Source organism: Paroedura picta, chromosome 5, assembly GCF_049243985.1.
Source record: "Paroedura picta isolate Pp20150507F chromosome 5, Ppicta_v3.0, whole genome shotgun sequence".
NCBI classification, from domain to species: Eukaryota; Metazoa; Chordata; class Lepidosauria; order Squamata; family Gekkonidae; genus Paroedura; species Paroedura picta.
The window spans coordinates 89,315,068-89,387,156 of NC_135373.1; the positions used below are offsets into that span (position 1 = coordinate 89,315,068).

General features: G+C 41.6%; 1 protein-coding gene across 2 annotated transcripts; it reads right to left on the minus strand.

The window, feature by feature from the left end:
* Positions 1 to 2,715: 2,715 nt before the first annotated feature.
* On the minus strand, positions 2,716 to 39,808 carry SLC6A15 (solute carrier family 6 member 15). 2 transcript variants are annotated; one of them, XM_077338951.1, is made up of 12 exons: positions 39,415 to 39,808; positions 26,723 to 27,200; positions 24,667 to 24,824; positions 23,087 to 23,213; positions 18,422 to 18,603; positions 14,709 to 14,819; positions 10,372 to 10,613; positions 10,062 to 10,254; positions 7,497 to 7,689; positions 5,488 to 5,647; positions 5,060 to 5,222; positions 2,716 to 4,124 (listed from the first exon to the last, which is right to left on the minus strand). In XM_077338951.1, exons 2-12 carry the CDS (start codon positions 27,009 to 27,011, stop codon positions 3,753 to 3,755), a joined length of 2,190 nt encoding a protein of 729 aa, XP_077195066.1. In that variant the 5' UTR covers positions 27,012 to 27,200; positions 39,415 to 39,808; the 3' UTR covers positions 2,716 to 3,752. The 2 variants fall into 2 exon arrangements, with proteins under 2 accessions (XP_077195066.1, XP_077195068.1); XM_077338953.1 differs by lacking the exon at positions 39,415 to 39,808 and adding an exon at positions 31,406 to 32,553.
* Positions 39,809 to 72,089: the final 32,281 nt, after the last annotated feature.

The window sequence follows — 72,089 nt, forward strand, 5'->3', positions numbered from 1 at the left end:
AAGTAGAGGTATTAAAAAAAAGTTTTGTCATACTGATCACTTGTTTGACTTAGTTGGAAAATATGTCCTGTTTTTTGTTTTTCAAAATATGGGTGATCCTATTGGAGCTCTTCCTCTCCCACACCCCTGATATTGTTACCACATATACTGTACAATGGTGATAGCTATTCTCCATAGTTTGTTCCCTGCATCTGATACTAAGAACCAGATGTTCTAGCTGGGGTCTATGTATAATTGTGGGATATAAAAGGTTGAGGAATGACATGTAGTTGAATGTGGATCTTGATTTACTGAGACATCATATTTGTATTTTAATACCCCCTGCTGCTTTTGTAACCCTTGATGCTTTAGGATTTATAATTTGGACGAGGTGAGTAGGAATCAGCCATGTTCTAGGTTTTATTTTTGTTTAATAAAATTTGTTGCCAAACAGAACTTCTTTAGAGTTGATTTATCCATCATGTTTTAAAGACATCATTCTCTTAGAAGATTCATCTGCTATCATAATTGTTGATTCCTACATAAATTCCACATTTAGCAGTCCTTGCAAGTGGTCCACTCCTAACCTCATAGAGGCCACTTTCATGAACAGATTTACTTTCAAATACAGCTAGATTAAGGAAGAAGCCACAGCCCACTTGTGAAGGACTGGCTAACAGTGCCATCTTTAGACATGTATCTAAATCCATTGATATAGTATGCTGTAACTCTGTACTATAAATGTTCAAGTTAAGGGAGGATTCAAAATGTATGGGGGTTCCAATAAATCTTAAATGAGTAACACACATGTATGTTTTGATGTGACTCACAAGCCTTGTTTACCAGTGTTGAAACATTTGTAATATACTTCTTAAAGTTGTATCCTAAGCATTTTTTGAAAATTTTAGTTTTTTTCTTCCCCTAAATACGTTTAAGGTTGAGCATTTCTTCATTAGACAGATCATACCAATTCCAAAAGGGCAGAAAGAATGCAAGGTTTCCTGTTCCTCTGTATTCATAAAGCACCATTTAAAATATTTTATTGAAATGATTTTTCTTTGAAAAAATGCTTCCCAACTAACCTGTGTGTGAACATGTTTTTTCTTTCTTTTTACTTTTCTTCCCCTTCAAATTACTTAAATAAGGTCAGAACTTCTTTTACCTAAAGGTATTACCTGGCGCAGAGTGGTAAGGCAGCCGCCTGAAAGCTTTGCCCATGAGGTTGGGAGTTCGATCCCAGCAGCCGGCTCAAGGTTGACTCAGCCTTCCATCCTTCCGAGGTCGGTAAAATGAGTACCCAGCTTGCTGGGGGGTAAATGGTCATGACTGGGGAAGGCACTGGCAAACCACCCTATATTGAGTCTGCCATGAAAACGCTGGAGGGCGTCACCCCAAGGGTCAGAAATGACTCGGTGCTTGCACAGGGGATACCTTTACCTTTTATTACCTAATAAATAATAATAATAATAAATGTATTACCTAAAAGTAAGGGTGGCTGTGTTTGGATGCTGTGACAGTTTACTAATGCAACAGGATTAACTTTTACTTAGGGCCTTTTCGCACGGAGATCTTTGTTGCAAATCGTTTGCGGAATGAAAAATCGCCATTTAAAATAGTGGAATTCGTCGTTATGTATACCTGCCTTTGTAGTGGAATCAGTTGCGTTTTTTAGCGTTTCCCACAGGCTTCCGGTCTCGGCAGAAATCGCTAGAAAGGAAGCGCTATTGCCAAGCTCGTCCCGCCCCTGGCCGTCAAGCAGCCAATGGGCAGCCGTTAGCATGCTCCCAAACAGCCCCTTTCCCTTTAAGAAAGGTTTAAAAAAAAAAAAACCGACCCATAGCAACGAATCTAGGTAGATTCGTTGCTACGGAGAGACCCATCCAGCTGCCTAATGTGAGCTGTCGTTTGATTGTATGATCGTTTGCACGCGGCCTCGAGTGATAAAAAAAAATTCCCCCCCCCCTCTCACGGGCCCGATTTTCGGCTGAATTTATGTGTAAAAAATAAAGGGACTTTATTTCAGCAAACGGGCTTTTATGTGGTTTGTGCTTAGTGACTAAAGGTGAAGGACTGAAGCCAGGGAAGCCTCTAAACAGAAAGAGGCTCGCTGGTGCGTTTATCCCCGCTCGCTCAGAGAAAAAAAAATGGCGATCGCTTCGCCGGAAGTTTGGAGGAGAGAGCCAGGGGGAGGGACTTTGAAGAACCAGCAACAATGGTAACGCACAGGTCTTTAGCGCTACTGTTGCAGATTGGTTGCAGGAGTATATCGCTATCCGGAGGGTGAATCCACTTTTCTGGATTCCCCTGAAAGCGCCACAACGAAGCGCTTTTTGCGGGTCGGTTTCAGGATTGTTGCAGATTGTCTACGACATCGTGGGTTATGGCAAATTAGTAGCGTTTCCAATTAGCAACCATTGTGCTATTTTGAAGCCGTGCGAAATGGCCCTTAGATATTCCTACTGTTATGATGGTCAGTTCATAGTCTGAGGAAGAGTGCTTGCACTTGAAAGCTCACACCTTGAATAAATCTTTGTTGGTCTTAAAGGTGCTACTGGACTCTGATTTGATTATATTACCTAAAGGGTAAGTGAAAAATTGGTCTCATTGACCCACAGAAGCAATTGGTTATTTAAGATTGGAAGTGTTTTTTCTTAATTGATGAGAATCAAGATTTTCCCTGATTCTCATCCTCTCTGTAACTCTTTTGATAGATGCAACCATAAAATTCCAGTGAATACAGAGAAAACATCTTTCCACTCTCTTTAATTAGATTAAATGTAATGCCATACATTTTGTAATTATCACTGACGGGGGCGGGGAAAGATTTCCTCTGCGTAAAACAAAAGCAAAACAGAAACGTTTATAAAGCCATCTTGCTTCACAGTATGAAGCTATTACATACAGTATTACTATACATATGTACATTACAAGTATATTATATATAAATATAATATATGTAATCATGTAACCACAATAAATATTAGGAAGGGGGTTCTTGTTTTATTTTTATTTTTTAGGCACACAGCTTAGAAAAATGCAGAATCTGCACAACCTTTAAGAGTCTTGGATTGACTCACATACTTTTCACACTGAAACCCAAATATATAGTATATAAAATACAGCCACATCATATGCAGTTCCCCAGTGTCTGAGGAATTTTTCTGTTTCCAGTATAACCATACTTGGTTTTCTACTATTGCTCTATACAGCTATTACATGTAAGAAAATAATCTGCAGAGTTTTCATTTTGTTTGTGTTTTACCCAGCTAGTAGCCTAAGGGACTATGAGTGCTTAAAAAAAGTACAGGATATCTACAAACGTATGTACAAATAAGTGCAGTCAATACAGGCTTGGCAACTCTTTGGAGTTAATTCATCCAATACTGGGGTGGGGGATGGGGAGTTGCAAGGGGAAAAAGAAGGAGCTTTCAGTTACAGCAGTAGAGAAATATGAATTCACTTAAAAAATTGCTACAAACTGAGGTAACACCTGTACTTTAAAGATAGAAAATAATTCTTTAAAAATCGGCAAACCTGACAAAGCTAGGCCATCACTGATTGGTATTTATGTGCATTCCCTTTAGTACAAATGGAAACCAGACAATCGAGCCAAAGGGAATTTTTCAAGCTATTTGTACCACATGTTATGATGTTTTGATGTACATAGTCATGGGGCACCTGAGATTGCACTCTAATAAGTGAAGCTGTCCGCTTCTCTTCAGAGAACAAATGTTCAGTGGTTCAGTATGAGAAACATCAGCTTTGATTTGCAGCTACAAATCAGACTCTGGCATGTCTGACATGTTTGTCATTAGGTAGCCAATCCCATAGCGACCGTTAGGAGCAGTATCCACGGTTGGAGAACCAGTCTGTTTTCGGTATATGTTTTTACCAAAACTTGGAGATGGCACCTCACTTGGACTCTTGCCATGGATCAGACTGGTATCATCTCCCTCGAGATTCACAGGTTCCTTTATGATACGCCCTCTCTTGTAGGAAACAGCAGCTAAGCTACCAGAGCTATCATCAATAAGGTTGAAGCGGCGAATCAGGAAGACTATTGGTACAGGGAGTATAGCGAAAACAATCAGGGATATACACACAATCAGCCCCCATTTCGGATAGTTCTGGAATTCCTCAGTAGCCTGTGTAGAGAAATATCAGAGTAAATATTACTAGTTCATTTTCTTTATCTAAGCCAATGCAAAACACAACTTTCCTTTACTAAGAAATCAATTATGCAGTTACAAATAGTACAGAACAGTTACACATACTTCTTAACAATGTATTATGATACACCTCCCAAAGTCTGTTTTCCTTTGAATTGATGTGGCAATTTATATTATAAATAATCCAACCTTGGGCATTAACTGCCAGGTTCTTTTATAAGGAGGTATGAGCAATGTTTGGTACAAGAAAACACACCATCAAGAGGACTGATACTTAGTAGCAGAAAGTCACAATAGTATGAGCAGGATATAACATCCATTGACCAAACATGTTTCAGAAGGTAGCCATGTTGGTCTGCAGAAGAACACTTAGATGTGAGTGCAGAAGCACCTTAGAGACCAAGAAGGGATTCAGAGAATTGGCTTTTAAGAGTCAAAGCTCTGTTCATCAGTCACGAGTCTGATGAAGTAATCATCATGTCCTGATTTTAAATCAGGAAATTTTGACTCCAGAAAGCTTACACCCTGAAGCTCTTCTTTGTCTCTAAGGTTTTACTGAACTTGAATCGAACTGCTGACCAAACAGGATCACTAAGGGGACATGGAAAGGCTAAGCAGGGCTCCTAAGAATCTTACTCAAGTCTACTCAATGGGACTTACTCCTAGGAAAGTCTTCTCAAGAAACATTTTCCTAAAAAGAGAATAAGATTTTTTAGTGTGCATTGGCTATACTTCTTTTCCAAAGAAAGCTCTGAATCTCTCCTCAGGAAAATATGTTTCTCAGATAAAAGTGTTGGCTTTTATAAACTAAAACATGCAATTTTATATATATGAAAGCTGTGAATTAACTTATCTATAGTTTTGATTATGATGAGTGCTGGTGCAGGTTGTCTTTTAATCTAATCACTCACCTTATGCTGAATCCATGCATTGTAACCAGGGGGGCTTAATAGCATTTGGACAATGCTAGCTACCAACAGAGATAGCAAAACAATAGGGGAAATATATTTCCACATGTAATAATAGTATGGATTTGGAGAAAAACCAAGCATATCTTTCAGGTCTTCCATAAACCTGGCAAAGAAAGAAAATTTATTAACTCAGGCATTGTTGTGTTAATGCATTTTTCAAAATAATTTAATATACTGATAAAATCTAAAGAAATATCTATTCTCAGGTACATTATATAACTTCATAAAATACATGTAATAAAGAATGCTTAAAGTAGTTATATAGAGTCTTCCTTTATAATTGAATCTATTGTGCTAATAGCACTGTAACAGGTATGATTGTCAACAGTGTTGAATATTTTAATATCTTAGGGCGTGTGCACACTTACTTGTCAATCCCATAAATATAAGACATGGCAATATTCTCCAAAAGGACGACTATTAGCAGTGGCAATGTAGCTGAGTAGTCATCAAACATAGTTACAAAGTAGTTACCAGACCGCTGCACAAATAGTAGGCCAATGCAAAATGCTAGAAGACAGCACACAACTGCAATAAAGCACATAAATAGGGGGGGGGTCATCATGTGTCAATATTCTTAATATAAATTATTTGGCTTTTTATTAATCGTCACTACATTGCTTTCTTGCAGGAAGGTGCTTTTCATATATTATCAGTATGTTCTGGTATGGTCTTCAGGTTCACAAAATCACCGAATCATAGAGTTGGAAGGGGCCATACAGGCCATACAGGCTACACAAGAAAAGTGTGTATCCAACCTTTGCTTGAAGACTGCCAGTGAGGGGGAGCTCCCCACCTCCTTAGGCAGCCTATTCCACTGCTGAACTACTCTGAGTGTGATTTTTTTCCTGATATTTAGCCTATATCGTTGTACTTGTAGTTTAAGCCCATTACTGTGCGTTCTTTCCTCTGCAGCCAACAGAAACAGCATCCTGCCCTCCTCCAAGTGATACTTAAAGAGGGCTATCATGTCCCCTCTCAACCTCCTTTTCTCCAGGCTGAACATTCCCAAGTCCCTCAACCTATCTTCATAGGGCTTGGTCTCTTGGCCCCAGATCATCCTCGTCGCTCTCCTCTGTACCCTTTCAATTTTATCTACGTCCTTCTTGAAGTGAGGCCTCCAGAACTGCACACAGTACTCCAGGTGTGGTCTGACCAGTGCCATATACAATGGGACTATGTCATCTTGTGATTTTGCTACCTTCTGACTGTTCTCCCTACTTCGTATGGCCCACCATGCATCGATCTGGTCCCAGGCCTCTTCTTCTGAGGGGGACTACAGAGTAGCTTGCTCCTTTTCTCTCTCTGAGTAAATTGAGAATACAACCAACAGGAGAAAAATAATGTAAAACAACAATAACAGCTGTTGGCAATGGTGTGATATCACTTCCAGGAAAAACCTATAAGATGCATCAGTTTACCCTAGAAATCACTGGAAATTCTATGGTTTTATCATGAAGTTTCCAATGATTCCTAGAAAGCCATGACTACCCCCACCTTATGTCCCCACCCCCTGGCTTCCCACCAGTTGCTCGGCCATGCCTGGCAGTCCTAGAACAGACCTTGAACAAATCACTGCCAGGTGCATTAGTTTGAGATATATAATTCACATTCCTATTTTAAATATATAGCCTGTTTTCTTAACTAATTTAATTTAAATTCTGCCAGGAAGCAGACAAATGAGATGGAGACAAACTTGAGAAAGCAAATTTATCCCATTAGATCAGTCAGAAATTATCCTTGCTTATTCAAGTTGATCAAATGAAAGCTTCTTAGCTATATCACACTCTTCATGTCCTTTTTGTTGCCTATTTCAAATCTAAAGCAAATCATTTTAGGATTACAGGTTTTATCAGAAGAACCTTGAGGTAAGGTCATCACAGAAATTTTAGCTCTGCACTCCTGAACAAAAGTTATATCTTTTTGTATTGTTAATATCTATCCTTTATTTTTTTTTACTCCTATAATAATCCTAAAGAAAAGATGTTGGATCCAAAGGTGGTGACTAGCTAGTATCATGCCACTTCACTAGCAGAGCTACATTTTTGTTAGCCAGTTCCATGGCCATTGAAGGCCACCACTTTTGTGAGGGTCCCCTCATTCAGGAACAGAATTTGGACCAGGGCTCAAAGGGTTATAGATAGGGTCAAGGAAGGAAGAAAGCCATTTAGCCTCACTCTATTTGCAATTTGGATCCAAACCAAACATTTTAGGGAGTTATGATTTTTCATAAGCAAGATTCTTTTAGAACCTAGAAATACCAACTGTAGGAAAATCAATAGAGGAGTACACAAGTACAGGACCACCAAGCTGTATTCCAATTGATTTTTAGTATTCAATTTCAGCACAAAATATACTATTCTTTGTACCAACTTACCAGTCAAAATTTCTTTTCTCACTTTGAAAGTATCTACTATAGGTGTAGTGATCCCTTCAATGGTTCCAAACATACTGCCAAGCCCCAAATTGACCAGCATGAGAAAGAACATCACTGACCAGAATGGAGAAGCAGGAAAGTGTGTCATAGCTTCTGTAAAGGCAATGAAAGCTAATCCAGTTCCTTGAATAGCCTATGACATAGAAATTCAAATAATCAAGTAGAGGATAAGGTGAAATAAAGCCAACTAGAATATTATAAACATTGTTTCTCATTGAAGAACCATAGGCTCAAACTATTGCCTTTGTCACTGTAGAATGGGGATACTCATTCAGTAGCTTGTGGCTCTTTGACATGCCAGGTATGGCTCTTCTGAGTTCAGTTCCCCAGTTCTAGGAAAGTGGGTAAGGCCAGCAGAGCTTGTGGTTGGCAACAGGTTCTCACCTTGAAAAAGCTGATGCCAGAGAAACAGGTAAACTGGAGGTTTCTGTGCAGGATGAAAGTAAATGTGGCTCTTTTGGTTGATAGCAATTGTTAATGCAGCTCTCTGCAAAGGAGCACTGTCACTCCACATTCAACAAGCTAGGTGACCTTGGGCTCACCACAGCACTGATAAAGCTGTTCTGACCGAGTAGTAATATCAGGGCTCTCTCAACCTTACCTACCTCACAGAGTGTCTGTTGTGGGGAGAGGAAAAGGAAGGCGATTGTAAGCCACTTTGAGTTTCCTACTTGTAGAGAAAAGCTACATGTAAGAACCAACTTTTCTTCTTCATATATATGTGTCAATATGGCCCATTATGCACGGCCGCCGAAACGGCGATTTCGGGTCACATGGAAAACGCGGAGGGGGAAGACGCGACGCATACTGGTTATGCACGGGGCGGGGTGCGACAGCGGCAAAACCCAGAGTAACCGATTATGCACGCGGCGATCTGGGCACCACTTCTGGTTGCGCCCCGGTCACCCGGAAGCTTCGCTTTCTTCCGCGTTTCACTGACGCAGCTTTTTCAGCGGCATGCACCGAAGCTGAGGCCAGTTGCAGCCGGCTCCATGCGTTATCGATGATTTTAGTCGCCGCCATTCCACCCCGAATGTGCGCTAAAACTCCCATGCATAATGGGTCTATGGGATACAAAGTAACACACTAAGAGAATAAAAGAAGTTTTAAGAGTTGCAAGCCTATGTTGGAATCCATCTTTAGTGAGTTGAAGATTACATGCATATCAAACAATTTATTATTACAGCAGAAAGTGTATATGGAGGCTATAGTATATAGGCTATAGCTAAAAGCAAGTAGTGAAGTCAAAATCTTTCCTCACAGAAATCTGCCTCAATGGTAGCCAAGTAACAGTAGAAACTCCACTAAAGTTGAGAAAAGAAAAAGAGCTGCAAAGGTGAATCTGCAAAGATCATTAATGCCCAGCAAGCAATACAGTCGTACAACAGAAGATGCAGCCTCAAAACTGTATGCAGAGAGAGTACGAATGTTTGTCAGCTAATATCTGGTTTCTATAGTTGCATGGGGGGAGGGAGAAGAGTTCTCTGATATCAGGTGGTCTCAGTATTCAAGACGGGACTTTTGTCTGGCTGCTAATATGTACCATGAGGCCCTTACATACTGGGAGTTAGCAGGGTGTTTTTTGCTCTGTATGACAACTATGGCTTGTTGCAGTACTTATGTTTCTAATTTTAACATGAGTGGTGCAGAGGCACATCAGGTTTCCACAGGAGTTAGAGGGATGAGGAAAAGACTAACCAAATGTACTCTTTCAACTTGTAAACAAAGAAAAAAGATGCCATTCTTCCAATTTGAAAATGCAGTCCAATTCTAGAAGCAGAGCAGACTGGACTGAAGTTTAAAAAAAGTTTGTGGTACTCTAACAGTCTCTATTTAATAGAGCAAAATATAAAGGGTTCATCAGGATGTTCAAAGATGTCTATTTGATTGACTTTGGACTCAGTTACTGAGGACCAGGTAGATCTATAAGGATCACTTATTAGTTGGGATAGTAAACTACCTGGCTCAGATCTAAAGTATATTTTTAACCAGTATTTAAACAATTGACCCTATTCAGCACAAATGGAAAAATGATAAATACATTTAGGAACTCCCAGAATTTGGTGAAAGAAAGAAGCTTGGATGCCCTCAATATTATTATTGCAGGTCTTGATACAAACAAAGATAGCAAACAAAATCTGAGATAAAATTTTGGCCTTAAAGATTTTAATAGCCACAGGATTACACTGATTACCTCTGAGAAAGAATAACTGTCTAATTTGGGCAGCTAAATTAGCTCCATTTTAGAACACTCTAGGTATCTGGATAGGTATTTGAGGGGAGAGAACAATTCTGCAGGGCATATAAGTAAAAGGAGGAAGACTATGGAGGAAAAATGACTGTGCTTAAACCATGAATTGTTGAGGACAGCTAGGTTTCATTGATCACCTGCAGGCTCATTCTTTGTGTCCTAAACTAAGCACAATTAAAACAAGCATGGTTTCTGATTGCCTCTGAACTGTTATTTGTTTGTACTTTCTTCAAAAGCTGAAGAATCACTCTAACCTTGTCAAGCTCCTCTTCAATTAGGCAGGGTTTCAGACCGAGAGCAGAAAATTCTCCTTCTTTAACTTTCTTGATCATATCATAAGCCAAATTATAATCTTCCGCTGTGATGTTCACAAAATTAATATGAGGAGGTATCACAGCCCGGCTAACATTGCCTACCTCCAGAAGTTTCACAATCTTTTCAGAATTCCTGGAAAACACAAAGAAATACAGATATGCACAATCAATCCAAAGGTTCACTGTGTACATTCCTAACATGAAAGACTATAAAAGACTATAAAATAGATAAAGAAATGAATATTCATACTGGATAATGCATTTCTCATTTATGATATTTGCTTTGAAGCCCAGAACAGCAAACACCACCAAAGTTGCCAGCACAGAAGTGAAAAAATTGATGAAGGACACCAGAACAGCATCGAAATGGCAGTTGTTGTCTCTCTTGTTATAGCTTGAAAAGGCAATGACTCCACCAAATCCAAGCCCTAAGGCAAAGAACACCTGAGCAGCAGCTTCTCTCCAGACCTTTGGCTCCAGCATTATTTCAAGCTGTTTGAAATGAGACACAACAGATGTCAGCTAGAATGCAGCATTTCCTCCCATACAGAGAGGTAACAAATAATCCAGACCCATATCATCCTCAATCCTAAAACCAAGTGTCAAACCAGAATGCAGTCCAAAATTGAATATAACGCATATGCCACTGGATGACCTACGAAGCATTACCTGAATTATGGGTTGGTCAAAACATAACAAATAGAGGAGGGCAGAGGAGGAGGGAAGGGTAAGGTTCCTGTTGACAGCAGAGGACAGAGCCCACAGTAATGGTTTTAAACTACATGGAGAACAATATCGGCTAGATATCAGGGGGAAAAATGTGGAGCAATTCATCAGTGGAATTAACTGCCTAAGGAGGCGGTGAACTCCCCCTCACTGACAGTCTTCAAGCAGCGGCTGGACAGATACTTATCATGGATGCTTTAGGCTGATCCTGCATTGATCGGAGGGTTGGACTAGATGGACTCTGTGGCCCCTTTCAGCTTTATGATTTTATTATTCTAAATTATTTTTGCTCATTAATTATTGATTTTGGCCAATCAATAATACCAATATTTTTGTTTGCGAGGCTTTCATTTATTAAGTGGCAATATTTATTAAGTGGCAATAATTATTTAGTAGAGTAGCAAATAATAAATGTGATTAAGCAGGATGGAAAGCAATACCCAAATCAATTGGTATACATTTTATATCTCCTGTGCAATCCAAATGAAGTCCCACCATTCTAAACTCATGGACTATAATGGATTATGAAGCATTTAAATCTGCTTGTACTGTGGTCCAGGAGTGAAAACACCCAATAAGAAACAGGAGGACCCTTTCAAATCAGAATCACGGTACAATCCCTTTGAGAAAAATATGTTTAGCTGTTTGGAGCATTTCTTCCTCTAAACAAGAAAAAATGAAAGTTGGTATAAACATATTTGTTGCTTATAAAATACCAAATTGTTCTTTGATATCTTTCATTCTCTAGTTATGTGGAAGAAACTGAGACAACTCATTTTGAAACTATGTGGAATGTTAGCATAAATTGATCCAACTAATATATATTGTACTAGGTATAAAAATATTCAGATGAAATATAAAGACTCTGCCCACAGTGCTCCAAATACAAATCCTCACATATGCAGTCATACCAGTATATTCTCACTAGATGGCAATGTGTCCACTCTTAATTCTTTCTGAATTTCTACGTGTTATTGAACTGAATATACCCACTGCTCTGAAGCAATTTCTCATGTCCAAGTAAAGTTCTCCCATATTCTCCGGTCCTAAACACACATCAATAATTACCACGGATTTTAATTGAACCTATTTCTCTGTGTATGCTTTGGATCAAGCTTCAAATCCCATCTGTAAAGTAAAATCCTATCATACTTGATAATACTAAATATATTCACTATTTCTAGTTAAATATACATGGGATCAGCTGTGGGCTAAAAAATGGACAGGTGACAGGTGCTCATAGACAATGCAGTACTCTTTGTATACAACTTTGTATACAACTGCTACAGTATATGAATTTGACCTCTAGACTTTGGACCCTAGTCTAGTCTAGTCATGCTCATCCAAGCCTCACTATTTACCACAGAAGAAGAGAGTTGAACAAAATACAAAATACAATGCTCTCGCCCCTTCATTCTATCAGCTGCGCTACTTTTAGATTTGAATACAAATTATGAAAGTTTCATGATAAAAACACCACCCCAAAATCATTTACACTGCATTCGGAGTTTATATTCATTTTAGGGCTTGGCCTAATATATAGAATTATCTCTGGGTCCCAAAATTAATGACACACAGAAGTAAATAGTCTTTAAATATTACTCTGAGATAACTTGAAGATAAATGAAATCACCAGTTGTTCTCTAATGGGCTTTTGGGAATAATATAAAGCAAGGAGGAACAGACCACAACCAGAAGCCATAAACAGTAGCAGAGAAAGACCTAGTCTCAGGAATAGCTCTCTAAGTATTGTTAGTACCTCTAGGATTCTGAAATAAATGCATGATGGATATAGAGAACAGGCGTGTGGAGACATGGCTGATGAATTTAGGCCAAAATACATGTTTTTGTGGTGGAACCATTTTATCCAAGGGATTTAGATATCAGCTTTTTCTAATGCATTATACTTTGTCAACACTGGCACACAAAATGCTTCCATAAGATCTACTAAGGCAAAGCGAGTGTCAAAGAATCCTGAAAATATTCTGAAAGATGACCATGATTTCCCACATACCAAGGGATTAGGATTAACTCAGTCCAGTTCAGCTGCTGCATTTGACTTCCCGTGTGACTTTTCCTAAATCTCTTAATCATCTGCCTGGCTTAGTTTTTCATCATTAAAAATGAGTAATATTTTCATTCTTCTATTACATACTTGGCTTCAGGGATGGGAGTGTCTTTTAAAAGGGATTTAAAACTACCTTGTACATGTGATCTTGAGTAAGGACTGCTGATTTATCCACAATTAAAATTAGGACATAGTGACTAAAGACAGCCCATTGGAATATGTGAGCAGCTTTCTTAATAGTACAGGGTCAGATTGCATTACTTCTATCTTGCTATCTCTTTCATATGGACTTTTATTCTACTCAATGTATTTGCACAAACTCATTTTCCTTGTTATAGAAGGATGACATTGCACTTGCATGTGTGTGTGCACAGAACTGAAGCTATGTGGATGGACAACTTGTGTTTGCACATCATTTGCATATCTTGAGTTGTTGAATGAAAATTATTTAAAAGTAAAATATCAAGAAGACATAGAAGAAGAAGAAGAAGAAGAGTTGGTTCTTGTATGCCGCTTTTCCCTACCCAAAGGAGGCTCAAAGCGGCTTACAGTCGCCTTCCCATTCCTCTCCCCACAACAGACACCCTGTGAGGTGGTTGAGGCTGAGAGAGCCCTGATATCACTGCCCGGTCAGAACAGTTTTATCAGTGCCATGGCGAGCCCAAGGTCACCCAGCTGGTTGCATGTGGGGGAGCGCAGAATCGAACCTGGCATGCCAGATTAGAAGTCCGCACTCCTAACCACTACACCAAACTGGCTCTCAGAATATAGGACAATAGGCAAAACAAACAGATAGACAGACAGACAGATAGATATAATCAAAATAAACTATCCTTTGATGCAGAACTATAATTTAAAAATGATATAGAATGACATCCTTGTCCAACCTTCTTTCAAAAGATCTACTGATGAGGAGAAGGTCTTAGGGGGCATCCAACCAAACTGAAATAAAGGGATAGCAGTAGCTAGGGCAGCATGAAGTTGTTTTGGCAAATGAAACTGCTTTGGTTACGGGATGGCTGCCAAGAAAGGTAAAAAGCAGTGGAAGGGAATAATGGAAGAGAGCAGAGCACTGAGAAACTTTGTTTCTCATTGTCTGACAATTCATAAAACGTTTATGTTTTGTGGTTGCATTATTGTCACTTTTGCTATGTACCATCTAGGAAACATGATCAACTCTACTGCAGAGAGAAGTATCATTAAAATAAATTATTTTATGTTGCATGTGCAGCTGTCTATCCTATAGCTCTTGTGGAGATCTTGGCAAACACTTATGGATGAAATGTGGATTCTTGTCTATAGCAGGCTCCTGAATGCATGCACATTACACATAGGAATTGCTCCCCCTTGGTGAGGTCCCATGTCAGCGGGCAGTACCCATGGTATGGGAAAATCCTAATCCCTGTGGTGGAAGGTTTGGTTGTAATGGTATAAATAGGATGAAACTTCATTTGAGCTGAAACTCTTTCTCACAGCAGGTATACTCTGAGGCCATTTTCCCCATCAGAGGCTTTGCACTGGGCTGCAGGTTGGAGTTTGAGCCGGGGCTGGTTGCCCCACCCTTTCCTGCTCCTGCACGGGGGAGCATTTGGCCTGGTGCACCTCGTCTGCCCCAGATTTGTGCTTCTGCATGGGAGCCGGGGCAGTGAAGTTCCCAGTGTGGAAACGGTCTCAGTCAATAAACTGATCTCAACTAGTTAAATATAATCTGGTCTTGAAGTGATACAAGAAACCATTCAAACATAAAATAATGTCTAATACAGGCAAATCTTTGGCAGAAACCATGTACATACCTTGGGGGTAAACATGTGACGAATGCCATCCACTGAACCATTTAAGAGCAGCCCTCTGATTAGAAAGCATATAAGTACCACATAAGGGAAAAGGGAGCTAAAATACATGATCTGAAAAACATGAAAAGGATTTTACATTGATTCTCATCATATCTCATACTTATAAAACCCAGATAACCAAATCAACAAATTGTGCAGTCTTAAATAATGACAGCTACAGCATTATGAATAGTGGATTCATTTCTCCTATTTTGCAAGGAATTTATTTATTTATTTATTATTTATTTATTTATTTATTTACCCCCCAATAAAACATACTGTATTATCCCATTAATGATGATGATGCTATCCATTCAGTCGTGTCCGACCCTCTGCGATTCTATAGGAAAGTCTTCACCATGCACCCCTGTCTCTGGCTGCTTCTTTTTAAACCACCCATTAAAACCCTATAGCAACAATATTTCCAATCCCATAGCACTAGCTATCGTCCAGTCTCAGGGGGACCCCGAGCGGCAACCCATCATCCACAGTGATGGTTTGCTGGTGGTAACTACCAAAATTCTAGGTCTTTCATTCACCTCTGCCAGGGGGGTTTCAGATCTTCCTAGGCTGTCCTCAACCATAGACCCAGCGGAAGTGCTTTGTCTTACAGGCCCTGCAGAATGCCAAAAACTCCCACAGGGCCCTCAGCTTGTCGGAGAGCTTATTCCATGCATCTGGCACAGTGTAATAATATCACAAAGGCTTATGCCATCCTTAAGATGGCATGACACTTTTGTTACTTTGAGATGGGTAGGAAATCTTGGTGTTTTACTGTGATTTGTATCAATGTACAAAGAAATATAATTATAGCCAAATCAAGGTAGAGGGAGAGACAGAATATATTGTTCTAGAGAAGAAAGCAAAACAAAACATATTCCCAGCATATTCACTGGAATCTCTTCATCTAAGCACTGAGTCAGTCTTCCAAACCTGGCTATATTTAAATTAGTTCTAGCTTTGTTCAATCATTTCCAATCTGAAAACAGAAGTAAGAAATGACCTCTTGCACAACTTAAACACCTGGGAAGATGAAAGCTAGAAACAAGTTTGTTTGAAGCCACTGACAAGTCCATAGAAAGTTTCAGAGAGTTAATCACTGAAATGAAGTTTGCAAAAGAGAAGCAACTAGTACATTACACTTAGCTGGAGCAGGATAGGGAAAAAACACCCTCTTTTATTTATCATAGGTTTAATTTTACCACATACCAGTACGAATCAGTCCTCTTGCCCAAAAGCAGGAGGTCATGGTAGAAGATCCCATGTGAATAGTTAATTTAAGAGAATAATTCTGAGAATACATCATCACTATTTGATTGACAAGTCAGGACCATTTGTAAAAGAACAAGAAACATATAAAATTTCCCCTGCAATTTTCTAATTTGTAGCATGGGACATGTTACTGCAATGGTTGGTCAAATAGAAATAAATCTTGTGCATGTCTCTTAAAGAATTGTCTTTTCCAATGTCAGTGGAAACCAAGACTTTAGGCATACTGTCACATGGTTCAGATCAGTCATGGATGAATTCAACATGTTATATTTGCATTATCAGCTGGGAAGTGAGCAAAAGAAAGGTGGAAGTTAAGAAAAGAGAACTGGAAGCTCGCCTGAAATTCTTTTTCTCCCATTATTTACTAGAATTGTCCATTTGGATACTAACTAATCAAACCCAATTGATAGTTTATATCTAATCTTCCCAAAAATATCAAATATATATATAATATTTAGACACATTTGGAACTGTTAATTTGTCTGACATGTCTTCTCATACAGCATTGGCCAGATCACACATGGTGTACTATACGCAGTTCTGGCAGCCTCATTTCAAAAAGGATGTGGACAAAATTGAGGGTGCAGAGGAGAGCAACTAGGATGACCTGTGGCCAGGGGACCAAGCCCTATGAGGAAAGGGTGAGGGAATGTTAAGTCTGAAGAAGAAGAGGTTGAGAAGGGACATGATTGCTTTCTTTAAGTATTTCAAAGGTTGCACCTAGAGGAGGACAGGGAGCGGTTCTTGTTGGCAGAAAAGGATAGGACCCGCAGTTATGGGTTTAAAGTATGTGTAGAACAATCAACCTGATCTGGGGACTGGGAATAATTTCCCACACATGCTTAAAGGGCAGTTAAGTGATGGTTGATTGTTTGTTAACAAGATCTCACTTTTTCTCTTTAAAAAAGTAATGATTCAGTTTCATTCAACACATGATTGCTTTAGTTAGACACTTTAGAAGGACATTGCAAAGCTGGAAAAAGTACAGAAGAAAGCATTCAAGATGACTGAGGTGTTCAAGCATGTTTCCTTTGAGGGAAGGCTAAAGAGTCTGGGACATTTTGGTTTAGAAAAGAAACCTAATAGGAATCATAACAGAAGCTTATAAAATTATGCATGAGATCAAAAGTGTAGACAGATAACTTCTTCCTCTCTGGTCTGATCTAGCACAGTTACTCTTAAATTCTCCTATTCTTATGTTTCTAGTTGTAGATGTAATTGTTGATAGTAGATGTGATTGGGAGAAACCAAAAAAATACCTCTCACCACAACCCTCTTCTATGACAAGATCTTTGTAACTCAGATCGTAGAATCATAGAGCTGGAAGGAGCCATACAGACCATCTAGTCCAACCCCCTGCTCAACGCAGGATCAGCCTAAAGCATCCAGGATAAGTATCCATTCAGACACTACTTAAAAACTCCCAGTGAAGGGAGTTTCCCACCTCCTTAGGCAGCTGATTTCACTGCTGAACTACTCTGAAATTTCCCCCCTAATATGTAGCTCTTACTGTTCTTTGCTTGATAACACTGCCACATTAAACAAGTCTACTCAGAATCTTACTGAAGCCTGCTCCATGTGGCTGACTCCTGGAAAAAGCTCTCAGAATTGCAGTGTAGATGTCTGAAAGTAGTCAGTTAATCTTCCATTAGCCCATATATATGCGTGTGGCATTTCTTCTATTGGTTTTCTTGTGTTGTGTCCTGTTCTAAGCCCCTGTTCTCTTTGCAAACTATGATACCTGTTGCTTCTGTCTTCTTCAGGTATAGCCCTGCCACCTGCCCTATCATTTGTATATCACAGAGCTCCTTGGTTGATATCTTTGCACCACTACTTGCCTGATTATTCTGGTCTGATCCCTTTTTGTGCGTATATTTCAGCTGCATATCTCCTTATGGATTACAATGTGGAAAGTTGGCTCCTCATTTCTGTTGTGCATCTCCTGTGGCACAAAGATACTGAATACCCATCTCAGACACTTGCCCTGTCTATTTGATTGTTTTGTGGGTCTGATTCCAATCCAGACAAGAAAAATAATTTGAAGAAAGCCACCTGGCAATTCTGTTATTCTGGTCTTTTTTTTTTTCCAATCACATGAATGCATAAGCATACATGAGATAAAATGAGATATAGTTATCAGCAGAATCAACAGCAAAAGAAAACAAAAATGGGTTCTCATACCGCAGCACTCCCTCACTCTTTTTATCCAAGGACAACTTCTAGATTTAATAGACTACAATGTTAATATTTATGTACTAGCATTTCCCCACTTGGGATTACAAAAAAGCACAATGAGTCATGGCTTTCAGCCTGCCCGGACAAACTTTATGAGAAGCTAGGTAAAGGGGTGTGGTGAGTAAAAATTCAAATGGGAAATGTGAATCAGGACTACACAGACTCACCTTGCCAGAAGACTGGATTCCTTTGATCATTGCTAGGCACACCATCACCCAGGCAGCCAATAAACAGATAGTCATTTTCCAGTTCAGACCTCCACTTTCTGAGATAGAGTTGGAAATATTGAGCGCTTCTCGGTACCAGTAATAGGTGGTAGCTGAACTTTTTTCACACTCCAGCTCCACAACTGACAACACAGAAACAAAGCCACAAATGGTTAATTCTAGACAGAAAGCAACACATAAGATATTATTTAAGGCATTCAGAAGAAAACTCAAAATAATATCCACATGATATTCTTGTTGATAAGTTGGTAAAACATGGTATGGATCCTATTACTGGTGAGTGGATCGATAACTGTTTGACAGATTGCACCTGAAGGGTGCTTGTTAATCATCCTCTTGGGGAGGAGTGACAAGTGGAATGTTCTGGGCCCAGTGTTGTTCAACATATTTATAAATGATTTGGATGAAGTATTAGAGGGGGTGCTTATTAAATTTGCCAATGACAGCAAACTGGGAGGGGTAGCAAACACAGCAGAAGACAGAATCAGGATGTAGGATGATCTTGACAGACTGGAAGACAGTTCTGCATTTATGTAGGGAAAAAAATGCATCATTTTAGGATTGGGGAGACCTAGCTTGGCAGTAGTATGTGTGAAAAGGGCCTAGGGGTCTTAGTAGACCATACACTGAACATGAGTCAGCAGTGTGAGTCAGTGGCTAATGGGATTTGGGGCTATATCAAAAGCAGTACAGTATCCAGATCACACGAGGTGATGGTACTGCTTTACTCTGCTCTGGTGAGACATCACAGAGTACTGTGTTCAGTTTTGGGCACTACAATTGAAGAAAGATGTAAACAAACTGGAGAGTGTCCAGAGGAGGGCAAAAGAAATAGTGAGGGGTTTGGAGACCAAGATGTATGAGGAAAGGCTGAGGGATCTTGGTCTGTCTAGCCTGAAGAGAAGACAACTAAGAGGTGATATGATAGCCATCTTCAAACACTTGAAGGGCTGTCACACAGAGGATGGAGCAGAGTTGTTTTCTGTTGTCCCAGAGGGTCAGACCAGAACGAATGGGATGAAATTAATTCAAAATAATTTTTGGCTAAACATTCGGAAGAAGTTCCTGCTAGTTAGAGCAGTTCCACAATGGAACAGGCTTCTTTGCGAGGTGGTGGGTTCTCCTTTGGAAGTTTTTAAGCAGAGGCTCAATAGCCATCTGACAGAAATTCAGATTCTGCGAATTTAGGTAGATTGTGAGTGGGTGAACAGAAGGGTTTGGTCAGTGCTTGGCTCCTGTGGCCCTTTCTTGTATGCCTAGGGAAATGCCAATCACCATTAATGCCCTGAATGTAAGGGCTTTCCCACATTCTCATTTTCTTTACTTGTAAATTCCTGGTTCTTCTAGATTTGTTTTCTGTTCCACTTGTGTTTTGCTCCCCCTGGTGGTTGATTCAATATCAAACAGGTTTATATCCAGTATATTGCTGGACCCAAATTAATGTGATAATGAATTGCCCACTAGTGGGAGGAAAACACAGGAAGAACAGGGGGGAAACCCTGAATAAACAGGAATTTACAAGCAAGGAAAATGATAATAACGAAGAGCTTTTCCTGCTCCTTCCCATCCACAAGGCATGCATATACCCTCTGACTGCAATATTTCCCGAAAGACCATCTCAAACCAGGTATGTGAAAATTCAGAACAAATCAGGGGGAACCACAGACAATGGAAGTTGAGGGGATGACATTGTAGGGTTCCTCAAGAGAACCCCACACCTAAGTGGATGTCAATCTGCAGCAAAACCTCCCACCTAAAGCAACCCTTCTTTTCTAAGAGCTTTATAAGCTGTCAGTCTATGTAAGTGACGAGCATGGAACCTGAGATAATACAGAAGTACAGAAATGTTTGAATAAATTTATATGTTTATTTAGAGACTAGCTGTAAAGATTCAACAGGCGCTAGAAGGCCCCCCTCCCAGGCCTGGCGCCACCCACATTGCCCCACCTGTTCCTCTCCGTCGCAAGCTGGGGTCCCTTTCTCTTGGGGGAACAAGGACTCGGTAGGGCTCTCTACCTCTCTGCTGCCCTCCCTGGCAGCAAGCCCTACTGTAGGCAGCAGGCTGACCCCACACATCACCCCATGTGCACCGCCACTGCAGGGCCACTGCCTCCAGCGCCGGCAGCTCAGCAGTGCAGTGTACCATGTGGGTGAGGCACAGAGGAAGCAGGAACCTAGTCCCGACTGTAGCCTCTGTCACCAGCAGCGGTGCCACTGTCATAGGGCTGCCTCCTTCAGCGCCGCCACCTTAGCACCACAGCTACTGCGCAGAGGGCCACGCACACCCTCTGTGGCCAGCGTGTGTGTGGCCACGAGGGCGGGCAAGCCACGTGCAGCTGTCTGGTGGGAGTTAGCCCAATCTGGGGTCACCCAGCTTTGCTGGGCGCCCGGATTGGCCTGCATTCGAGACAGGCTCCACCCTGGAGGTTGTTTCTCTTTTATTTATATAGCCAATTGTTAAAGATGTTAATCTTCAATCCTGTTGTGATGGAAAACTACAATTCATCAGAAATGTGATAGTGTAAATGGGGAGATTGAAGGGAAAGAATGTGAATCTCACTGTGAGTGTGAGCTTTGCCACTGATTTCAAAAGATGGCAGAGTACAGCCAAAATTCAAAAACGTATTCCAATCTTATGAGTGTATTTCAATAAGGACTGAAAAGCAATAACAAAACTAGCAAGTACCTCACATGGATAGTTTGTGCAACACTTCAATGTTATCTATTTAGAGAGCAAGGCATGTGGTGACCATGCGATAATTAATGTTCAGAGATAGACTGCATGTAATTGCATTTCATGATATGCCAAATTAGGTTTCTTTCACAATGGCCATGAATGATTGCCTAAATCTTGTTAATTTATGAAACAAACATAATACAGTCTTATTCTTCACAGGTATTGCACTGCTCCTCTTGGGTTTTTTTATTGCTTAACATATTCAGGAAAATTGAATGATTGTAACAAGGAAAACATTAATGGGAACTTAAATGGTAATACTATTTACAGACAACTGTGTTGACAAAGTATAACAAACTCAAGATTCCATAGCTTGGCCCTTACTATTTCAGGCAAAACAACATTTCTACTACAATGCTAAGTATATCTAGAATAAAACTCTTAATTTTACCTTAGGAAATAGTTTAAACAAAATATATTCACTAGCCTGTTTCTATTTGTGAGAATTTGGAGGTTATAAATGTTTTGATCTCAGCACTGAGAATCCTGCTATGGTCTTGCAGTGGATCTAGAAGGTCAGTTCTTTTGTCAAATAAAGTAAATACTTTTTTCTCTGTTGCTATTATTGGGAAAACATGCCCAGACATGTCCACATGACATTGCCTGCATCCTGAGCCTGTCTAGGGGTTGGCTCAAGTTTTCCCCAAATTTGCTTTGGGATGAGGTAAATCACAAAAAAGTGCATTTGCCACTTTTTATCTCGCATCCCATCAGTAAGCAACCAGTGAGCAATCAGAGGCAAACCCATATGGAGGGGGGAAGGCATAATAGTCTCTGCAGCATTGTCCCACCCTCGCACCAACCCTCCCCTCTTCATTTCCTTCCATTATCAAAGTGTCCATGGTCTCTTTGGGATCATGTGTGTGTGTGGGGGGGGGGTGATCAAGCAGTCTTCTCCCGATCATACAGAGGTCTGAGTGCTTTATTTTTAAGCCAGCCATTTACAAAAAAGTGACTTTTTGGGCTTCAGTTACCATGTCAGGCAGGCAAAAACAGTCCTGTTTGTGTTTTCTGGAAATGGTACATGAGCTGGATAAGGGAGGGCAGGTGATTGAGAAGCTTTCTCTTGATCATACAAGGGTCTAAGTGCTCTGTTTTTCAGCAAACCGTTTACAAAAAAAATGACTTTTTGGGGCTCCAGTTACCATGTTCAGCATCTCAAAAATCCACCCAGGCATAAATAAAGTCTAAAGAAACACGAATTCCAAAAAAGGGGGAGAATTCTGTATCACTCTGGGGTTTCTCCATAGCAACATGGAAGTGTTGATTTTTATTAAAAATGCATCTGTGTTGCGATATTACTGCATAGCAATGCAGAAGTGCCTTAAAAAAAATTCAGGCTCAGGAGGAAAGAAAGTTTCTGTCCATGAGAGACCTGCTGTACTGTGATTGCTGGCTTGCTGTGATGTACAAGCCAAAGAGCAGGGGGGGGGGGTTCAGATTGTTTTCCCTTGCAGTCTCATCAGGAGACAAAAAGCCATGATGGGTCAGAAGGATAATGCGGGAGGGGTCTCCCATGAGCAGGGCTGCAAACACAAGGTTTACCATCTTGCATTTGCAAGCAGGAGGCCACATTCATTTTACCCCTCAGTGTGGAAATGGTCTACTGTTTAAAACAATCCAAAACTGATAAAACAGAAATTGTGTGATTTTTCCCCTACACTGTTCAGTTAGATGAGGGTTTCCCATTGAATATTAATATTGAAAAGGAAAGTATTATTCTAAAAGTAATGTTTTGAGGGAGGGAAACAGAAACATGTTTTAACAATACTTGTGGGATAACTAAAAACTACTACTACTCAAATCTTAACCAAAATCCTAGGAACAAAGCAGAAATTGAATGATTTTGGATAAATATTAAGACTTACAGGGATGAGAAGAATTTTTCACCAAAGGACATTGGTCCCAAGGTAAGGGGTGCTGAAAGGACTGAGAAAAGTAAAACAGACTCCAACCAATGATGACATTGTAGTAAAGAGCTACAAAATAACACACCTATGGAAAATGAAAAAAAAAATTAATTGGCATTATGTTAGTACCTATATAGAAATTCAAAATAACTTGTAAAAACAATCAGTGTATATTCTACATATTAAGAAAATATTAGCTTAAGATATAGTATATTGCTTATTCTGGTATGAGAATTCATGGTTCACAAAACCATGATGTTATATGTTCCAAACTGACACATAAGTATAAATACTGATGGCTGGGATGCCAGTCCTGTATATGCAACATCTTACAACCCAGACACTGTAATTTGCAGGTTCTCACCCAGGAGGTCCAGGATCAATGCATGAATTGGCACTGGAGCCAAAAGCTGCAATAACAGACATCATTAGTGTAGTTATCCTACATGATCTCATTTAGAAAACAGAAGGCTAACTCAATGAATAACACGGCAAGAGAAGCAGGTAGAGATGAAACCAATAAATTATATAATAAGCATACTTCTTTATATGGATGTTTCTTCATTAAATACTTCTTATTTAATGTTATATATAGAAGATGTTACTGGATTTGCCCTGCCTCTTTGAGTACAATGGCACAGCATGTTTTAAATCCATATAATAGCCACATAATTTTTCAATGCAAATTAAAAGAATAGGAAGTATTAACTTTTTCTTTCTTCCTTTTTCCCTTTTTTGCCTTGAATCCTTATGCTGTTTAGAGTTTTATTCTCTTTTGCAGCCTTTCTCAACTTTTTCACTGTTGAGCAATCCCTGAAACATTATTCTGGCTTCAATAAAACTCAGAAGTGGCATGATCATGCAAAATATGGCTGGGAAGCATATTTTTGTACATGCCCCCCCCCTTGAACCCCTCCCCTTCATCCCCCTCAAGGCCCATCATTGACCATTTTGGGAGGGGGCAGGTCAACAAGACCATATATGGTCATATCACTCAATAAATGTTTAACAAATTTAAAATATATATTAAAATGAATTAACTTCCACCCATTCCAGAAACCCTTCAAGGGTCATCAATAAACCCCAAGGTTTCACAAAACCCTGGTCAAGAAAGCCTGCTCTAATGCTTTACTCTCTAGTCTAAACAGCAGAGATGTGTGTGCGATGTTCAGTAATCAATTTCATGTTTTATATTAGTTTCAGGATGCTGGGATCTAGAAGGCTACCAGTCCAGGTTTTATTCTTGTCTGGAGATAAGCAGTCATAGGAACTGCTATGAAGGTCTGTGGTAGGCCTTGTTTCTTCATTATCCTAAATAAATTTACTATATATTTACTGAAGTATATTTTCCTGGATGACCGCAGCACCTTACAGTTTGTTAATTAGTTTCACTGTTACATGAGTATTTGCGTATATTCTTTTCATGTGTTAGACCATAAATTCTCAATACTCTGCAAAACAGAAAAAATAACTAATAGCAACTTGAAAAGCAAACTGTAAGTTTCTATAATATATTAAGGTAACATATCATTACTTACTATACAGCTTGCAAATCCAATTCCACCAAGTTTGGGGCTGATATAATTCCATACTCCTATGCTTCCACGACGGATTCTCTGGCCCACTGAAAGCTCCAGGAAAAAGAGTGGTATCCCTATGACCAGCAGCAAAATTAGATATGGCACAAGATAGGCACCTGTGAAGACACGATGTTGAGTAACCATTAAGGCACATAATAAATCTACAGACTTCCTTGCTACAGTGGCATCCAGTCAACCACCACTGTAACTGGAATCCCACTCTACCCAAACCAGTGTGCACACATAGCAAGCTTTCTGAATTGCAAGGCATGGAGATCAGGGATCACTTTGAGATCTACAGCACAGTTCAGCAGCAGGTTGAAGACAAAATCATAGAGATGTGGATAGAGGACATGAAACAACAGAGAAGATAATAACAGATTGAAGAGTACAACCTGGTCCTTGAAAATAACTTGCAAAAATACAATTTGAGTAATGTAGTTCCATCTGTGTTCTTCAGAATCAAGTCTCCCTTTTGGGATTAGGAGCATGTTGTAAGTGGCAAAAGTATTATCCAGTACACAAAGAATAAGAAGTTCATTGATGGGGTTTCGTCCCAACAGAAAAAGCAATGCTCTATTTCTGTGGAACTAAAATTGCCAGGTCCCCCTGGCCACTGGTGTGGGAATGTGGGGGGGTAGGAATGCCAGGTCCAGACTGAGAAACTTCTGGAGGTTTGGGGGTGGACCTGTGTAGCACAAGGATCTCAGTGGTGTACAATGCCATCAATTCCACCCTCAAAGTATTCATTTTCTCCAGTGAAACTGATCTTGGAATGAGCTGTAATTCCAGTGGATCTCCCGTTCCCATGGAAAGTCTGGCATCCCCATGACCCATTATGCACGGGGGTTTTAGCGCACATTCGGGGTGGAATGGCGGCGACTAAAATCACGGATAACGCACGGAGCCGGCTGAAACCGGCTGCAGCTTCGGTGCATGCCGCCGAAAAAGCCGCGTCAGTGAAACGCGGAAGAAAGCGCAGCTTCCGGGTGAGCGGGGCGCAACCAGAAGCGGCGCCCGGATCGGCGCGTGCATAATCGGTTACTCTGGGTTTTGCCGCCGTCGCGCCCCGCCCCGTGCATAACCGGTATGCGTCGCGTCTTCCCCCTCCGCGTTTTCCACGTGACCCGAAATCGCCGTTTCGGCGGCCATGCATAATGGGCCCATGTGAAACTCAAAAATGAAATCTGAACCAAAAATGAAACTTTGAATTACTTTGGGTTTTGTGCTGCCTTTTTCCATTGACTCAATACTTTTAGTATGAAGAAGCAATCCTTTCTCTTCCTATTTTAAACTTCGCTTTTCTATATCAAAGCAACCAAAACCTTAACATTTATTTCTTCCTAATCACAAACTCACACAGTAAAGTATATGTCCTGGACCAAAGTCAGACCACAGGATGCCTTGTGTGTCGGAACTATACAGTAACTAATGAGTTACACAGTGGTTCTCAACCTGGGGATTGGGACCCCTTTGGTGGTCGAGTGACCCTTTTACAGGGGTTGTGGCAGGACAAGCAGCTTGGCCGGGGGCCCCCATCCACACAACTTTGTGGGGTAGATTAAGATAGAGCATATGTCTGTCTGTAGCAGCGGAAAAGAGTGAGATCAGTATGGTGATATAAGAGGCATAACTGAACTGAAACCCCCCCCGGGGGGGGAAACAATTGATATAGAATCATTTACAATGGATCTTCATGCCATTGGTCAGTTTCAGTTTAATTTCTGTGAAAGAACACTTGCATAATTTTATGGCTGGGGGTCACCACAACATGAGGAACTGTATTAAAAGGTCATGGCATCAGGAAGGTGGAGAACCACTGATCTATGGGGTCTAGGAAAAAATAAGAGACAGGTGATATAAAGCGTAAGAGGGAAATACTTTCATTGAAACAAATATGCTCAACGCCTAATAGACACCATTGAAGACCCACAGAGACAGGAGTAGGAAGCATCAGGAACCAATTGAGGAAAGCTTAAGTTAGCAAGGTCAAGGACTAAATGCAAACTCTTACCTCCACCATTTTTTTGGCACAGATATGGAAATCGCCATACATTCCCCAACCCTACAGAAAATCCAACTTGTGCCAGAATATACTGAAGTTTGCTGTTCCAAGCAGGTCTCTCATCTTCTACATCAGATCCCTCTTCAACATCTACATCCTTATCTTCCTGATCATCAACGGACAATTCACTCTTCTTGAAAGCATCTTCAACAGAGTCTTCATTGGATAGAAGATCTTTAACCGACTCGATGACATCATCATCAATTTCCCTTTTTACGACCTTGCTGTTCTTAGGCATTTGCGGTAAAGAAATGGGAATGTCGGGTTACATTCACTTCAGGCAGACTACACAGTCTCAGTCAGTATCTTGCTTCTGCAAGATTGAAATTGGATTGAATCACTTGACTGAAGAAAATGTCCCTTTATGCAGAACAATCAAGAGAATCGAGATTTTTGTCTTGTGTATGCTTGCTGTAACATTAAACACCTGTTAAAAGAATAGCAGTTACATGAAATTCAGAAGGATACTTCAATGATGCATAGTTTATCTATTCCATTCTATAACATAAACATTCATAGTTTTTCCTTTCAATGCCTTTTTTTTACATGAATGGAAGTTAAAAGGTCAATTGCTAATTTTCTGTATTCACCTACTATTCAACTGTATTTCAAATATTTCACAGGTAAAATATTTGCTTAAAATAGAAGTACTGATAAAGTTGACATGCAGATGCCCAATTTTATAATGTGATATATCCAATTCCTGATACATCCAAGAAAACTGTTGATTTTCTGAACTGGCCCTAAATCTGCCAGCAAACCTAAATGCAGTATCCTTACACAGCTAAGGAAAGTTTAAGAAGGAACTTTGTAACTTTTATGTGTTTATTCCATTATATAACATTCACAAGTGGGACCTTCAAGCACCTGGCCTGGCATTTGTATCTTCTGTGAAGGTACAGTTGCAATTTATACAATCTACCCAAGTATTATTATTACAAATCACATTTATATCCCACTTGTCCATATACTAGGGCAGCACACATGGAGTTATCCTTCATCACAACTCTGTAAATTATGGTGATTTGACAGAGGATGATTGGCCTGAGGTCAGCCAGTGAGCTTCATATTGAAAGTTTATATTCATACTGCAAAATGGGAAAGGTGTAAAATGCTTTAAAGCTATCTGTAAAACTACCCACAGCTTTTAAAATGAAGATATATCAATCTTAGGAGCTATGTGCAATATATGGGACATGGTCAACATATTTGTTACCTATATGGCTGTGACAAATATACTAGTTGGGGCCCAGAAACATGTATAAACTCAAGAAATATTGTCTGCAAACAGCTTTATGGGTTTGGGTGAGTATAAATAAAATGTTAAAGAATATCTTTCGCTGTTCAAAAACAAAAATCTAGAAAAATAAAAGGGCAATGAGGACAGGTTTGCTGAATGATCCCAGGGAGAAGTGGTATATGAGTAGTGGCATATGCCTACAATTGCTTTGCTGTATACTTAGACAGTAATCTAATCAAAGTCTCATGTCATATAATCATAGAGTTGGAAGGGGACATACAGGCCATCTAGTCCAACCCCCTGCTCAATGCAGGATCAGCCCTAAGCATCCTATTTTAACCAGTGTTGGACACCTTCACAATACTGCAATTAATATGGGTTGACTTGCTAGGTTGGTAGAGTCCATGGAGGTCAATTCACATAATTCACATAATTCACATAATTCACCTGCTGATCAGATGACTTAAACTGGACATTAGTCAGTTGAATTTAAAGCCTTAATGCAAATATTTGGGTGAGGCTAAACACTATTCAAGTTCTCAGTATGCTGGGGATCAGCCTATGTCAACAGGTGCCTCCATATTGCCCCATTATCTGATTTGATATGTGTAAACCCTGAAAACACCACTGAAATTCTACATGTAAGAAACATACTTGTAGGCCATAGTATCTTTTATTGGACTATGCAAGATCTCTAGTGTGCATGATTCGGATGCATGTGAAAAGTGTCATACAGGGCAGTGGTTCCCAACCCGTGGGCCACGGCCCGGTGCCGGACCGCGAAGGCCTTGGCGCCGGGCCGCGGCTCCTTCTTCCCTCCCCCCCCCGAAGCGAGAAGCGCGCCAGGCCGCGAGCAAATCGGCCGCCAAAGCGTTTGCGCTGGGGGTGCCGCCGTGCGCGGGCCCCCGGGCTGCCCTCTCCCCTCACTTCAGAGCAGCGGTTGCGGACCGATGTTACAAGGAACATCAGAGAAGACATGTATTTAGCTTAGTTAAATTAGGAAATTCCTGATACTTTCCAACTGATTTCATGTGTCCTGGATGGCTTAGTTGGAGATTTCCTGCTCCTTTGAGCACTTTTCTTCCCATCTTGCCTCCAAAACAAAGTGGTAGTAATAGGTCTCTCTCTCTCTCCTCTTTCTCTATACAAAGTTGTATAATAAAATCATTTTATTCTTTTAAGCATCCTCGTGCTTTGCTATTCTTTGCATATCTGAACTCTGCCAACATCTTTCAAACTGGTCTGTCCTGTTCCATAGAGATATTAAAACAAGATGTATATGAGTAACAAAATTTGCACAGAAGGTTAATTTTGCCATTTTACTGAGGGGAGTAATATCATTCAAGAAGTAGCAGTAATCATACTGTTGACTGTAGGAATTTTTTTCATGGTGTTTGATAGAAAATAATGGATCACCCTTACATAATATATTCATCTACCAAATTCAGGGCTGAGATATACAAGTCTGATCTTTTGGCCTGAGACTATTCTATTTGTCTTTTGGCTTCCAGATCATTAAAGGGGTCTTGGAAAATTCAGACACAGGGTTAGAAACATGGTTTTACTAGTAAAATGAAACTCCTGGTTTCATTATTTGACAGTTTCACATAATGACATTCAGTATTACAAAAGCAGTTTTCCTGAATTATATCAGCTGAAGAAACCTGACATGTTAATGTAAGAGGAAATTAAAACAGAGACAGCTACCAAAACTATCAGGCAGCTTTCTTAACACAGGATATGATACAGAAAATTATATAAAAACAGACCTCATGTCAGAGACACTACTAAATGCAATTTCCCAGTACATTTATACAATGTGCATTCAAGTTTAGATATCGTGAATGAACTAGTTACAAATGGCAATAAAGCCCCACTAACTTTAAAAGGGATGGATCAGTGATCCTTATTTAGTGCTGTGATTATTTTAACTCTTTTTAGGGAACCATACTAAACAGGACTATTCAGAAGTATGTCCCATACTACTGACTGGAACTTAGTCACAGGAAAATGTCCTGTGAATGTAACAATAGTCTAGCACATTGATTTGTTTTTACATTTTTTTAAATACCTATTCACTGTCCTGAGGTGTGATACAGATTGAAATATATAAAATAATGCAAAGATATCCATGTCTGTATGTGAGAAGAGGGAATGCTACAAATAAATAATAGAAAACAAAAATATAAACTTTTTAATTTTAGTGCATTTCATTAAAAAAAACAAGTGTCCATTTAATTCAAAACTAATTCAAGATTCTAAAAAGAGGGGTGGGACTATAAGAACTATGGCTCATCTGCCTGGCATATAGCAAGTTTCAAGTTCAATCCCTGACATCTCCAGTTGTAAGCATGGGGGTGATGAAATCCTAGAGAGCTGCTACCAGTTTGAGTAGGCAATACTCATCTAGATGATCCAATGGCCAGAATCGGTGTAAGTTTGCTTCTTGTTATATAAGATTTTACAAAAATATTGTTCATGAATAAAGTAGCAGGCATCTGCCTATATAATGAGCAATTATCCCATCATGTCAAAATAATAGAAATGTCAAGGTCATTGTCATTAGCTAAATTTGTCTGTATATTTTTTCAGAGGAAAAAAGATGCAAACAAAGCACTAGCTCTTCCAGTGTTCAGTAGTGTGCATATATTCCCACATGGAGACTTCATGATGGGATTCAACAATAGCAAGAGACAATTAAGGAAATGGCAAGTACATAAAATGCACAATAAGTAACTGTTGTTTTAAAATAAACTGATCTATAGCAATCTAGGTGACAACCTGTCTGCTATTAGGGGTGTGCTATCTTGGAGCCTTTAATATACAGTTCAGTATTATCAATATTTTTGTCTATCTCCTGACAACTATCTCCTGACAACTCAGGATCAAAGGCAGATAACAACAATAAATACGCATCTAAACAATATTATATACTATAATATAAAATATGTTAAAACAATTACAATTTTAAAACAATAAATATAAAACAAATTAAATCAATACAATTTTCTGATATAATACTATGAACAGAGTAACACTGAAACACTTGTGCAAATGGTGCTGTTTTAAACAACTGTGTAAAGGCTGAAATGTGTTACTGTCAAAGATTATGTAATAATCTTATATTTATTGTGTGTGTAGATACAGAGAGAGAGAGAGATCAGTTACTCTGGAAGAAATTGACATTTCAGAAGGTAAACTCGATGGTATTGCATCCTCACTCAATTGCATACAAGCCCACAAACTCTGCCCTCCCTAAACACCACCCGCAAATCTCCACAAATTTCTCAAGGCAACCCTAAGGGCCATTCCGCACAAGGACCAATGTTGCCATTTGCTTTCACAAAGCGGAAACGTTATTTTAAATAGTGGAATCTCAGCGTTCCGCATACCTTCATTTGTAGTGGAATCCAGTAGCGTTTCATTCGTTCCCCACAGGTTTCTGGTCTCACAGGAATCGCCAGAAAGGAAGCGATTTTTTTCTGTGTTTGTTCCCACCCCTGGCCATCAATCAAACAGAACAGCCAATGGGCGGTTGTTATCATGCTCCTGAAAAGCCCCTTTCCCTGTAAGCATAGGTTTTTTTAAAAAACCCACACACGTTGCAACGAATATGCGTTGATTCGTTGCAACAGAGAGACCCATCTAGCTGACGTGTGAGCTAGCAATTCATCATTACCACGCTCCCCCGAGTGAAAAAAAAATGCCCCCCCACACGGGCGCGATTTTTGGCTGAAATTAAAGGGAATTGGCGAACAGGAGGCTGTGTTGTGCTTGGGGACTTAGGGGAGCTTTAAAGCACTTCTGTGGAGGGACTGTAGCCGGAGAAGCCTCGCTGGGTGAATGAAGCCTTGCTGGTTCGTTGCTTTCCCCACTCCAAGGGGAAAAAATGGCAATCGCTTCACCGGAAGTTCGGAGGAGAGAGCCAGGGGGAGGGACTTTGTTGCAACCGCTACATTGAGAACGCACATGTCTTTTTTGCAAGTGTTGCAGGTTGTTGGCAAGAGTGTAGCGATTTTCTGAGGGTGAATCCACTTTTCCCAATTCCCCGGAAATCGCTACAACGAAGCTATTTTGGTGCTAGTGTTGCAGGACTATTGCAGATTGCTCATGACATCATGCAGATTTAAAATGTTCTCCCCTACTGTGATCATTGGGGTCAGCGAGACACAGAGGAGACTGGTACAGTCATTTCGGGCTCTCAGTTGACTGCCGTCTTCCACCTATTCAGTAGGTATGCTGATACACAATCACCCAGACAGGACTGACTTATGACCAAGCACAAACTTCTGACTCATGTCCATTCTTCCCCCACTACATCCTCAAGTCTACCCAGTTTCCTCCCTTGTGAGAGTTGAGTGCTGCCATAATAGCAAATGAAATAGAATTACTAAGCTAGCTCCCCTCCCCCCCCTTCACTAGCATTGCACTTTGCCAGTGAAAGTGGAATTCAGCATCAACTACATTCTATTTGGTACAGACTCTGTATAAGAAGGCACAATCTGTATTCAGCTAAATCCAACTTTCATCAGTTATACCATTTCTGAATGATATCTATAAACAGCAAATCTCAAAAGAGTTACTCTAGAATAATTAGGGGATGGAATTGTTCTCTGATAGTGCTTCTTCAGGCACAGGATGTCTAAGTTCCTTTCTGAAATCAAATGTTATATTAGGCAATTCCATGTAATATGATTTAAAATCTGCCTTGGAAACTTGATTTGGGTAGATTGTATTGTTTCCAAGACTACCCTCCAAAACAAATTGTCCTCCAACCTGCTACAAACAGATGAAGTCTCAAGCTGCATGTGATTTCAACTTTCACTAATAAAATACACCAAATGATCCAGATAAAATAATATTTCCTCAGTCATGTAACCTCATTTGTAAAAGCTTTCAATCTGAAGCAAAATATGTTTTGTCTAGTTGTAGAATTTACTCCAAAGCTGTGTTATACACACTTCTATGAGAAATGTATGGGCCTGTTTCTGCATACCGTATTTGCCGGCGTATAAGACAACTGGGCGTATAAGACGACCCCCCAACATTTCCACTCAAAATATAGAGTTTGTTACATTACATTACAGTACTATGGGCCACTATGGGCAGCTATGTCTATCCCAACTGAATTGCACCCGGTATATAGGACGACCCCCCCACTTGGAGGCATGTTTTTCAGGGGGGGGGGAAGTAGTCTTATACGCCAGCAAATACTGTAATTGTGCACAGGACAAAATGGTTAGTTCTGAAGCTTTTGACCAGAGCCTGCAATCTATGGCCAGTGCTCTAAAGCAATCAGGGTGATTGCTTCTTGAGTAAGATACTCCCTGTCACATGGCGGGGTACCCAAGTGATGACTGGCCATCACCTCCATGGTGACTGGGAAGGGTCATCATCCTGCTGGTGGTATTGAAGGTTCTTTGGAGTTGTGCAGAATTGGGACCGCCAAAAAGAAGGTGTCGTTTCCTGCTGCTTTCACCTTTGTGGTCCTCCTGGCTGCTCGCCCATATGTGGTCTCAGACAGTGAGAGGAAGGCTTATATAGTATCCTCCTCTGCCCCTTCTCTTCATATCTTGTTCCTTATATCAGGGCTCAGGTTCATGTTCATCCTCATCAGCACTGCTTCCCTCCAGTTCCCTAAATAAGATTTCCTTTCTCACACAAGCCCCATTGATGCCTCTGAACTCCTGCAGGAGTTACCAGCACTGTGGGAGGAAAGGATGCAAAGCTATGGACCCAACCGATTTGGCTGCCCTCTGCCAAGGCTTCCTGGCTTTCAAAGCTTAGTTGCCACTGTGCCAGCAAGGAGATCTGCCTGCACTGCTTCCAAGGCCCAGTGCTGTAGCCAACTCCCACTCTCTACCCTTGCTGGCATTGCCCTTGTGAGTGCCCCCTCTGGAAAAGCCACCTATCCACCTGGAGGTGGCATTATTAATGTCACAATAAAGTCAGAGTCCAGTAGCACTAAGATCAGACTCCAAAATTATTAATGTCAGTTATTCATCCGCATGTTTCAGTTACACAGATGGGCTTTCTTATACTGGCTCTTTGCAGATTTCTTGTTCTGAATGTTGGCATAGTTTGGCTGTTTAATTATAACAGATTGCTCATTTCTACCATAGATTTTTAAAAGACACACTATGACATTGATCTTTATTATATGTTTATGAACCAGTTCAGAGTGCTTGAGGTGATTACTGGACTTTTTAAAAAAGTTAGTATCTGGACCAGAGATTAAGAACATAGATGCTCCTGAACTAGGCCTACAGTTGTTAGTTATTCAACTTCTTCTGACTGAGCAACTTATATATATAGGATAATTCAGAAGCATTTTGCTCTAAAATATTGCATCATTTAATCATGGCATAGCAAACTTTAATTCAATGTACAATGCTTTACATAGGATGCGTCTACTAACAACCTTACTTAAGAATTTTCTAGTAGCTTTTGTAGACATTAATATGCAAGACAATAAAAAACAAAAGTTCAGAATCAAATATTCTCCAGCTTTAAAGTGGATTAAAATGGAAAATGCAATAGGCAAAGACAAAGCATTCCACAAAAGAATCTGAAATAGTTTAGTCACATGACAGACCTCCAGGGAGATACATAACTGCTATTGCTGGAAGAATTGCAGCTACTAATGTATACATTGTAGTATAATTTGTGACAATAAGGGAAGAAAAGATGTAACAAAAACATATTAAAACTTTTTAAAATCAAAATACAGTATTTATTTTTTGGCTTATTTTAGAGTGACAGATTTTGATCTTCTCATTTATAAAATTCATTCTCTAACTAGAAGATTAAGAGGGACTGAATCAACTGATCCCAGAATAACGTGTCTTGGAAGCAACCAGGAATCTGGCTTGATGGAGGTCTCAGGTCATTGGACTGGACCCAACCAACTTTGCAGCTGGTGAAAAAGGAAAGAGGAATCCCACTTGACTGATCCAAAATGCTATTTCGGGGATCATGGGACCTACACATACAAAAGTCATATGGGATGAGGGTTGTACCATGGAAAAGTAGTGGGTGATACTTAGTGAAGAAGCTCACTATTGTATTTACATCCTGGACAATTATAGAAAGCACTGGATTCATGCTTCCCAACTACCTCTAGCAAGAGATGCAAAGCTATCAACACCAGAGTATCAAATGGTGCTATTCTGTGGCATCAGCTGTTTGCTTTTTCATTAACCTGGTCTGCCATTACTAAGTTCAGTCCTGTAGTGAGGTGTTTGGACTAGCAACTCCTTCTGTAGCTCAAAGGAAGGAGCAACTTCCTGTTTTTGTACTGTACTGGCACAACTTCTCCAGAATAAAAGCACATCTTGGCCTGTTTGATGCCCACTATTCTACTTTGGAAGTATCAGGACCAAGTTCTGCAGGATTTCCAGAAGGAGAAATGAGATTGATCTATCTTGTTCTGCCCACTTTTTTCTCAAGTAAACAAGTTAGAGACCAGGCCAGACTTGGATCCCCCCTTTTAACAAATACCTTTTTGAAAAGGTACTTGTTAAGGTACTGAGGGAAGTTTTTCCCCTCAAAAAAACTTCTGAAGCAGGATGCCTGGGGGAGTACGGGGGTGGTGGGACAACAGCAACCTACAATACAGAGAGATTTGTTTCTAAAATGTGATCCAGCCAGATTTTCTACTAGTGAAAAGAGTCCCCTTTGACCATCAAATAGCTATGCCATTTTGAAAGGAACTGGCAAAGACTCAGCTTTAAAAAGTTGACTGGATATAGTCCGATTTATTTTAACGCCTTCTCTCAAGACTAGTAACTGTAACAGTCTGATGAAACACCAAGTTGTTGATTGACTACCAGGACAATAGTTTTGATTGTGAACTATGGCTAGAAGAGCTCAGAGTTTTCCAAACTCTTACCATATTTTGCTTTTCCTATTATCTAATTGCCATTTTAAATTAAATGCCCTGTATCCCAGTATTTATAGAAATGGTAATTTCCATGCAAAGTGAGCAACATCCTTCTTTACATTGTTTGGCACAAAAGTTGACCAATTTTATTATCCTGGTAACAACAGAAATATAAAAAAGTATGAGGGAGGGGAGAAAACATCATGTTTACTATCTTTTCCAGCTACCAGAGCCATCAAGGGTGAGGGTTCAGGCCTGGGAAGAAAAAAATCCCAGAGGCCCAATTCAGTTGTAGGGCCTCTGAAGCAAGCATCATGATTTATTTACAATATGCATTTTGCCACTAGAAGTGAAGGAAGGCAGAGCACAATAAAGAGTAAACCTCTGCTGTCCCGACTTTTCTGCAAAGTTTAGGTGGGAAACCCTTGCTTCTCAGACTCCGCTAAACCCAACAGCTAGGGCAGCATTGGAGAAAATCAAAAATAGTCAGGACAAGCTGCAGTTATTGCCAGAATGCAGCCTCCTAACAAGGTCAATATTTTCTGCAGTTTATGCTTTTCCTTAGTTTCACCCAACTATTGCATAGCCCTGTTAGTGTGTGATAGCAAAAAACAAACAAAATCATATTTATTTTTTACAATGTTTCTCTAACGTTTTACTATACTTTTCTTCTTATGCTCTCTTCCTTCCATACACTGTCATTTGTCTATCCTCACTTCTAAATTTTCTCCCAACTCTTTTATTTTTCATTCTCAATTCGTTCTCATCCAAGGCAACTGGTTGGCAACTTAGAATGTGTTTAATAATACTACAGCAGTAAACATCTATTAATATTACAAAAGAATTGAGTTGTTAATATTTCCCCATAATTTCTTATTGTAATAAAAAGGTGCTCCTCTCCCCTCCCCTCCCCTCTTTCCCTTATATATTAAATGTTAATCTGCCTTAGTGGCAACAGTGAGGAACATAGGTTATAACTTATTTATTTGAAAGAGTTTCTACATGCAAATGAAGTCAGCTATATTGTGTAAAAATAACACAAAATTGCATCAGTAGCTTCTTCTATAGCTTATACAGTTTACTGGCACAACTGCAGCCATGGCCATTAGGATACCAAAAGTCAGGGTTTAATTTCTTGAATGTGTGCACATACTTAAAAAAAAGGGTGTGTGTGTGAGTACAAATATCCCAAGCAATGAATCCTAATATCTCTTGTATGAACTGGCCATAATTACAGGGGATAATTTTTGACAAGAATGTACTTAACATTTAGTAACCATGTTGTCTTCATAATTGAAGAGACAGAATTGACAGGCTCCTGCAAGTACATATCACAAGCTGATGCAATTTCATGCCTTTCTTGCAGAATGTACGCTTCTCCCCGTTTCACTTGGACTTTCACTAGTCCTTGCATCATTATAGGGCAAACAAAAATACTATGAATAGCTTTATGCACATAGCATAAGATATGAACTATGTCATCAATCCCCATGCATTGGATTAATTTACATAGCACAAGGGAGGAGGTAAATTTAATTATGTTCATCTTTAAATGAAAATAATTAAGACAGTACCTGAAAACTCTGCTTTAACACACATCACTTTTAGCACTGCTAAATGCCATCTAAGCCAGCTCATTTGTCCTCTGTGTATGACCTTGAATATAATCTTAACAAATAAATCCTGGGCACTAGCCAACAGCACTTGTTTGCATCACCTCACCTTACCACTGTAGTAGTAGTAGTAGTAGTAGTAATAATAACAACAATAATAATAATAATAATAATACAAACACATGGCATGTTGCAAATAAATTCATAATGGCTCTTTTTTCAGGACCTATGCTTCATTTCAAACAGCAGTGAAGGATTTTAATACAACCGTTTGCGTTCGATACCTAGCACTGATAACGGAACGGATCAAACTCTAAGGACAGCTCAGAAACCAACACCTTTATTTGGTGCCTACAAAAGAAAAGGATGTTTTAAAAACTGGGGGAGGGAAAGCAAGCAGGCCGTGTAGACGGCTCAAAGGGCTTCTCATTAACATACCCACCCAAACACGGTGACGTCAGAATGAGCCCGCCCACCCCTGCTCCGAGCGGCTGGGATGCGAGGACTCATCAGGAAAGCAAAGCATGTCCTTGCCGGGAATTCTCCTCGAACCCAGGCAGCCAATCGCAGCGCCACAACCACGCGAGCCCCTCCCCTTTCCACCGCCTTTGAAGAGAGCGGTCTTTGTCTTTATGCCGAATGTCCACATAATAGTCTTTGGCGGTGCGCTCCATTATCTGGCCCGCCTCTAAGCTCCGCTCCTTTCCCACCCGCCGTCGGAAGCGAAGCCAAGGCGTCTGGGGGTCAGGATGGAGGGTCGTTACCTCCTCTTAAACCCGGAGCCACCCAGCAAGCTCTGCCTGCCTGCCAGCCAGCCGTGACCTCCCCCCGACGAACCGTAGGTGAGGCGAGGATAGTGGCAGCCGCTCACGGCAGCACGAGGGGCAAGACTGGCAAGCTGATGCAACCAACGGCAGCGAAATGCCCGCCAAGCGTGGCTGCGGCGGACACCGGATCCTTCGCCGGCGCTGTTCGGCCACGCAAGGGGATGTTCCCATCACAGAGACGACATGCAAAGCACTTTGCCGCCTTCTCGGAGGCTCAACGGCCTGGCGAGATCCTGCCCGCGGAGGGAGGGGAAGGCAGAGCACAGCCTGCCAGACTGCAGGGCCCTGAACGCCTCGGAACCGACACGGCCCGGAGCTTCGTCCTCCCTCCCGCTGTGTCCCTGGGTGGACAGCCCCCCTAAAAGGGCCCGAGAGTCGTTCTCTGGACCACGGGGATGCTCAGCCCATATCCCGGTCTATTCCGATGCAGAGCCATTTGCACGGATGCCACTGCCGAGACCCTGCAGGGTGGGACCGGCTCCTCTGGCTGGCCGGCCGGATTGCGCCCTAGGAGAAGAGGCCCAGATTGATGGGCTTTACTCCCTTCCCCCTGCTTCCGATGCCGCCCCTATCCTGCCCGTCTCGGTGTTAATCCCCGCGCCCAGTGTGAATGCCACCCGCACTGCCATTTGTGCTGCCTGGATGCCGCCAAGGGCGAGCTCCAGTGACCATGAACACGGTTCTCCCCGAGGACGGAGTTCCACTGCCCGTGAGGGTTGCCAAGTCTCCAGCAGCGGAGTGAGGGCTGGTTTGCCACTCCAGGCTGGGAAACACCTGGCGACCTGGGGAGAGCAAGGACCTCAATGCACCTCCCAGAGCACCCTTCCTCCCCAGGGAAACTGATCTCTGTAGTCTGGAGAGAAATCGGGGGGGGGGGCTGGATGCTCGGGTGCCATCTGGAGCCTGGCATCCCTACGGTGTCCCGAAAGCTGCTCGTGTGGCCATGTGCCGAGGCGAGCCTTGGAAGCCACGCGGTCTGCTCGCTTTCCTCCAGAGCAGCCGCCTGCCCTGCCGCCTCTCCCCGGGGATGTCTGCCTCTGCCTTGCCGCGTTCCCCACGGGGATCCCTCCGCGCCTTACCTTCCGTGGCTGGGTCGCCTCTTTCCAGCCCCTCTGCAACGGAGTAGAGACGGCGGGGATCAATGCCTGGCTTTCTAGGAGGGGGCGGGCGGGGGCGCGCGCGCGCCTCTCTTTCTCTCGCCGGGTGGCTGTTCCGGCGGCGGGCGGCGGGAGACGTGCATGTGCCCGGCCCTTGCGCTGCAGGGGCGTTTAAAGACAGACGCGAGAAGGGGGGGGGGATGGGGAAGGGCAGGGCGGAGGGAGCCGCACCTCCCTTGACGCAGCGCGGGCTGCAGCCGCAGCAGCCTCCCCGCAGGGCTGGGGGACGCGAAAAGGCTGAGGACGCCTTTTCCCGCCAGCCCTCCTAAGCTGAGCGAGCCCCTGCCTTCCTTAGCAGGAGACTCTCGGGCTTATTAATAGCCATACCCGGAGCCCGAAGGGTTTTGTGGGAGAACAAAGCCGAGCCCCCCCCCACACACACACACACACACACACACCGCCGCGCCCCACCCTGAGGCTCCGAGCGGGATGTTGCGGCACATTTTCCCCGAACTCGTGTGCCACGCGCCCGCTGACAGGATGCGAGTGCCGCGGGTGCCCTAATGCGCAAGCGCTGATCGCCTCCCCTCGGTGCTTTGGCAGCGGGGTAGGGGAGCTGGGGTCGGGTCGGGAGACGTCTCCGGCTGCTCGGTTTGTCGACCAGGGGGCCAGCTGGCACTGGCTGTGTGTGTGGCGGGGTTGTAGGTAGGAGGGGCCTGGGTGTGAAGAGAAGCCCTGTGGGCCAAGTAGAAAAGGCGAGGCAGAAGGGCTAGGGAAGACTGGCGAGCAAGGCCCTCTCCTTAAGCCGAAAGAAACCGAAGGGCAGCCTTTGCTTTGTTCCCCAGCTCTTTCCAATGAACTGCACTGTGTAGCATTTGGCCCACGGGGAAACCCCTTGACTTCCAGACACTGTAGACACATACTTAACATTCCCAGATCTTGGTTTCTTAAACTGGGGGATCCCCCCCCAAAAAAAAGAGGGGGGGAGGGGACATTCAGCATCAGTGCTGAGAAATTGGTAAAAAGAAAAAGTTCAAAAAGCACAGTGAGAGACACAGCCATTTTCAGGTGCTTATTCTTTGTGTTATGAACTGGACTGCATACTTCCACTATAAAACTGCAACAAAAATATCTGTATATCTGCTTCTGCTGAGGGATGAGAATATTATGGCATCAGACAAGTATACCACTCCCCAAAATGATAACATTTGGGCATGAAAGCTAGGTGAAATTGCAAATGGATTTGTTTTTTTTTGGGGGGGGGGGACTCAAATTACCTGGATTTGAAGGTCAAAGTCCACCAAACCCATCTCATCTCCAGCATGGGTTTCAGGTTTTGTCATCTGAAAACTAATGTTGTATGTTTCAGTAGCTAACAAATGATCCTTTGAATGAAGGATGTTGAACAGGGAAGCTGGGGTTACAGGAGTTATGCAGCCTTTCCCATAAGTTTGGCCGTTGACATCACTAGACATCACTGGAGCCCACTTCACCTGTTGCTCTACAGGTCTAGTCTCTTTCTCCACGATGGAAATGGTCTCCCTTCCGCATCAGCTTCTCGCAGAAGGGGCATGACAGCACTTCCAGCCCAGGTTCCCCATAATCTGAAAAATATTTCAGGGGTTCCTCCACAGTCAAAAGGTTGAAAGAGCCTGATGGGGGAAAATGTGGATCATTCAGGTGGTCAGTCACCAAGCAAACAGGCTAGGAATTTTTGCATTTGAAATTGCTCATATTATCTATTGCATCATTGTTTGAATGGTACATTCATAGTTATTCCTTTGTCTGTGAATTTTCAAAAAGTGAGCATCACATTATAAATTGAATTAGCAAGAAATTACTGTGGCAACTAGTTTGACTCGGTATCTAAAGCTTATTAACTGTATCATGGTGGCCTGGAAATGGAAAGTTTCACTGCACAACTGCAACTATATTTCTTCTATTTTTATTTCTTCTTTATTCTCTTTGCTGCTTTAAAGAAAAATCTTAATTCCTCTGCCAATTCTGTTCACAGTATCCCCCTCCCTCTTTTATATTTTGCAATCTCCAGTGTCTGATAGCCACTTCATATACATTGGCCTCCTTAAGGAAGATGCCACAAACTGCATTCATTTTAATGTTCATCCCGAGTTCATCATACTGCTGAAATATATGGAAAATCTCTGAATCAATAGAATTCACTGCTAAGGAATTGGTGTAAAACTGGTGTAGAAACTGGTGTAGAACTGGTGTAAAAAAAAAAAAAAAACCTCCACACAACAAAGTGTATTCATCTTGAAAACCTGCTACAATGTGGAATGTCACCACCTGGAAATATTTTCCATGAGCTTCATAAGAGGGTTTTCTACGGATTTACTTAGTATTGGTCTCTGGAAGTTAACATTAAATTTGAATCTAGCTCTCTGCACATCTTGAAACTTACTACCTTGGATTTCTCTTCATGAAATTGACAAAGAATGTTCAGTCTTGCTGGAGGGGGAAATGGGGAGGATGTATGTGTGTGGCTGGAGACACCTGAGTTCATATTGTTTATAATTTTCCTTTCTTGCTGCAACTCAAGATAAACTGCAGGATAGAAGCATCAGTGAACAATGTTAATAAGACTAGGATTATACAATGAGAGAACAAGGCGAAACACAAAATAGCTATGTCAAGATATACTGTAAGGCAGCAGTAGTCAACCTGTGGTCCTCCAGATGTTAGAATCATAGAGTCATAGAATCATAGAGTTGGAAGGGGCCATACAGGCCATCTAGTCCAACCCCCTGCTCAACACAGGATCAGCCCTAAGCATCCTAAAGCAGTGGTCCCCAACCTGAAGGCCATGGCGCCGGGCCGCGGCTCCCTCTCCCTGCCCCCCCCCGCAGTAAAAAACTTCCCAGGCTGCAAGCGGGGAGAGGGAATCAGGGCCAGGCCGCGCATCGAGCATGCCTGATGCGCGGGCGTGACTCGTGTGGGCGCGGCCCGCGGGCACAGCCCAATGCGTGGGCATGGCTCGCGCGGGCACGGCCCACGGGCGTGGCCCGATGCCCTGCCGGTCCCCAGCCTCAGAAAGGTTGGGGACCACTGTCCTAAAGCATCCAAGAAAAGTGTGTATCCAACCTTTGCTTGAAGACTGCCAGTGAGCATTTTGCTGGCAGCATTTTGCTGGCAGGGGTTCATAGGAATTGTAGTCCATGAACATCTGGAGGACCACAGGTTGACTACTCCTGCTGTATCGAATACAGAAATTGGATTTAAGACAATTGAATGGAATTTGACATAGCATTTAGATTACCAACAGAAGCAATACATTAAAAAAACATTTTAAAAGCATAAAAACAGTGTAAATACTTATTAAATAATGGAATCCCATTTTGGGCCTCTAATTATTTTTGGGCATGCTCTGTATACAAAGGGACAAAATTTAGCAACCTGCCTGAAAGAAGATTCCTCAGCCATCAAACAAAGGATTGAGGATACAGAGAGACAAATGGACCTCCCCAGAGTATTTGACACCTCCAGCTGAATAACTCTCTTACCTGAAATAAAAAATTACAGAAGGGCATTCACATTAGCAAGATGTTTGGCTTTCCCCTCTATGATTCTAGAGGGTCAGTATAAGAAATTCCACTAAGACAATGCAATAAATGCAAGTGATGCAGACAATAATCATTACAATGGTTTAATGATAACTAATATATATTACATAACATTTTATAATAGTTTAAACATGGGCAGTTACTGCATGATATGTTCATAGCAGTATCAAAGTTTTGACTTAATGTGTGAAATAGCTATCATGTTAAACTCAAGAGTAGTCCTACAAATTAAAAAAAAACAGTACTCCTCAATTGTAGTTTATGTATCCATCTGTTTATCATCAAGTGATAAGTACAAGTGGTATTAAAAATATTTTCATTCAAGGAATGCATAGCGGTGAGAGCAAAACACTTCCACTTGCCTCCAGAGATTTAGTTAGACCTAGATTTGACACTTGTCTCTTACTGTAGCGATCCCCAACATGTGGTCGGTCGATTAATTGGAGGTGGGCCTTGAAGGACGCCTTTCCCACCCCCCCGGCCCTTACTTCATTCCCCCCGGCCCTTTACAACACACTTTGGGTGTCATTGTCTCCCATCATTCCCAGATGGGACTATCTCATTGCAGAGAAACAAGCTCAGGGTTCCCACTGATTTGTCATTGTCATGAGTTAAAATTTCCATGAAAATAAAATGTTCCTTATGTTAATTGTTGTGGCGTGTCTGTATCTTATTTTGAAGGGATGTTTAAACATTACTATAGCGATCAGAGAGAGTTAGGGCAGTGGTTGAGAGTAGAGGAGTAAACTACCCCCCCCCCCACCAGGCCTCAGTAAAATTGTCAAGCGTTGAGTGATCCCCGGTGATAAAAAGGTTGGGGACCACTGTCTTACTGGACTCGAATCTAGATTCAAGTGGGTAGCCTTGTTGGACTGAAGTAGCTCATGCCTTGAATAAATCTTTGTTGGTCTTAAAGGTGCTATTGGACTCAATTTTTGTTGGACTCAGGGCTAACCGTTCTACTTCAGTGCAGTATGGTTATATGGTTACCCTCTGAAACTATGCAAATAGAATTTTTATGTAGATAAAACTGTGCACAGGTTTAGCTGGAAATGTGGAGGGCTAGGTAGGTGGTATAGGCATGCTATGATTTCCATGGGACCACTGAATGCTATTTGGTGTCTCAATGTTTGTTTATGCATTTATTTAAAAACACTCAGGGATTCCTGAGTGGTATATATCCTATATGCAACTATACCATGTAAGAACTTTTCTAGTATTAGATTTAAAGTGGGAAGGTGCTCCAGATTGTTTCATCAGGCAGACCTTAGTGATGTCTATGAGAAGCAAAGTGCCCTGCAGTCATTGTTAGTGTGGTGCTACTCAGTCTTGCACTTGTTTGCAGAGATGGGTGAGGAAGATCCTACCTTGATCAGGGACTGAGGACAGGAAGCGAAAGAGCAGGCAGAATTAGGCTATAAATCCTGTTGTGTTCAGAAATCATTTATCATGCAAAAATAGATCCTATTTAGAATATGTATAAAGAGATAATTAGTATGGGATTCAACTGAGAACACCAGCAGGAAGGCACCTCAATTAGTGTGAACATCTGTTGATTTTCTGGTGTCTTATCTGCAGAATGCAACAGTCTAGGGAGCATGGTGAATGGGCATCAGAAGCCTTATCTTTTCCATAGGGATACCAAGCTCTAGAGGCTCGCTTAATGAAAGGAATAGGGTTTGTTGCAGCCAAAGTGTTCATCAAAATATTGGTAAGTTGGGAGATCTAAGTGAAATATTACTTGGACTAGCTTGCCATCCCTGTTCATGTAAAGCTAAAATGTAAGTCAGTTTCCAAGAATTTGCCTTTGACAATGTAATATCAGGTAATCCTTAGGATGGAATTAAAGCCTGCCACTAAATTAGAGCTTTTCACTCATACGTTGTTGTGTACATTTATCACCAACTGAGCCAATGGATTAACAGGACAAGTATTACACCTTCCAGTGTTGAAAACGGTGAGCCAGCCTTTTCAGATGAGGTTGCACATAGATATACTTGCAGGGAGGAGGGTTGTTTTGTTTAAAGCCCCTCCCCCCAAAGGATACATATTAACTTGCCTAAACATTATTTACGGGAACATTCGAACACTTGCAATGTTGAGAACAGATAGTGGGTGGTACAACAATATGGCTGCCATGGGATGCAAGCTACATCTAGGGTTGCCAATTTGCAGGTAGGGCCTGGAATTTGCAGGTAGGGCCTGGATTTGCAGGTAGGGCCTGGAATTATAACTTATCTCCAGGCCACAGAAATCAATACCCCTGGAGACAATGGCTGCTTTGGAGGGTGGACTCTATGTCTTTATATCCTGCTAAAGTTCCACTCACCTCCATACCCTGCCTTCCCCAAGGTTGACCTCCAAATCTCCAGCAATTGGTGGAGCTGGCAGCACTAGTCAAATCACAAAACACTGAAAGCTTTTATAAAACATTAAGAGGTTCCTATTCAAGTATTCTTCTATGGTGCTCCTTACGGACACAACAGTGATTCCTCCTAGGCTTGCCTGAAGCAACTCCACTGAAGTGAGAGAATGTCAGAACTGGCTCTATGAAGTAAGCAAGCACCAGGGAATGTATTGATGTGTGCCAAGGTACCCATAGGCACCATATTGGGAATCACTGGCACAGGGGACACTAGCTGTTCATTATTCAAGTGGGAAAGTGCGTCTGATGGAGGCTATTGCTCTTTGACCAGCCAAATCAGAAGCTTCACATTGTGTCTTTTTTAAATTGTAAGGAACAAAACTTTGAACTACTAGTTTTATACTATGCTTGAACACTCACAATGCCTCAGGAGCCCATGCTGGGATTTAGGATAATAATAATGACATACAAATAATAAACACTGATGATTTATTGGGAGTTGTTTCAGTATCCTGGATTTTGATGCTTCAAGGCACAATGCCACCTATCACTTTGTAGAATCTAGGGCTAGAAACTACATATGACACAGTTTTATCAAAATCCAACCAAACAGAATTAAGTCCAATGCCACACATATCCTTTTGGCCACATAAAAGTTAATATTTATATCATAGTGACCTTACCTGTGTATTCCCTGTCTATTCCCTGTACTCAGCTTATAACACGCTATGACACATGAGCTTTCTCAGATTTATGCAGGTACACGTTGAATTAATTTTCTCTTCTGTCTGATCAAAGCAGCTGCAAAGTCTTTGGAGCATAACACAGACAGTTTATGCACTGGGAACTTCACTGCCCCAGCTCCCGTGCAGGAGTACAAATCGGGGGTGGGTGAGGTGCACCAGTCCAAATGCTCCCCCATGTGGGTACAGGAAGAGGTGGGGCAACCTGCCACGACTAAAACTCCAGCCTGCAACCCGGCATGAAACCTCCAGTGTGTAAACGGTCTCAAAGAGGTACTGCTAGCGAGTAAGCATGAACATGAGCCTTCCTTGTGACTATTCTGTGACCCATTACTAAGCTAAGATTCTCTGGGAGCATTTGGTCCTGGAAGTGTAGGACTGTCATTCAAAAAGAAAATGGAAAGAATAATTAACAAGCACCATTTACTCATGTAGTTGCTTACTGTGTCATACATTTTAATTTCACACATGTTCATTTGAAATTTAATTTGAGTGTTGACATTAGGAACCAACACAGCAGGATTTCTCTTTTCGTTCCCCTCCTCCCTGCACATTTGGCTTCCAAGGCAAATTTTAACAAATGCACCAAAATGAATAAGGAAGGCACATGATGAAATAAATTAAATGAAGGGCTGCATAATGTATAGTTTTACTATACTCTCAGTAGCCCAAACCCATGGTGTGATTAAGATGGCAACCACTCTCCTTTGCTGAAAACAACATAAGTTAGCTAAATCCAATGCTCAGCCAGCATGATAGAACTCATTACACTACAACTATGTAACTCCCCCAACCACCAATCACAAGACTGTACTCAGACAACTCCTCTAGTACTTACACAGTAAACCATCAGAATATATGGAAAATAAGAAATGAAAGAAAATGGTTAGTGGTGGCAATTGGGAAAACCATAAAGAGCATATAAGTAAAATATGCTGATCAAAGCCAATACAATACAGGCTTTTGGAGAGCAACATACAGCAAGATTCATTGCTAATTATATAAGTCTAGACGAGCTACAATGCCAGTGTAGTATGAGGTCTAAGAACATGAGCATGAGTGAAATACCAGTTACCAGGCACATTTGAAGGGGGCCATAGGCTGAAAAATGTGAGAAAATGAGCCAAAAGAGTTTACAGGGGGGCGTGGTAACTGAAATGCTGAAATACTCTTTTAGTCATGTATGATGTCATTACTTGCTAGAAAGTTCAATCTTTGTCAAGAGAAAGAATAAGAACGCATGTAATTAATTTCTTTGTGTATGCCGGAATTAATGCATTCAAGAAAAGAAAAAAAAGAACACACATACTTTGCGTCATCAAATGTTCTAGACATTTTTAGTATTTTATTTGTTGTATCTGTACATTGTATTTTATTGTTATACTCTGCCGCGGGACCAAATTTGGAGAGATGCAGTTTAGAAATCTCTAAATAAATTAAATAAATCTCTCTCGTGTTTATATAAGACAAAGTACATTAATTATAGTTAGTTCAAGCGTAGCCAAGGCTTTTTTTAGCCTACCTCATTGTGAAAGCAGGCAGCCTACTGCAGAGGGCCCTGGAACATGAGAATAGGTTCTAAAAGGACCATGGCCAAAAAAGGTTGAGAATGGATGTTTTAGATAAGTGACCATTGATAATAAATATTAGCGTATGTCAACAAGGGCTTGTAAAGCACAACATACACAGAGTCTAGAACAATTGTCTAGATTATGTAATGTTTTTCCACACACGCAAAATATAGGTGTAAAATGGCAATATGTGAACATGTATGTACAAAGTTTTTATGATCCTATCAAGTAAAAGGGTGCTCTTCTGCCAGGCATTTGTTTTGAGACCAAGTGAAACCAGTCCTCTGTTTCATACAGGATCAGCCTAATGCAACCATAAGTCTGTCCAGCCGCTAATTGAAGATTGCCAGTGAGGAGGAGCTCACCACCTCCTTAGGCAGCCTATTCCACTGCTGAACTCCTCTGATTCTGAAAAAAAAACTTTTCCTTATCTGTAGCCAGTACCATTCTACATGTAGTTTAAGTCCATTGTCTTCCTCTTCCTCTTCTTCCAGGCATTTTGTTGAGGATGGACCAGGAAGAATGGCACCCTCCCTGTATGGACCTATGGAAATCTGTTAGCCCAGACACTCTCAGAAGCTACATCCTAGAGGGTTGATGGTTGTGCATGTGGGGGTTGGGGGTGAGGGAATGAATAGGTATTCTGCAGATAGTGTTCTATGTCATCTGGGTTTTTTAAGGCTTGTTCTGGGTATTGTAGGGGTTTTAAATTTAAATGCAATGTAAATCATCACCAGCAGGCTGGGTCTGAAAGTGGTGATCAAAAAATATAATTATAAATAAATAAATTATTGTGGGTCCTATCCTCTGCTGCCAATGGAAGCATTTCCCTTGCAGGTGTGATGGCCTGCACATTTTAAAAGCCTACAAGTGTTGAACATAAACCGAAATACAGATACCACCTGGGCATCATTACACAACAGTTTAAAATGCCCCACATTCAATTAAATCCATTTTGTCATGACTATCTCATTTTTCCTTCCTACTCATTTCCATTCTTATATTGGAGTGTAAGTAAGCTATTAAACTGTTTACATTAGGATGGAAATAAATGTTTAGAACATTAAAACCAACATAGCTTTTCAAAATGTGCATTGTAATATGACTATATGATTAATTATGGTGCATTTTCAAGGCTTTGATACCATTAATCAACATATGTGTGTTTCATTACTCAAGCACAATGGATTACAATTACTGTTTTTTAAATTTTGTATATAAGTAATTTAAACATATAATTTTATATATATGCCCTCTTTACATATATACATATGTACATAATATATAATTTTACATATACATACATACATACATACATACATACATACATACATACATACATACATACATATATATATCACATGCTAAGTAACACAATTCAGTTTTCAGTTTCATTCTAGACGATGTAAACTTAAAATAAATGATTGAACTGCTTAACCTCTAACCTACAAATGAAATTGACAGAGAGAGAGAGAGAGTGTGAGAGACTCTTGGGGATAAAGGAATGGGAGGAAATCAAATGTTTGTTTTACATACTGCAGCATTCAAATTTTTGATTCAATCACTTGAAATATAAAATAAAATGGCTCTTTGTTTTTGCTCTGTTACCAGGATATTTGTGCATGAAAACCAGCGATTCAGCATGTGTACTAAATATAAGGGTGATGGGAGGGGAGAGGAAAACATACCTAGAGCCAATGAATTTGTTGCTGTTCACTGCACACATACCTTTGATCCAATATTTGACATCAGCAGCTTTAACACATGATGTTATAGCTGAATTTAGGCCTTACCACTCTCTCTCCCTCAAGGACATCCGTGCAGAGAGTACCAATCCTGTGCAGTGGCTGAGGGGAGGCAATGTAATCATCTCTGGGTCCTTCTGTTGTTCATTAGTAAAACCGGCATTATTAATCAGGTATTATTAAGCAACTATTCACAACCAACGCAGACACTAGATAATGGACAGATAATGTTTACTGTCTTTCTCAAGCTTGTTATACCTCAAGCACTGGTGATTCAGAAACACATGGCAAAACAGAAGATTTGGAACACTGTTCTGTTGTAATAATGAAACTTTGGTGTACTCTTCATTTCTGTAATTTGCCTCCTAATGTCAAATATATTTCTTCATAGCCCCATCATCTGTATTGCTAAACAAAAATGATGTGTTTCAGTTTCTTTCTCACTCTGTGATATGTAGGGATGCCAGTCCTCAGGTGGGACCTGAGGATCCCCCAGAATTGTAGGCTATTTCTAGACTAAATTGATCAGTTCTCCTGGAGAAAATGGCTGCTTTGGAGACTAAGGTTCTTTCCCACCCCAAATCTTGCCCATTCCTGGCTCCACCCCCAAAATCTTCAAATATTTCTCAACCCAGAGCTGGGAATCCTAGGGATATGTCTCTTAGCTCACTGCATTCCCTGATTCTGGCAGCTAGACTATGTAATGATCCCAGGCCTGGACCATGCTGTGGCTCTCTCACTGGTGTTCAGCAGCAGAGCTACATCCTCACTCCTCATACTCCACCATCAGCAGGATGTTTCCTGGAAGAGATGTCAAGACTCCATGCTAGGAAAAGGTGTTGGTTGCTGCTGTATACTACTATTCCTCAGCTGGTTGTATCTCATTGACCGTTTATGCCCTGGAGGTTTCATGCTGTGCTGCATGGAGATTTAGTTGTGGAGATTTAGTTGTGGCAGGTTGCCCCACCTCTTCCTGCACCCACATGGGGGAGCATTTGGCCTGGTGCACCTCATCCACTCCTTATTTGTGCTCCTGCACGAGAGCTGGGGCAGTGAAGTTCCCAGTGCATAAACGGTCATTGTCAAGAACCAAGATCTATGAATATGGAAGACAATGGCTGATATTCAACCATACTGCTTAGGGTGCTTACATTTTCTAAAGATAGGCAGTAATTTCCCACTGATTCCTTGCTATTGTTACAGACCACTGAATTGTTTTCTCTGTGGTTTATTTGTCCTTAGGAACAGCAAGAGGGGAAAACCCTTAGATCTTTGGAATTCAGGTAGAAACACACAAATGATTATAATGGTAATGCTGAATTACAGCAAAACTGGACCTAATTAGAAGAATTTTTTTTTATTAAAGGCCATTGGTAGGTATTTGGGTAGTTTACCTGTGGTAGTAACTTCACCCAGGTGAGAATGAATTCTCTCCTCTCTATTTCCACCATTTGTTTAAATTATCTCCTTATTCTTGTCTTGCTTTTCTTCTTTTCCTACAAAGACCATTTTTCTCTCTCTGCCTCATCCAACAACTTGGAAGACTAGCAATAGCAGTACATTTGTTCCGTGGCCACATACCACTCTTTTGAAATATGGTTACAGCCCTACAGACTGGCCTGCAGACTTTTAATTGTGCAGTCATAATCAGAATTGCACCCTACTTAGCCCAATGAGTTTAAGAAAAATGCAGCCCTTCTGTAGATCATACTGTCTCTGAATTGTGGAGGCAATGTCATATAGATTCAGATAAGCACATACTCAAGGGCGCAAATGCCCTTCTTCCCTTTACTGGGCAGTAAACTTTGATGAATGTATTTGAGTTACAGCTGTTATGTGATAAACACAGCTCCATCCATTATACTAATCCTGTATTCAGTATCGTTTTTTAAAGGAAACAATTTGTCAGTTTACAAAGCAAAGCAAGAGAAGCTAACAAGAGCCTTCAGTAGGATTCTAAGGTTCCTTGGTGAGAAAATAACCTTTTATAAATATATAGAAGTATCTCCTTTTTAATCTGTAAGATTCTGCAGGATGTGATAACGATGGTCTCTTAGACCCAGATTGTGATGGAAATAAATAAAATCATGATGGCCAATATGGGTAACTAAAATATGTCAGGGATGATAAAACTGCATCATCTTGGGGTAATCAATGCATGTAATTCCTACCTAATAACCAGTATTTTATATGGGATCTTTTTGATGATAAAGATTTCCACTTCAGTTCCTAAACATTTCATAATTATTCAGACCCATCCCTTCATGACTTGCAATAATGTTTATAGCTGGAATATGTGACATGCTAACTTGAGGAAATAATGGCTTGGTTGGGTACGACTTGGAGTATTAAAAAAATACCAGATTAGTAGAAAGTTTCCATCCTGAAATGCATCGTCAAGCCAAGCAAGCTTCAAAACATTAGGTTTTTATCCACAATGCCACAGTCTTCCTACTGCTAGCCCTGTATGGATCTATAGATTTATATCTGTGCTTGCCTGCTGTCCTAGGAGGAAAGTCACACTGTCTTCAAAGCAATCATTCTGGGGAGCTGCCTTATGGTGAAATCTACTTAGCCAATATTGCCTCTTCTAAAAGGCAGCTTCTACAATATCTCTATGATGGGCAGCTGTTCTCCAGAGGCCCTGGTGGAGAAAAGTCTTTCCCAAGACATATATCCAAGGTCTTTCAGTTGAAAACATCTTCATCCTGGCACCTTCTACAAGCAAGGTATGAGCACTACTACTGAGCCCTGACTCTTTCCCAAGAGACGTATATATTTGCAGTAAGTAAACCAAGGGCTGATTCTAGCATTATTATCATGCTCTTAAAATCAAACAAAAAGTGTATCAAGTTCCCATTATTCCAGCAAGAGTTGCACAGGTTCATCTGAGGCGAGAATTGGGGCTTGTAACTTTGCCATGAAGCTTGAACTGCAATGGCCCTATTGTATTAGGGCTAAGCCTCTTTCAAGCAAATTCACACATATGTTGAATAACAGTGATGTGCAGGCAAATTAATGTGGAAATGGTCTAAAATATATGATTTGTTCTGTGATTTGAAGTAGGAGACTAGGAGTAAGACAGAAATCGCCTTTAAATCCTACAGTTCTGTATATTAAACTGGATTATTACAAGGCTGCTTGTATTTGCAGTCAGTTAAGTATGCAAGAGATACAGAATCTATTTGAAATGTATATTCTGTAAATGTTTCCTTGATGTTAAGTAATTTCATTTGATACAGATGGGCACTCAGACATGGTTATGCTGCTGCATCAGTTCTTTTCCAGTAATGCATTACTTGAGTGATGTGATCATGTGATCATAGCAAGGCTTAAACACTCCAAGGACAAGCTGTCTGAATGTATTATAGTTTGCAGGATGTCATGTGATTAGCAGCAGCCACTTCTTACCCTCTTCCTGGTTGCCCTTAGCAACAGAAAAGCATGTGATAGTTCTTCTGTGGCATAGCTATCCTACAGGCCTCAGTTTAAAGGTTGAAGCAATACGAAGTAAATAGAAATATTGATCCAGGCAGCTGAATTTCCAAGAAAATTGCAGGTGTGATGGACTGCACATTTTAAAAGCCTACAAGTGTTGTACAAACAACTGAAAGACTGTGAGGGGTTAATTATTTGCTAAAATGTGAATGTCAGACTGTTCCAAGGGATCTGATTGGTTAGCATCAGCTGAGCAAAGAAAGTGGATGCTGAGGGTAATTCAGACTGAAGCTGAGAAGAGCTGTGTACTGACAGTTTCAGAATTCAGACTGAGAACAGTTTAACACAGATGGGAGAACTGGGAAAGTTGCCAAGGAAGTTTTGGAAGTGGATGAAGACTCCCATTTAGGTCAAGAAGAGGGGATAGATCTTTTAGAGACAGAAGAAAAATCCCTACCCAATCAAACAGGGAGTTAGCATTGAAGAGTCAATTCAGTGCAACATTTTATCTAATTGTTAGGGCAGGTAGGAATGCATAAAATACTCCAGGTAGCTAGACACTCAAAGTAACATGAACCTTTTTTTTGTACCTGCATTCAGCTGTCTACCTGTATATACATTTTATTGACAAGTAATGAAAGTTGCAAAACAATATGAGGACAACTAACATTGTGCTTTGGGAGTGGGACTGAAAAGTTATTATTAAAGTCCATACCATTACACATGTTTTGTTATTGTAAAATAATAATTTTGGATGAAAAGACCTATTGTTAGCTCAGCATGCCTTAACCCCCCCCCCCCAAAAAAAAAATCTGTGTGTGCTTCTCATAATGTAGGAAACTAGATATACTGGTCAAAATAATTCAGTCCAAGTACATTTTTATTCATAAGGGCAAACAGTATGCTTGGATATGAAAAGATTATAATTAAAATTATAATTGTTATAAGATGTCACTGCCAAAGGCTTCTGGGTATCAGAAAAAAAGACCTAACAATTGCAAAACATATATTTAAAATGGCAATTTAGTAAATTCAAGTTCTAATTTATGTTCCCAGTGAAGGTAGAAAAATAACACTGCTGTGGCTACTTAATGTTGCACCATCTTTATACAATACACAAGTAGCAGAAGGATGTTGTATGACACTGATTCTTTAATGGTGGATTACAACTGAACATGAAAGAAACAGAAGGCTAATGTAAAGGACCTGTTCATCATTAGCAAGTAACTCTTATACAAAAACTAGCTTCAAAGCCCGTTCCTAAGAACGGGCCCTGAAAGGGTCCCTTCCCCTGGCCTCTTGCCATGCAGCTTAAGGTGGCTTTGGGCCGCAGCTCGCAGCCAAATTAAGTGGGGCGGGGGCTGGGCAGCTCATTAGCAGGACGGAGCTAATCCTTAGCTGGCAGTCAGCAAGCTGGGAGGCCCTTGTCAGCAGGCCACCTATATCCCCAGGGGACAGTAGTCTGCACAAGCAGTTTTGGAATCCACAAACACACCTTTTAAAGGTTTTGGGTTTCTTCCCTGCAAAACTAAAGGGTACCCAAAGTTTGAAAATGTCTTCTTTTCTGTCAGTGTGACCATGATCTTCAGATTTATCTATTTGCAGATGGAGCCAAATTAAGAATTAGATATATTGAAGATTAGTTCATAGAGTCCATCCAAACCAACATCCATAATTGACTTTATGGTCATATGTCAATGGTGCTCCCCTTTACCAACAGGAAATTATTTGAGAGCCATATTGTCCAGTATGAGAGGTCCTACACTCTATGTTGTTGTTGTTTTTGTTGTTTGGATTTATTTCCCACCACTCCCTAACAGGCTCATGTCGGGTAAAAACAGTCTTTAAAAAACCATTAAAAACTTCCATTAAAAGACTCATCTCCCAACATGGTGGAAAAATATCCCACTCTCACCTCTACTGCCAAGGCTATGGAAAATGGAGCGGAGTGAGGTACACTTCAAGTCCCCAGGGGGGGCAATAGATCTTCTCCAGCACCAGAGTTCAAAAGCCTCAATTTTTTGATGCTCAGCCTTCCTTATGGTCCAACTTTTGCAGCCATACATTGCAACTGGGAATACGATAGCCTTGACTAAACACACATTTGTTGGCAGGGTGATGTCTCTGTTTTTTAGGATGCTGTCTAGATTTGCCATAGCTTTCCTCCCCAGGAGCAAGCATCTTTTAATTTCTTTGCTGCAGTCCCCATCTGCAGTGATCTTGGAGCCCAGGAAAATAAAATCTGTCACTATCTCCATTTCTTCCCCATCTATTTGCCAGGAATTGAGAGGGCCGGATGCCATGATCTTCGTTTTCTTGATGTTGAGTTTCAAGCCAACTTTTGCACTCTCCTCCTTTACCCGCATCAACAGGCTCTTTAGTTCCTCTTCACTTTCTGCCATTAGAGTGGTATCATCTGCATATCTGAGGTTGTTGATATTTCTTCCTGCAATCTTGATCCCAATTTGTGACTCCTCTAATCCCGCCTTTCTCATGATGTGCTCCGCATACAAATAGGCAAGGAGACAGTATACAGCCTTGCCAAACTCCTTTCTCAATTTTGAACCAATCAGTGATTCCATGTTCAGTTCTCACTGTTGCTTCTTGACCTGCATATACGTTTCTCAAGAGACAAATAAGACGCTCTGGTATTCCCATCTCTTTAAGAACTTGCCACTGTTTGTTGTGCTCCACACAATCAAAGGCTTTAACATAGTCAATGAAGCAGAAGTAGATGTTCTTCTGGAACTCCCTAGCTTTCTCCATGATCCAGCGTATGTTGGCAATTTGATCTCTAGTTTCCTCTGCCTCTTCGAAATCCTGCCTGTACTTCTGGAAATTCTCGGTCCACATATTGCTGGAGCCTAGCTTGTAAAATTTTGAGAATAACTTTGCTAGCATGAGAAATGAGTGCAATGGTGCAGTAGTTTGAACATTCTTTGGCATTGCCCTTCTTTGGGATTGGAATGTAAACTGACCTTTGCCATTGTTGGGTTTTCCAAATTTGCTGGCATATTGAGTGTAGCACTTTTACTGCATCGTCTTTTAAGATTTTGAATAGTTCAACTGGAATGGTGTCACCACCGCTAGCTTTATTGTTGCTCAGACTTCCTAAGGCCCATTTGACTTCACATTCCAGGATGTCTGGCTCCAGGTCAGTAACTACTCCATTGTGGTTATCAGGGATGTTAAGATCATACTTGTATAGTTCTTCTGCATAATTTTGCCACCTTTTTAAATCTCTTCTGCTTCTGTGAGGTCCCTACCATTTTGGTCCCTTATCATACAACTCTTTGCATGAAACGTTCTCTTCATATCTCCAATTTTCTTGAAAAGATCTCTGGTCCTCCCCATTCTATTGTTTTCTTCTGTTTGTTTGCACTGTTCATTTAAGAAGGCATTCTTATCTCTTCTAGCTTTTCTCTGGAATTCTGCATTCAATTGGGTGTATCTTTCTCTTTCTCCCTTGCCTTTCACTTCCCTTCTCTCCTTAGCTATTTGTAAAGCTTCCTCAGACAGCCATTTTGATTTCTTGCAGGATCTAACGGGGTCTAATTCAGGCCTGCCCAGTGTCCCTGTGCCTGGAAGAGCTGCGGGCCCTTCAGGAGTTAACTCAGTTTCAAAGGGCCTGAAAGACAGAACTTTTCTGCTAGGCATTTAGTTGGGGGCAGAAACATCTTTGATTTGACCCCCTCCTATGATGGACTCCCTCCTGGAAAAAAGGAATATTATTGACTAGTGCTTTGATACTGTATGGTGACAGAATTTAAGTACTGCTTTAATTGGCTTTAATTTATTTTAACCACTGTCAAGAGCCAAGAAGCCCACATGTGGGTCCCTATGAATTATATCTTCACAGCAGGATGCAGGCACATATATCTGAGGGTAGACAGCCCTTCATCTGCTCAGGGCTGTTTTAAAGGTCTAAGCCAGCACTTTGTAATGATCCCAGATACAGACTGGAAGACAATGAAATTAATTCAGAATAGTTGTTATGTGTTTACTATAGTGAATCTATACCAGCATTCTGGGTGCTACATTCTGTAGCAAGAGAAGTCATAGAGTAACTTCAGAAGCAGTCTTATATACAGGACATAACACTTACTCATCCTGTATGTTACTTAGGTATGTGTGACTGGGAGGTCCAGATTCTTTAAGAATAGCTGCAGCTGTCAAAGCAGCCTAAGCTGGTAAAACAACTTCCCCACTACCTCTATTACCAGTAGGATCAAAGAGAAGTTCAGTATTATAAATTTGCTCTATTTGGAGAATAGATCATGGTTGACTTTGCTCCTTTATCTTCTTCCAGCCCGAATAAACCCCTCCCCTCTGCACTGTATTCAATTTCCATTTTGATTTGGGGCACTTTAAATTTTCCCTCTGCAGCATCCATGATTGATCCACGGTAACCCTACCTTTCCCCCCACTATATCCAGGAGCGGATATAAGTTGCTATATTTGAAGAACTGGCTTTGAAAGCCCCCAGTGTAAGTTTTTCTAATTTCCTGCCCCGTGCCTCCAATGCTGATGTAACAAAGCAGTCTGTCCCTGAGTGATCAGGGCATCATTCAAAGACTGCCTAGTTCCCAGTTGCAAGATTGCCCTTGAAAGACCTAGGGCCATTCCGCACCAGGACCAATGTAGCCAATTGTTCACAAAATGCAAAATGCTATATTAAAAAGTGGAATTTCATCATTCCACATACCTTTTTTTTAGTTGAATATAGAAGTCCCAGTAGCTTTTCATTCATTCCCCCACAGGTTTTCGGTCTTGCTGGAATCGCAACAAAGGAAGCGATTTTTTTCTGCACTTCTTCCCGCCCCTGGCCGTCAATCAAACGAAACAGCCAATGGGCTGTTGTGTTCATGCTCCCGAAAAGCCCCTTTCCCTTTAAGAACTGTTTTTTTAAAAACCAAACACACCCGTTGCAATGAATCTGTGTTCAATCATTTTGGAAAGACCTTTTTTGTTGGCGTAGGAGCTGGCAATTAATCATTTACACACTCCTCAAGTAGGAAAAAAAATCCCCCCCCCATGGGTGTGATTTGTGGCCAGAATTAAAGGCAGTGCTGAACAGGGGGCTGTGTTGTGCTTGGGAACTTTAAAGACACTTGCAGTAGGGAGCTTTGTTTTACTGTGTTAATCACTTCTGTGGAGGGACTTTAGCCAGAGAAGCCTCTGAGAAGCCTTGTTCGTTGCTTTTGCCGGTCTAAGGGGGGGAAAATGGTGAGAGTGACAACAAGCGCGCTGACTGGGAAAGATCCCCTTGCAAACTGTGGGCTGCTGGCATGCTGAAAAGCGAGGGGGGGGGGGTTCTGGACTTGCTACAGGGTGATTGACAGTCAAGAAGAAGAAGAAGAAGAAGAAGAAGAAGAAGAAGAAGAAGAAGAAGAAGAAGAAGAAGAAGAAGAAGAAGAAGAAGAAGAAGAAGAAGAAGAAGAAGAAGAAGAAGAAGAAGAAGAAGAAGAAGAAGAAGAAGAAGAAGAAGAAGAAGAAGAAGAAGAAGAAGAAGAAGAAGAAGAAGAAGAAGAAGAAGAAGAAGAAGAAGAAGAAGAAGAAGAAGAGTTGGTTCTTATATGCCGCTTTTCCCTACCCGAAGGAGGCTCAAAGCGGCTTACACTTGCCTTCCCATTCCTCTCTCCACAACAGACACCCTGTGGGGTGGGTGAGGCTGAGAGAGCGCTGATATCACTGCCTGGTCAGAACAGTTTTATCAGTGCCGTGGCGAGCCCAAGGTCACCCAGCTGGTTGCATGTGGGGGAGCGCAGAATCGAACCTGGCATGCCAGATTAGAAGTCCGCACTCCTAACCACTACAACCAAACTGGCGTAGTTTGGGGGGGCTGCGAAGGGGCTGGAGCACCTGTCTTCTTTCTCGGGAGCTGCTGCTGACTTCAGGGACACCCGCCGCCGCCGCCGCCGCCGCCGCCACCACAGCCCCGCTCTAGGGCTCCTTCTCGCCTGTCACCTCACCTGCCAAGCAGCGCCACTCCACATGAGCTCTACTAGAGCCGTTCTGACCACGGGTCTTTCTGCTGCTGAGGCATAAGCGCTGACTCTCGGGCACTCGCTTCTCTGGATGTTTGCTTCACTTCTGTGGAGGGACTTTAGCTGGAATAGCCTCTGAGAAGCCTCGCTCGTTCGTTGCTTTCCCCAGTCTAAGGGGAAAAAATGGTGATTGCTTCTCCGGAAGTTCGGGGGCGAGAGCGGGAGAGGGAATTTCTTTCTACCGCTACATTGAGAATACACATGTCTTTTGCTGATGGGTTGCAGCTTGTGCTCAGAAGTGTGATTTTTTCAGGGGGAATCCACTTTTCCTGATTTCCCGTAAAGCATTACAACAAAGCGATTTTTGCGGGAGTGTTGCAGATTGTGTGTAACATCATGCGGAACCTTGAATTTGTAGCATTTACCAAAGGTAAGACTTCTGCTATATTTAAGTCGTGAGGAATGGACCCTACTTTTGCCCTCATTTTGGGCTCTGTTTTAAAATAATTATGCTCCAGAAGCCCACACTTCTTTCAGCAGAGATTTGCCTCTTGGATTTATTTTCTCTGTGAGGCTATTGCCTTCCCTCCCACCGGCCAGTTCAGAAAAAAGAAGAGAAACACTTGGCTCCTCCCCTGGCTTGCTCTGGCTGTAGACTCTCGGGAGTCAAAAGACCTCTCCAGCCTTGTGCTCTTTTAATGCCGGCTGGCTGGAGCTTTACATGACCCTCCTCCCTCGCTCATTCAGGAAAAGTAAAATAAACAAGCAGCTTCATGACTCCCACTTCTTTCCCTGTGCTGAGGTTCCCTAATCAAGTGCAGAACATTTTCTGTTTCAATTTGGGAGACAGGAAGGAGAAAAACCCGGGTTCAAATCGATCTGAATTCAGCAGGATCGATAACAGATTAAACAAAATAAGTGCAGAACCAGCCCTGATTGAACATTGCATTATCAGTTTCACCCACAGTCCACAGTGCTTCTATTTTACCTGGATCAAGCATCAGTTTGTTTGCCTTTGTCCAGTCTCAAACTTCCTCCAGACACTTGTCTATTACTACCTGGATTCAAATGCAAAGGAGAATGAGAGCTGAGAGTCAATGCAGTACAGAGGTTCAAGTGTCATAATAAGAGTAGCAAAATCTGGCTATTTCCACTCAGTATTTCCACTTTGGAGACAACAGTCACTTTTTCTGAGCCTAAGCTCCCTCAGAGCATACCCCAAGCCCTTTGTGATGGATCTACCATTAAGGTCTTATAGGGTAGCGATCCCCAACCTGTGGGCTGCGGACCACATGTGGTCCTTTGACTAATTGGAGGTGGGCCCCGAAGGACGCCTTCTCTCCCCCCCTGGCCCTTTACTTCATCCCCCCAGCCCTTTACAACAGTGGTCCCCAATCTTTTTATCACCGGAGACCACTCAACGCTGGGGACCACTCACCGGGGACCACTCAATGCCGTTTACTGAGGCCCAGTGGGGGGGGTAGTTTACTCCTCTACTCTCAACCACTGCCCTAACGCTCTCTGATCACTATGGTAATGTTTAAACATCCCTTCAAAATAAGATACAGACACGGCACAACAATGAACATAAGGATCATTTTATTTTCATGGAAATTTTAACTCATGACAATGACAAATCAATGGGAACCCTGAGCTTGTTTCTTTGCAACGAGATAGTCCCATCTGGGAGTGATGGGAGACTATGACACCCGAAGTGTGTTGTAAAGGGCTGGGGGGGATGAAGTAAAGGGCCGGGGGGGGGGGAAGGCATCCTTCGGGGCCCACCTCCAATTAGTCGAAGGACCACATGTGGTCCGCAGCCCACAGGTTGGGGATCGCTACTTTACAACACACTTCATTGTTGTGGCGTGAAAAAAAGGTTGGGGACCACTGTTATAGGGCACAGGTAAATAACATTCATTTTTGCCACACTTTAAATATACAGTTCTCAAAATAGTAATTGTTTATATCTTTTTTTTGTTATACATAGATTGATGTTCATACTATTAATGTGACTTCTGACTTTAAAAAATATTGCAAACTAATTCAATTATTGAATATATATAATTCAAATATATCCAATATAAAGCTGCCTCAGCATCCAAATATCTTTTCACTTTATTTTATTTTTTAAATTAGAAGTCATTTTAAGAACAAAATATGGCAAAGAGTATAGGCTATAAATGGTTTTAAAGTACCCTTAAATAAAATATTTTGATTCATCCTGCTTTTTACTCAGTGAAAACCCAAAGTAATATGCATCACTGGCCTCTCCTCCACCTTATCCTAACAACAAACCTCTGAGGTAGGTTATTTTGCAAGTGCATGACTGCCCCAAGATCACCCAACAAGCTTCTATGGCAGACCAATTTATCAAATGTCTTCTTTTCTGAAGAACTATGGCTGTCCCACTCTATCACAGTTTGAAATTTTGTTCATTCTACGAGACACATTAGAATACACTCAGGTTGAGAGAGAGCTTCAATAAGGTGGCATTTTGAAAAATATTTTAACTGGGGTACTCCAAGAGATATACTTGGATACATTTTAGGGTGTTTCCGCACAAGGACCAATGTTGCCAATTGGTTCCACAAAGCGGAAACACTATATTTAAAAGTGCAATCTCGGCGTTACGCATACCTGCCTTTGTAGTGGAATCCAGTAGCGTTTCAATCGTTTCCCACAGGTTTCCAGTCTCGCATAAATCGCTAGAAAGGAAGCGATTTTTTCTGTGCTTTGTCCCGCCCCTGGCCGTCAATCAAACAAACAGCCAATGGGCAGTTGTTATCATGCTCCCGAAAAGCCCCTTTCCCTTTAAGAACAGGTTTAAAAAAGAAAAAGAAAAACACACATTGCAATTAATATGCCTTGATTCCTCCTAACAGAGAGACCCATCTAGCTGGCGTGTGAGCTGGCGAGTCTTTGTTACCACGCTCCCCCGAGTGAAAAAAAAATCCCCCCCCTGCATGGGCGTGATTTTTGGCTGAAAATAAAGGGAACTTGAAAACGGGGCTGTGTTGTGCTTGGGGACTTAGGGGAGCTTTAAAGCACTTTTGTGGAGGGACTGTAGCCAGAGAAGCCTCGCTGGGTGAATGAAGGCTCCCTGGTTCGTTGCTTTCTGCTCGCTCCAAGAAAAAAAAATGGCAATCGCTTTGCCGGAAGTTAGGAGGAGAGAGCCAGGGGGAGGGACTTTGTTGGAACCACAACAATGGGAATGCACAGGTCTTTTTCGCTAGTGTTGCAGATTGTTTGCAAGAGTGTAGCGCTTCTCGGAGGGTGAATCCACTTTTCCCGATTTCCCTTTAAGCGCTACAACGAATCGCTTTTTGCGGGACTGTTTCAGGAGTGTTGCAGATTGTGTGCGACGTCTTGCGGAACTGCAAATTAGGAGCATTTACAATTTGCAAGCCTTCTGCTACATTAAAGTCATGCGGAATGGACCTTAATCTCCACATTGGCAGAGACTGGAGAAAAAGTAGTTTTGCATCTTGGATAATTTATTAATTTCAAAGAATATAGATTTCTTTGGTGAAGGCTTCTCCTGCCTTTTCATGCATCCTTTTGTAGAATCTTAAGCCACAAAAACAAAACAAAAAACAAACCACTAGCATGGAACCTCCATGACAAAATGCTAGAAAGCACCACATGTTATTCCCCTGGAGCCAGAACTTGCTACCGTGGCTCCCAGCAAGTGGTACTTCAGACTGCAAGGAGTCCCACAGATTTCAATTAACAGCGTTACTCTAACCCAGAGGAAAGATAATAAAGAGAAACAATTTCAGAAATAAGAACAGCTACTAACCACCACTGAAAGCACCTGCTAACATTTCTGACTGAATTGGAGGAGCTCCTGACGCTCACATTTCAATAGGCTCCCTTTTAAAGGGTGGAAATATAAACAAACAAAAATGGAATCCCTGAAGTTTTGGTTGATATGAAATATGAGAAGGGAAACTAAGGTGACCAGATTGTCCCACTTTTGGGTTTAGCTTCAAGAAGGGGCAACATGTTGACTTTCTTCCCTTCCTGGATTTTATATATGGAGGTTCCTAGCTGCCTCTTACCTTCCAGTTTTCCTCTCTGTGTCCTATAGTGGGCCTGAACAGCTGCAGCCAAGACAAACCCAACACTGTCAATAATGCCTTCCTTAACAGTTGACCTTGGTTCTCTGAACATTTCATGCACACTAGTATATTTGAGACATTTATTTATATCCAAGATCAAGAATGCAAAATAGACCTTTTATATTGCTGTGTTGCTTTGAAAATATCATAGAGCACAGCAAGGGTCTTTCTCATAAGGTCAAGACCAGAGGCAAGGGCCACTAGTTTCCCAGGCTGAATTGACTTGCATAATCTACTGTCATTAACTTTAAACCCACTTAAATGAAGCAGGCTTTATATTGATGACAATACAGTTAATCAGTCAAGCTAGTTCACCTAATTAACGAATGTAAAGAGCGCCAAGTCAAACATAGAAAATGTAGAATTTTTTGGAAGATCAATCTAGTTAAAATTGGGGATTCTATAAAACTTAATCCCATTAATTCAAAATTCAGGATAGTTGGCGACTAGACGCTTTCTTAGAAAGCATCCATGACCTCTCATGTATGTTTAAACCTTGAGAAGTCTTAATTGGGTCATAATATGTCATACAGCAATTTGAGCTCTGCCAAATGTATTAAAACCTGAAGTACCAACGTATTGTTTAGGATTAACAAAATCGTGCAACTCACAGTCAGTTGCTAGGTGAAAATTAAATGAACCACATTAGCTTACTCAATCATGTACAAAGCAGGAAAATCAGTGTTGTTATATAATATATTCTGGCATTACTTATAATTTCACTGTTTGGAGATTCATAGGCTAGTAGGACTTTCCAAAATCACCTATAACTAGTAATATTTTTTTAGATTTCCATTGCAACTACATTCAGCAGCTAGGGTTTAAAAAATGTCAAAAACCAGACTTGCGTATCTGGATAGGAGGCACACATGTATATTTACATACAGAGATAACCTTATTTGAAGTTTTTCTTAAAATCCATACAAAGTTTCAGAAGTCACACAAGGACCTTTACAGCATGGGAGGCTTTGCTCTGCACTGCTCCCTGGTTTCTGCCTCAGGGCTGATTGCCGCACTTCTTCCTGCTTCCGTATGGGGGGGGGGGCATTTGGCTCTCTGCACCCTGTCTGCCCCAGTGGTAAGGTTCTGCTGCCCTATGGGGCTGAGGGGCCTTTAAAACTATATTTTTAAGCCTGTGATGTTATGTACCAACACAATACCACGTCCTTAAAAAAAAAATTAATTAAAAAAAATGGTAAATGCCCCAAGCTCTACTATGCTGCGCAGCACAGTAGAGCTGCCTGGGGCTTTTCTTTTTCTTTTTTCTTTTTTGTCTCTTTCAAGGCACCATACTCGGACACAGGTGAGGAGGAGCTGAGCCAGAACATCCCGATGCTTCCACAGCCACACAGCCCAGCCCTGACATAGCCCAGCCCCATTGATGCCTGGAACAAAAAAGGGAACACAGGCTTATCCGTTTTCCCTTGCTGTGCAGCAACTCAGGGCCTGAGTCTGGCCAGGCCTTTGACAGCCCTGACATTAAGTGGAATTTCGGCCAATCCGCTATGAGCGGTGAATCGGGGCAAAATCCTGGTGGAACCGGTCTGGATGTGTTCACACAGAAATAATTCTGAAGTATTTCCAACAGCAGGGAAACATCCATATGGGGGAGATTCTCATTGTTTCCTTTTTTCCCCCTTATCTTCTCCATTCCTACTCCAGCTGCACTGGAGGAAGCAGCCTGAACAGTCCAGGTTGACCAAAGATTGTCAGGCTTGGGAATTGAACAGGGTAGGCAGTGGTCACCACCACTTGGATGGGAGAAAACCAAGGAAGATGGCTTTTGCCTAGAATGAGGGCCATTCCACACCGGGATCCATGTAGCAAATTGTTTGCTGAACGAAAAATCGCCATTTTAAATAGTGGAATTTGTCGTTATGCATACCTGCCTTTGTAGTGGAATCCAGTTGCGTTTCTATCGTTTCGCACAGGGTTCCGGTCTCGGCAAAAATTGCTAGAAAGGAAGCGCTATTGCTGAGCTGTGTCCCACCCCTGGCCGTCAAGCAGCCAATGGGCGGCCGTTAGCATGCTCCCAAACAGCCCCTTTCCCTTTAAGGAAGGTTTAAAAAAAAAAGAAAAACACACACACACGTTGCAACGAATATGCGTTGATTCATTGCAACGGAGAGACCCATCCAGCAAGCAGGTGATGTTTGAGCTGCCGTTTCATCGTTGCCACACTCCCCCCGAGTGAAAAAAAAAATCCCCCCCCCCTCACGGGCGCGATTTTCGACCTAAAACAGTGTGAAAAATAAAGTGAAAATAAACCAGCAAACGGGCCTCTGTGATGCTTGTGCTTGGTGACTTTAAACAGAGGGACTGCAGCCGGGGAAGCCTCACTGGGTAAATGAAGGCTTGCCGGTGCGTTGATCTCCGCTCGCTTGGAGAAAAAAAATGGCGATCGCTTCGCCGGAGAGAGCCAGGGGGAGGGACTTTGCAGAAACCGCAACAATGGTAACGCACGGAACTTTCCCGCTAGTGTTGCAGATTGGTTGCAGGAGTGTAGCGCTTTCCAGAGGGTGAATCCACTTTTTGGGATTTCCCTGAAAGCGCTACAACGAAGCGCTTTTTGCGGATCGGTTTCAGGAGTGTTGCAGATTGTCAACGACGTTGTGCATAATGGCAAAACTGTAGCAATTTCAATTAGTAACCATTATGCTATTTTGGACGAATGCGGAACGGCCCCAAGAGTTGCCAATCTCTAGGCAGGGACTGGAGATCTCCCAGTATTCTAGCTTTTTGCCAGTTTTTTAAAATCAATAATAGCCACCAGAGAGTAATGACCACTGTAGCTCTCTCTCTCTCTGTATGTGTGTGTGTGTGTGTGTGTGTGTGTGTGTGTGTGTGTGAAAAGCCTGCTGAAATAAAACACATTAATGTGGAAGCAACTCTAGGAGGTGGCCATTAGATGGCTCCACGTGGAAGCACAACACAGAGGAATGGAATTCTCCACTGAATATAAATCATTCTTTAATCACTGATGCACCAAAAGAAGCAACAGATTTCTATGTATGAGGACAGGTCTTTTCAGCTCTCTTGCCTTCATAGAGGCTTTGCTCATAGGGAATTCCAGCCATCAACTCCCGTTCACTACACCAAATGGGAAACTTGCCACCAGTGAGTCCTCATGGGATTGATCTTCAGAAGGAGCAGAATTAGAATCCTGCCATGTCCTCTTAACAAGACAGATGAGCAATACCAGTGTAACCAATGAATTGTCACTCTTTCAGTACTTGGCTAGAGTTCAAGTCCTACTAAGATCATATATACATTTCTGAGTTCCATAGTCTTGGGGCTGCCACAGAGTTGGAAAATATAGGTTTAATGAATACAGAAGGGCCAGCTGAAGTTTTTCATAGAATGGAGGTAAATAACATCATCATGTAAACAGCATCCCATTAAGCACTTAATAAAGGAACAGAACATTTTTTTTCTCCAGGCTGTTGGCAAACCTATTGATGGCAAGAGCCAGCTTGGTGTAAGAGACAGCTTGGTGTAGTGGTTAAGAGTGGTAGCATCTAATCTGGAGAACCAGATTTTATTCCACACTCTTCCACATGCAGCCAGCTGGGTGACCCTGGGCCAATCACAATCCTCTCAGAACTCTCAGCTCCACCGACCTCACAAGGTGTCTGTTGCAAGAAGAGGCTATGCAAGCAATTGTAAGCCACCTTGAGACTCCTTCAGGTAGTAAAAAGCAGGGTACAAAAAAACCCCAGACCTTTTCTTCTACTTAGCACACTGGTTCACAGAGTTAGTAGGCCATAACAGCAGCCACAGAAACAACTTTGTATGCTACATCCATCACTAACAAGAGCCACAGTTACTGGCCTGTTCAGTTAGAGATGTGGATTGGACCAGGTGCTAGGAACCTTTGGTCAGATGCGCTTTTGTCAAGCCATCTGGTACAAATGGTAGCAGAGGAATAGCAATATAAAATTATATTACCCTTTATAATAACTGCACACTGTATGTTAGTCTTTTTAAAAAGTAAATGTTATAGATCTCATGTCATGATCACTGCAGTACCCCCATCAAGTGTAATTAAAGTACAGCTGCTCAAAACTCCACCATCAGCATGCTGTGTCCACTCCAATTAGCCACAACCAGTGCTTCTGCCTTCCACCAGCAAGAAAGAAGCTCGTGTGTAGACCTTTTGTTGAAACTGCCTACATCCAGACAAAAACCAGACAGCTTCAGCCAGCAGATCTACACAAAGATTAGGTCCTCAATAGTAAATCCACTTTAGAAAGACCCAAGTTTGGATAGCATATCTGTGTACATTATCAAGGTATTTTCCCTCAGTGCCCTTTAGCATTGTATTGTTAAAAGTAAATGGCTGCAGACATATCAGTTATTATCTGTCAGAGAGAAGCTGGGATCTGATGAAAGGTCAAATGGAAATAAAAAAAGAGAATACATGACAGATCATGGTCATGTATCAGCGTTATCACTATTGATATTTTATTACAACCGCTTTTAAATGCACTGAGGCTAGTATCAAAACTATGCCAAAACAAACTCTTTTAAAAACATGGTTAGGTTTCCTATCATGTACAAAAACCAGCTGGTTGGTGCAGATTTTTCGTTCAGATCTTGTCTAGATTTCCTATCCAGTCTGTTTTGCTTGGAAATTATTAAAAATCAAACTAGTTTTTGGAACTGGGAAGTACTTTATAATTAAATGATTCTTGCCCAAAACTTGCGAGCTGCGTTTGATTCCTCACTCCATCCACACAGAGGCAGCTGGATGACCTTGGGCTCACCACAGCACTGATAAAGCTGTTCTGACCGAGCTGTAATATCAGGGCTCTCTCAGCCTCACCTACCTCACAAGGTGTCTGTTGTGGGGAAAGGAAAGGGAAAGCGAATGTAAGCTGCTTTGAGACTCCTTCTGGGAGAGAAAAGCGGCATATAAGAACTCTTCTTCATTATTACATTAATTTATAGTACATGAAATAGTAATTAAAACATGGGGCAGGAAAGGGGAATCACTGAGGGAATGCCAGATGAAACAATAAAGTATTTATTTGCTGTAAGTCAGAAGAAACAATTTGAATAAAACCTTGAAATGCATAAAAAGCAATTTCATTGAATCAGAATACCTTTGGTTTACAAACTTCAGACAGCTATAATATGATCCATAAAGTTCTTATAAAGAGCCTCCCCGTCAAAATAATATAGATATCAACAAAGTAATGATAACAATTTCAAATTAAAATACAGAAAAAAGATTTTCTTCATATCTGGAGAGAACACCTTTTGAATTCCAGTATATGATTATTTGAATGGCAGTACAATTACTATAAGAGCCTCTTGTGGCGCAAAGTGGTAAGGCAGCAGACATGCAGTCTGAAACCTCTGCCCATGAGGCTGGGAGTTCAATCCCAGCAGCTGGCTCTAGGTTGACTCAGCCTTCCATCCTTCCGAGGTCGGTAAAATGAGTACCCAGCTTGCTGGGGGGTAAACGGTCATGACTGGGGAAGGCACTGGCAAACCACCTTATATTGAGTCTGCCGTGAAAATGCTAGAGGGTGTCACCCCAAGGGTCAGACATGACTCGGTGCTTGCACAGGGGATACCTTTACCTTACAATTACTATGTAAACATTATCTTTAACATTGTTTATATATTTATTAAATTACAACTTATTGTGGCAAAGCCCATTGTACCCAAGAATACAATGGGCGCTAACACATACACCTGCACTGTGACCTTCCTGGGTTCTGGCCCTCCTCCCCACTGCTCACCATTCAATCTTGTTTTCCAGTGTGGTGAAGTGGTTAAAGAACAGCAGACTCTAATCTCAAGAGCTAGGTTTGATTCCTGGCTCCTCCTCCATAGGCAGCCAGCTGGGTTGCCAACTAACAGGTGGAGCCTGGAAACCTTCATGAAGACAGGATAAAAGAGAGAAAAAGAGGAGGAGGAGGGAGAAGGGATGGAAGGCATCAGTTCTGGAGAAAACAGCTACTTTGGAGGGACACTAGCTGAAACCTGAGACTAGCACAGGAGGCAAAGGAAGCAGCTGGCTTCCCTCCCTTGCCTGGGAGAGATGGAAGGTGGGAAGAGGCTGAGGCAACTTACCAGCAGCAGGGCCTTTCAGAGAGGCCAGCACCTCTTCCACCCAGCAAGCAGTAGGAAAACGAAGAGGACAGATAAGTCCCACTATTAACCCTTATTTGCAAAGTGCTCTCTCCCTAATGGCAGCACACCCTCAGGGAGGGCCAATCAGTTAGAGAGTGAGATGTCCACACATAATTTGAACTGATTGGCTTTCATTGGCAGAGGGATGTCTCCCTGTTGATGGCATCCCACAGGATGGGCCAATTAGGTAGGGAGTGAGTTGTCTGCATACAACTTCAGCTTTATAATGTTAGTGATAGTAAGTTTGTTTATTATTATTTATATTTCTTAATTGCATTTCAACACAAATTGGCTTCGAAGGCTGGTCACAGGAATTAACAATTCAATGCAAAATATCTCCTGGGAGGGCATTCTGAGTGAGCTATGGAGGAAAATATGGCTGTTTCTTACTGTTCTCTAATGACTCCACTGACAGCTGAAAGACAGAGGGAAGCCTAAATATATATCAACAGAAACAAATGCAAGACCCAGTCAGCAATGCCTAGTTATTTTTCCACAATCCCTTTTTTATTGAATTGCATGTCTTCTTTTTCACCAATCGCGTGAAATGGTCAGACCAGAAGCTAACTGAAATTTCCATCACCCCATGGCAGGACCCAGCATTATTTCTTTGAGCTTATTATTTCTTTAGGCTTCCTTCACTAGGATCATTCCAGAATTACTGTGTGTCGGGGGGGGGGGTATGAAAGGAGATATAGGTAATGTGCTGACTTGCTGGGCCACACACCAGTGACCAGTTAATTATGGCCTCTCCTGGGAAGCCAATGCCAAATCGTGAGGTAAACTCAATTTCTAGAGTCTAGTCCGAAGGGTCTGAAACTAAGGGAGTCAGTTCACCAAGGACGGTGGGAGGCAAAGCTAGTCCAGGGTCATTTACTAGAGAGAGATCCAAAGCCGTGCCATGGTCAAGTAGCTGAGGAGCTGAGTTGAAAGCTGGAATGGAGCCAAGAACCAAGAACAGAGTCAAGGAGCAAGTTGAAGACAGGAACTTGTAACGAAGTCAAGCCAAGCCAAAGTCAGGTACAAGGAATGAAGTCAAAGGAGTCAGGCGAAAGTCAGGAGCCAGGAATCAATCCAACAGAGCTCTGTTGTAGTGAGTCAGAACACAAAGCATCTAGGTAGACAGGCAGGAAATGCACAAATGATGTTCCTACATGGTGTGACGCTCGAGAATGCACCCAAAATTCTATGGCTAACCATACAGTGAATTCTAGAGCACCATCCTGATGTGATGGGATCACGTCCCATTTTGTGGCTGGAATTACGTTGTGTATCAGTGTGATGCTGACAAACTCCCTTCATTCTCCCCTCCCCACACTGGCCTGTGAAGTGGCAGTGGGGAATGGGGAGGCAAAGCCCATCACTGTCCCCTGTCACACTAACAATGAGGGAAAAGTGATCCTCACCACTCTGTAGAAATGATTCAAATCAGCAATGTCTCTGCCAGGATAGCTTAAAAACTATAGCTTCAGTATCTTATGCAACTTTTACTTTAAAAACCAACAAAGGCTTACTGAGAGCTAGAGGACAATTGAAATATAAACATTATTTATTCCAAGTGAGAATTAATGGTGGGAAATTAGCCCACAGGCTTGATCCTTCAAATATCAACTTACTACACAGACTTTTATAATCATCTTATTGTCATGGGAAATCAATTCCATAACATTTGTGATCAAAGCATTGCAATGACTGTACGGTCATGTCTGCACTGTGAGTGAACTCTCTCTCTCTCTCTCTCTCTGTATATTGTTGGTTCACTACATTTGAGCTGGTCCTGAGATGACATATATCATCTGCTTCTTCAGTTAGAACAGGAATTGCATTTGTGCATTCACAAGCTGTTGGGTTACACCAAAACCTCTGAGCAGAAAAAGACCAGGGAGGAATAAACAGGATTTCCAGTTTCATCTTGCCTTGGTTTGCTTTGTTCTAATATTTGTATGAATTGTTCATTTTCAACCTTTCTGTATTTCTCACAAGATATGATTGCATTTGCAAACCTGCAACAATCACAAAAATTGCAAGAATTATGATCCTGCGTATGTCTATATTTTTTTACATAAAGATTATTGTGCACATTCTAACACAGAGATTCAGAAAGAGAGATTATCATTATGATGTCATTCTCTCATTTCCCCCTGCTGCTAAGGAGCAGGAATCCAAACCAGGAAGTTTGTTTCCTTTGTATTCCAGGTCATATAAGTATTTAGATGTTGCGGGCACACTTATACCTCTTGCATTATGGAGTCTGCAAGGATTTTCTTTCCAAGTTCATACTACCATCACTGAGAACACAACAAATATCTTCCCAGTGGAGGGAGCTTCAGAAATGTAGTCCCCCCCCCCCATGAGTGTCACCATTGCTCTTTCATGTATCTGTCATTAGTACTGGTTGAGTAAGTTACCCCCCATACAAGATTAAAAGGTCTGTGCTTTGTTGCAATGATGGCTCATGTCTTTAGCCCCGTACAAGGGAACCATAAGAGGCAGAATCTAAGCCAGACTCTCTACTATCTTTTAGCAATACTTCAGTTCATCTTTTTCTTGACATTATCTTCCCTCTTTGGAGGATTGATTGATTCAGCTGTTCTTTTCAATGGACACCAACACCAGTTTACAATACAACCCCCCTCCCCCAAAAAACAAAAAACCCAGAAATGAACAGGAAAGGAGTGCCAAGCAGATCTTATCTCCCTTTCCTAATGGATCGTGAGCTCTAGGCTATAACCTGGGCTAAGATCTCAATGATATAAGTACACACCCATGGATGATGCATTGGTTTTTATACTTTCATTACTGAAGGAGTCTCAAAGCAGCTTACAATTGCCTTCCCTTCTTCTTCCCACAACAGACACCCTGTGAGGTAAGTGGGACAGAGAAAGTTCTGACAGGATTGTTCTGTGAGTACAGCTCCAACAGGACTGTGACTCGGTTAAGGTCACCCACCTCGTTGCAT

Excerpts from the sequence above, each read along its gene's own strand:
- SLC6A15 (XM_077338951.1), bottom strand. The coding sequence starts at position 27,011 with ATGCCTAAGAACAGCAAGGTCGTAAAAAGGGAAATTGATGATGATGTC. Across the intron at positions 18,604-23,086 it reads GAAAAATTCTTCTCATCCCT|TTGTGGAGCTGGAGTGTGAA; the intron begins GTAAGTCTTAAT and ends CTGTGTTGTCAG. Across the intron at positions 10,255-10,371 it reads AATGAGAAATGCATTATCCA|GAATTCTGAAAAGATTGTGA; the intron begins GTATGAATATTC and ends TGTGTTTTCCAG.